This window comes from Triticum aestivum, chromosome 6A (genome assembly GCF_018294505.1).
Source record: "Triticum aestivum cultivar Chinese Spring chromosome 6A, IWGSC CS RefSeq v2.1, whole genome shotgun sequence".
Classification (NCBI taxonomy): domain Eukaryota; kingdom Viridiplantae; phylum Streptophyta; class Magnoliopsida; order Poales; family Poaceae; genus Triticum; species Triticum aestivum.
Window position 1 is genome coordinate 91,725,972 of NC_057809.1, and position 71,818 is coordinate 91,797,789.

A 71,818-nucleotide genomic window follows, 5' to 3' on the forward strand; every position below is an offset into this window, starting at 1 on the left:
TACCCATAAGGCATGGTTCGCACGTGTCAAATGATTCATAATCAAGAGACTCTAAAAGTCCATCAGCATGGAGCTTCTTCATGCGTTTGACACCTATGTGACCAAGGCGGCAGTGCCACAAGTATGTGGGACTATCATTATCAACCTTACTTCTTTTGGTACTCACATTATGAACATGTGTAGCATCACGTTCGAGATTCATAAAGAATAAACCATTCACCATAGGAGCATGACCATAAAACATATCTCTCATAAAAATGGAACAACCATTATTCTCAGATTTAAAAGAGTAGCCATCTCGAATTAAACGAGATCCCGATACAATGTTCATGCTCAAAGCTGGCACTAAATAACAATTATTAAGGTTTAAAACTAATCCCGAAGGGAGATGCAGAGGTAGCGTGCCGACGGCGATCACATTGACCTTGGAACCATTCCCGACGCGCATCGTCACCTCGTCCTTTGCCAGTTTCCGCTTATTCCGCAGCCCCTGCTTTGAGTTACAAATGTGAGCAACTGCACCGGTATCAAATACCCAGGAGCCACTACGGGCACTAGTAAGGTACACATCAATTACATGTATATCACATATACCTTTTGTTTTGCCGGCCTTCTTATCCGCTAAGTACTTAGGGCAGTTCCGCTTCCAGTGACCGCTTCCCTTGCAATAAAAGCACTCAGTCTCGGGCTTGGGTCCATTCTTTGGCTTCTTCCCGGCAGCTTGCTTGCCGGGCGCGGCAACCTCCTTGCCGTCCTTCTTGAAGTTCTTTTTACCCTTGCCTTTCTTGAACTTAGTGGTTTTATTGACCATCAACACTTGATGTTCCTTCCTGACTTCTACCTCTGCTGATTTCAGCATAGCAAATACTTCAGGAATGGTCTTTTCCATCCCCTGCATATTGAAGTTCATCACAAAGCTCTTGTAGCTTGGTGGAAGCGACTGGAGGATTCTGTCAATGACCGCATCATCCGGGAGATTAACTCCCAGCTGAGTCAAGCGGTTATGCAACCCAGACATAGTGAGTATGTGCTCACTGACAGAACTGTTTTCCTCCATCTTACAGCTGAAGAATTTGTCGGAGACTTCATATCTCTCGACCCGGGCATGAGCTTGGAAAACCATTTTCAGCTCTTCGAACATCTCATATGCTCCATGTCTCTCAAAACGCTTTTGGAGCCCCGGCTCTAGGCTGTAAAGCATGCCGCACTGAACGAGGGAGTAGTCATCGAAACGTGCCTGCCAAGCGTTCATAACATCTTGTTCTGCAGGGAGAACGGGTGCGTCACCAAGCGGTGCTTGTAGGACATAATCTTTCTTGGCAGCTATGAGGATGATCCTCAGGTTCCGGACCCAGTCCGTATAGTTGCTGCCATCGTCTTTCAGCTTAGTTTTCTCTAGGAACGCGTTGAAGTTGAGGACTACGTTGGCCATTTGATCTACAAGACATATTGCAAAGATTTTAGACTAAGTTCATGATAATTAAGTTCAACTAATCAAATTATTAGTGAACTCCCACTTAGATTAGACATCCCTCCAGTCATCTAAGTATTACATGATCCGAGTTTAACTAGACCGTGTCCGATCATCACGTGAGACGGACTAGTCAACATCGGTGAACATCTTCATGTTGATCGTATCTTCTATACGACTCATGCTCGACCTTTCGGTCTTCTGTGTTCCGAGGCCATGTCTGTACATGCTAGGCTCGTCAAGTCAACCTAAGTGTTTGCATGTGTAAATCTGTCTTACACCCGTTGTATGTGAACGTCTGAATAAAACACCCGATCATCACGTGGTGTTTTGAAACAGCGAACTGTCGCAACGGTGCACAGTTAGGGGGAACACTTCTTGAAATTATTGTGAGGGATCATCTTATTTACTACCGTCGTTCTAAGTAAACAAGATGCAAAACATGATAAACATCACATGCAATCAAATAATAAACGTGACATGATATGGCCAATATCACATAGCTCCTTTGATCTCCATCTTGGGGCTCCATGATCATCTTGTCACCGGCTTGACACCATGATCTCCATCATCATGATCTCCATCATCGTGTCTCCATGAAGTTGCTCGCCAACTATTACTTCTACTACTATGGCTAACGCGTTTAGCAATAAAGTAAAGTAATTTACATGGCGTTTCTTGATGACACGCAGGTCATATAAAAGAATAAAGACAACTCCTATGGCTCCTGCCGGTTGTCATACTCATCGACATGCAAGTCGTGAATCCTATTACAATAGCATGAACATCTCATACATCACATATAGATCATTCATCATTCATCACAACTTTGGCCATATCATATCACAAACCACTTGCTGCAAAAACAAGTTAGACGTCCTCTAATTGTTGTTGCAAGTTTTACGTGGCTGAATTAGGGTTCTAGCAAGAACGTTTTCTTACCTACGTTAAAGCCACAACGTGATTTGTCAACTTCTATTTACCCTTCATAAGGACCCTGTTCATCGATTCCGCTCCAACTAAAGTAGGAGAGACAGACACCCGCCAGCCACCTTATGCAACTAGTGCATGTTAGTCGGTGGAACCGGTCTCACGTAAGCGTACGTGTAAGGTTGGTCCGGGCCGCTTCATCCCACAATACCGCTGAAGCAAGAAAGGACTAGTAACGGCAAGAAAGTTGACAAATCTACGCCCACAACAAATTGTGTTCTACTCGCGCAAGAAGAACTACGCATAGACCTAGCTCATGATGCCACTGTTGGGGAACGTTGCAGAAAACAAAAATTTTCCTACTCGTTTCACCAAGATCATCTAGGAGTTCATCTAGCAACGAGTGATTAGATGCATCTACATACCTTTGTAGATCGCGCACGGAAGCGTTCAAAAGAACGGTGATGATGTAGTCGTACTCGACGTGATCCAAATCACCGATGACCAGCGCCGAACGGACGGCACCTCCGCGTTCAACACACGTACGGGACGGGAGACGTCTCCTCCTTCTTGATCCAGCAAGGGGGAGGAGAGGTTGATGAAGATCCAGCAGCACGACGGCGTGGTGGTGGATGCAGGGCGTCACAGCAGCAGGGCTTCGCCGAGACTACGAGGGAGAGACGTAACGGGGGGAGGTGGAGGCGCCAGGGGCTGGTGTGAAATCCCTCCTCTCCCCCCCACTATATATAGGGGTGCCAGGGGGGGCGCCGGCCCTAGTAGATGGCATCTACTAGGGGGGCGGCGGCCAAGGGGAGGTTTCCCTCCCCCCCAAGGCACCTAGGGGTGCCTTCCACCACATGGACTCTTCCATGGTGGAAACCCTAGGCGCATGGGCCTATAGGGGCTGGTGCCCTTGGCCCATCTAGGCCAAGGCGCACCCCCTACAGCCCATGTGGCCCCCCGGGACAGGTGGCCCCACCCGGTGGACCCCCGGGACCCTTCCGGTGGTCCCGGTACAATACCGATAACCCCGAAACTTGTCCCGATGCCCGAAATAGCACTTCCTATATATAATTCTTTACCTCCGGACCATTCCGGAACTCCTCGTGACGTCCGGGATCTCATCCGGGACTCCGAACAACATTCGGGTTTCTGCATATACATATCTTCATAACCCTAGCGTCACCGAACCTTAAGTGTGTAGACCCTACGGGTTCGGGAGACAAGCAGACATGACCGAGACGACTCTCCGGTCAATAACCAACAGCGGGATCTGGATACCCATGTTGGCTCCCACATGCTCCACGATGATCTCATCGGATGAACCACGATGTCGAGGATTTAATCAATCCCGTACGCTATTCCCTTTGTCTATCGATATGTTACTTGCCCGAGATTCGATCGTCGGTATCCCAATACCTCGTTCAATCTCGTTACCGGCAAGTCACTTTACTCGTACCGTAATGCATGATCCCGTGACCAGACACTTGGTCACTCTGAGCTCATTATGATGATGCATTACCGAGTGGGCCCAGTGATACCTCTCCGTCATACGGAGTGACAAATCCCAGTCTTGATCCATGTCACCCAACAGACACTTTCGGAGATACCCGTAGTCTACCTTTATAGTCACCCAGTTACGTTGTGACGTTTGGCATACCCAAAGCACTCCTACGGTATCCGGGAGTCACACGATCTCATGGTCAAAGGAATAGATACTTGACATTAGAAAACTCTAGCAAACGAACTATACGATCTTGTGCTATGTTTAGGATTGGGTCTTGTCCATCACATCATTCTCCCAATGATGTGATCTCGTTATCAATGACATCCAGTGTCCATAGTCAGGAAACCATGACTATCTGTTGATCAACGAGCTAGTCAACTAGAGGCTCACTAGGGACATGTTGGTGTCTGTTATTCACACATGTATTACGATTTCCGGATAACACAATTATAGCATGAATAAAGACAATTATCATGAACAAGGAAATATAATAATAATGCTTTTATTATTGCCTCTAGGGCATATTTCCAACAGCGACCGCCTCTTCTGCCTCTTCCTCCTCCTGGGCCCTGTCCAGTGCGCATAGCCCATGAGGCCCTAAGGTTTTCGAAAACTAGGGATGCCGGAGGATGGATTCCATTACCATGCTCTTTGAACAGGTGACCCAGCATTCCGCACACGGCACACCAGTCCGGGAGTTTCTTGTATCTAACCCTGTAGATCTGGCGCTTGCCTTCCCGAATAAGAGAGACTGCGTTCTTCAGGGGCTTCATGACGTTTATCCAGACCCAAACTCGATGGAAGTTTCCAGCAAAATCCTGAGACTGAGGCTCTGTGAAAAGCACCTCGCCCACCTTAGCAGCAAGAGAGGGTATTAGATGGGCGTATAAGGGGGGCACATCATGAATCTAAGCCCAAATTTCGATAGTATCCAGTTGGACAGTCGAGGGTTTTGCCAGGCCGTCATATGGCTTAAGTATGACAGCGTCCCCTCGAAAGTGCCATGGTCCTTCTTGCATCACTCTCTCCCAATCTCCTAGGCAGGAGAATTTCACCGTGTACAAATTGTCCTCGAGTGGCTTGAAAATCACCTCCTGAGCAAGGTCCCAAGCTGATCTCATGTTCCGAAAGAACCAGTATTGGGAGTAGGTTTTGGCAGAGTGTACTTTTGCAAGAGCTATCCACCTTGCCGCCCCCTCTGGTGCTTCATCCTCATCAAAGACCACATCATCTAGGTCTTCCTCGCACAGACCTAGCTCTTTCATCAACAGATTCACGTCGTCGATCTCAGCTGCTCTGGCCGTAGCCGATCCTGAAGCCTCGTTCGACGCCATCCTCGAAACCCTAACCCGATTAGATCTGATCGGGCTTTTTTGACGGAACCCTACCCCCTTGCCCCGCCCCGCCACACTCCGAGGAGGCGGTGGGCGCTGCAAGATGCGTCCCCGTCCTGGAGATCGGCTGGTGGGGAGAGGATCAGAGGTTGGGGACGATGGTCTCGACGGCGGCGAGGGAGTCGCCCCGGGAGGATAAAACCCTAACGTGAGGGAAAAGCGCTTGTTGATGGCATAGAGGGAGCTAGGAGTGTCCAAATGAGGTGCGGTTTTCAGCCACGCGATCGTGATCGAACGCTCTAGATGATGGAGAGGGTTAAGGTGGGTTTTGGGCCAAATTGGAAGGGTGTTGGGCTGCAACACACACGAGGCCTTCTCGGTCCCTCGGTTAACCGTTGGAGCATCAAACGAAGTCCAAATGGTACAAAACTTGATAGGCGGTCTACCGATGGTAAACCAAGGCCGCCTGGAAAGTCTTGGTCCAATCCGGAAATGTTTAACCCCCACACACGAAAGAAAAGGTAGAAATGACCACCGGAGGAGAACGAGGCGCCGGAATGCAAAACAGACAACGGGGAAAATGCTCGGATGCATGAGACGAACACGTATGCAAATGCAATGCACATGATGACATGATTATGAGATGCATGACAAGGACAACAACACACGGAGACAAAAACCCGAACCCGAGAAAATAAAATAACTTAGTGCCGGAAACGGCAAGAGTTGGATTACATATTAGGTAAATTACATCCGGGGTGTTACAGCGGCGCTTTTGCATCATAGTCCCTCTTTAGGGCATTGTTTTGGAGTTTGCTCCGGTTGAAGGGACCAGCGACGTCGGCGGCGCACGTCTGGTGGAGCAACTGCCGATGAAAATCGCGCCGACTACGGTCATGGCGGACGATGGCGGCGTCTTAGATGTCGTTCCCTTGTCGAGGCATCGTCGTTGCAGTCTGCGTCATCAGGCTCGGGATGCTCCGGGGGAAACCCTAGATCTGGGTCTTCCGGATCGGACGATGATAGCGTTTTATCGCTTTCCCTCCTGGGGGCATCATTTTGGAGTAAGTGCTGGCTGGGGGATGGTGGAGCGGTGCTTCATCTCACACATCGATGGCGGCGGATATCGGCGGCATGGCGCTGTGGAGGCTCGGCGTCCGATGCACGGAGATGGACTCGCGCAGGAGGAGGTTGCCGTCTGGCGTCATGGTGACGTCGATGGCAGAGTAGCCAGGCAAGGTAGAAGCCTCAATATGATCTGAAGACGGACCTGTGGAAGATGGGGGCGACGACACACGAGTGCGTCTGACCGGATTGTGCCCCAGACCCGGTATGTGGCTCGGCTGGGGCTTCCGAATATGTTTCGGCTTCCGGCTTTTGATGTTAGGCTTAGGTGAGTGGTTTGGATAGTGGCCCAGCTAGCACCCCTTCATCATTTTGGATAGGAGTAGCGGCATGTATTGCCAAGATGATGGATTCAGGCACACTGTTGTAATACTTTGTAAGGTCCTCGAGAATAATCAATAAAGTGGTCGTATGCATCTCCCAGATGCAGAGGCCGGGGGTCATCCTCTTTTTCTAAAAAATACATGCATGCATGAGTGGCTGATACATGCACGGTAGATACCGTGCATGGTAGATTTTTTTTCCCTTTCAGGAGAGCTAGTAGCTTTTAGCCGGTGGCATTTTGAAAAGGGTGTGGTTAGGTCTCAATCGACTGAGATTTAATCAAGTTTTAGTCAAATTGATATTAATGTATAATAAGAAAAAGGAAAAACTGAAAAGATTTTTTGTACAAATTTCCATGCAAGATCAAAAGCATATGACATTGACTGAGACATAACGAAGTCTCAGTCGACACGGGACTTAGCAAAACTGTTTCGAAAAAAGGATGATGAGGAGAAGGAGAAATTTAACTGTAATCGCCGACGACCGACAAAGATACTACGTCGGCCAATATGCATGCCACAATTGCCCGGGCTATCCAGTTGCTGGGAAATCCAGGGGCCCAAATCTGAAGTTTTCCGTTATCATGGGCGCTTGTTTGGCTCTAGCTTGATTGCTTTCTTGTGCACTAATTCGTATGGCGCTGGTGGTACCACAGCGCTCGGCAAGGTCTCGTGGCATGCATGATTCGCCATGCTATAGATCTTAGCTCCTTTGGCGCTATAGCGACAACCCAATTAACGAACTACTACTACCATATATGGCCTTGATATTTCTGACCCGGCCGGCCGTATGATGAAAAGCCACCTAGTCATTCATGTCACACGTACCCAGACTCAGAAGCCAAATGCATTCATTTTTCTGAACTTGCAAAATATCCAAATTAGATGTATGTTGCATGGATAAGCACGCACGTAGCCAAATGCTAAAAAATGTCCGCATTTATAATTTTCGTGCACGTGGTCAGATGCTACAAGCAAGCTGGCGACAAACCTGCACACACACAAACACTTCTACTCCTCACATGTAACTCAAATCTGAACGTTCGAAATGGGCCTATCGTCTTCCAAATTCAAATTACGCCAGACAAGTCTTGGACTTGAGACATCCTAACTCTTTTTTCCTAAGAAAATGTAAAACTTACGTCTCGATGCATTGATATAGAAACAGAATTACAGCTGTATTAGTCTAAGACTATGGACCAAACAACCGATCATCGAAGACAACACTATGGCCAACATGCACTAGACATATGAACTCTAATGCCCTAAGTTGCATACGCCTACTAGTTCACCCAAAAAGGTCAAGCTAACAAAGAAATAAAAGGTATAAGAAATTAATTCAGCAACAATCATTTGTAACATGGTTTGAAGATGGATGCACACGTATACCTAAAACCTTGTATATGCACGAGTGCATGCATTTTTAATATAAAGGGTGTATTTTATTAACTCACATTGTCGCATCAAGGCAATGCAAATGCCGGCCTCTACACAGGATGCACATAGTCAACACCAAAGCACACATCATGAAGAAAACAAAAAAGATGGCCGCCGAAAGGCCCATCGAAGCTAACTATAACATGGAACAACAACAAACATCATCAACCACCGCCAATGATATCACCCCGACTGCGAGTGATGTGCTTGAAAACATAAGTCCTCCAAGAAGAGAATGGGTCATGAGTGTCGTCGCGAGATCCACCCACAGAGGGTAGATCATGGGTTTTCACCCCGAAGAGGATTCCCAAGTAAACTCCAGATAATGCCTTCAACAAGGAAAGACGTGGATCACCGACATTGTCAGGGGCAACCTATGCAGGTCAGACCTAGAGCTTTCACTCCGTAGCTCGAAACCCTGTACTCGACGCACCATCAAACCGAAGTCACCCCATGCTATAGCCCCCACTTTCAATGAAGAAGTCACTCCTGCATGCTAGATCGTCATGCCTCAGCTCGTACACGCTTGCAACCCTGATAAATAACTTGCATATTTGCATTATATAATTTCTATAATTTTTAGTGTTTTCTTTATATGACTGCTTGAAACAAATGCATGAATTCGTCCTATGGAATAAGCACAAGCAATAAGAACTTTCAGGGAATTTTGACATGAGCACAAGTCACATGTTTTTCTTTTTGCATCAACCAACTCTTCCTTCAGATTACCTTTGAATTCACGTGAATCATCAAAATAGCATTTTACAAAACTCATGTGTGCGGTTTCATGTATGATTCAACACACCCTATGCCATATCAATACCATTTTCCTCTACTTCTATGTTCCTAGAAATTTTTTGCGTTGCAAGAGACAAAAACAAGTCGTTTTGTGTAGCCCTTATTGGTACACAGAAATTTCAAACATAGGCAGAACAAATCATGGATAATATTATTTATTTTAGAGAGATTTTGGGGGATATTTCAAGAAGATGTACTTGGACAGCAAAGGAGAGCCGTAGAACAAGTGCCGCACAAACGTCTGAAAAATAGCTGGCGACAATGCAATCACACAATCTGTTGGTACGTTCTAGCTCTATAGGCACTTGTTGGATGGACCTATCCGAATTGCTCCGTGCGTAGATGAACGTGATTGGTTGGTACATCACGGCCTTTCAATTCCTAAGGTTGATTGTGTGCTGTGTTGGAATCTTGGTGGCAACATGTAACTCGCTAGAGATTTATCTTTTGCAAAAACTAGTTCACAAAAGAATATACAAAATCTCTACCAGATTAAATGGTGAAGATGTATTCATATCTCGCTAATATATGTTGCCAAGGCATGAGACATTTTACAACCGTTTTAGAACGAAAAAAAAAATGTCATCATCTCTCTTATTTCTACATTTTTTTAAGAATTAGTGTTGTAGGATACACCGGAAATGCAAAATTGTGTAATAAGAAGAGATTCTGAGGAACTAGCTGCACCAAAAGTCCAAAAGATACTTTGGAGCGTAAAAGATGAAATATCTCTTGTCTTGCAAAAAGATCCAGCTAGCCCTACCTGCTGTGTCCTACAAGGGACAAAAATAAAAATAACCTCATCCTAAACAAAGAGGGAGGATTTCTTTGGTTGGCTGGGATTGGCTCACCCGGCCCCTCCCCTCTATCATTAGCGATTGATCCATGGGGACACAACGTATGGTGCATCGCTACCACACAATCCAGCTCCTAAATATACCATAAAAAAAGAGCCCAACGTCAAAAGGCGAGGGCCACGAACAGGAAAAGCAAACAGTCGCCGTAAATCTTGAACGTCCATTCAGCACTCTCGATTTATTTAGATAAAAATGAACTACGTAGCAGCAAAAACATGTCCATTTGCAACGCATGATTTTCACAGAGTGCACTACTGAGTCGAATCACATGACATGTCTACATGGTTGAAAGTTTGCGAGGAAGGTGAAATTAATTCTGCTTCGTCTGAGCAATTTGCCGTAGCAGGCATGCACCCATGGAGTGAAACGATCCAAGTCGTGCGACGCAGATCCCAAATAATCCGTACGCGGAGACAAAAAAAGTAAAAGGAAAAAAAAAGGTTTGTGTGTGTGTGTGCGCGCGCCCGTGTGAGCCAACCATCGTCGGCCATGCATGCATGCAAGGCTCCAAGATCCGGCGGGGCCCGCGGCTTCCACGGCTTCACGTGAAAAGGTTGCCGCGCGCGCCGATAAAAGGGCCGCCGCCACGTAGGCCTGGGGAAATCCGGCGCGGCCAATGGGAGCGCGCCACGTCAGCAGATAAGCAGGGATTATAGGTTTGCCGTTGGGAGGTCCACTTGCCGGGTAGATTTGGATCAGTAGATGGGCGTTGAGGATGACGGGCAATCAGATGATAGCGTGTACCAGCACAGGCCAAGTTACCGATATGCCCTTCTACGCCTTTGCTTCTTTCTTACATCCATTTTGGGTGGTTGCAACCTCCGACCAAATGTTGACATGTATCAGTGACCATAGGTTTTTTTTCTTTCCTGTTTTGTGAGAAATCGGCGATCATAGGTTGACGGTGGATGATTGGGTTTGAAAGGTTTCTCATATCAAAAGTTGTGAGTGTTGATGGTGCGTGCCATGTTTATTTTTTGCGCCGTGGTTTCAAAGAAAGCTTTTGCAACGTGAACCTAAATGCGAGAATTTGCTCGCTTGATTTTGCCAAGAGAGGAGTAATGAAGGGTTTACACGGGAAGAAAATTCAGAGCTAGGGTTTCCAAGCACTTCATATGTCATGCTCAGTTTTCTTTTGCGAGTAGTCATGTTCAATATTGCAAAGTAAAAACATTTACTAGTCTTCTCGCAAAAATAAATAAATAACATTTACTAGTCCTAGGTTGAATCTCGTGGTTTGCCTTTTGGAAAAAATAAAAGTGAATGAAAAAGAATCTACATAGTTAATGCCAACATATTTGTTCTGTTGTTCAACAAACAAATGGCATATACTATTATACTCCCTCCATTCCAAAATTCTTGTCTTAGATTTGTCTAGATACGAATGAAGTATTTGAGAAGAACAAAAAGTATATGCCGATTCTTACCAGGGATACATAACTACTCCCTTCGTCTCATAATGTAACTAGTGTAAAAAAATCGTACATTGTGAGACGGAGGAGTAGGCATACTATTGATATGTGCAACAACATTTGAGGACAATTAAGACAAAATGACAGTACTTGACATTTCACCAAAGAACGTATGGGAGGAGGAACGCTTCAAAGCTTTGCTTTCCATCCAGCACAAGATGCATGGCGACAATGGGTATTAGTCCAAAAAGGGGCATTATTAATGGCTAGACGTTTGTGTTCCATTGGTCAGTGCCGTCCCTGGATGAAATATTTGATTTAGTACATAGTCACACATGAAACAAACCGATGATTAAACTAACAATATTTCTCCTTCTCTCCATCTTCTGATGATAAACTACTACCGGGGACATGGGAACCATGCCACGGTACAAAGCCAGAATACACTAAAAGTTAATTCCTCTGTCGTGTCAAAAACGTTCTTATATTATGAGACGAAAAGAGTTAATACAAATCTCATTGTTGATAAGACTTTTTTTTTATCTTGACCTGTGAGCCCAGGAATTCTAGCTTTCCTGTGACCGTGGGGAGCCATGGAAGCACAGGGCAAATTGGTCTCACGCTCTCCACTTATCCATTGCAAATCCCAGATGACACACCACGATTCCAACACATGTACCAGTACGTACCACCTAGAGAGAGGAGAGAGAGAGGAGGGAGGGGGCCAGCCTGCGCAAAATGCAGCGTGGGTCCCACGGGCCAGAGGGAGGAGAGCGACCTCATGAGAGTGGCTTGTCTCTTCCAGCAGCTCCTCCCTCGCTAAAACCCCACCCCCTCCCCCCTCCTCTTGAACCCTTTCTTCCTCCTCCCCCACCGCCTCCAATCCCCCGCAATTCCCTCCCTCCTTCTCATCTCTCTCTCTAGCCTTCCCGTAGGATCCCTAGTTAGCATTCCTCTTCTCTTCCCTTCGCCCATCTCCAATCCCAAAGACGCAGCTGCTAGCTCGCAGAATCCATACCCTGCTCTGTTCTTGCTGGCTCTGCTCCTGGCTTGACTTCTTCCCCTTGCCACAGACAGAGGAGTACGGCAGCCGCTGTAGAATCCTTCCGTCCCCTATTTTGTTCTTGGTGTTTTCATATACGCGCAGCTCCAGTCGAGTCCATCCCAGGTGGGGGTGGGGGCGGCCATTAGTTTTCCTTTCCTCTTTGGAGTTTGCCCATGTCCCAAGGTCTCTGCTGCGGCTCTGCTTAGCGCCCCGTTTGCCCCTCGGAAAAGGAAGAAAAAGTTGCCGCTTCCTCGCTACCTTTTCTCCGTCTTCCTCCCCGTCTCGCCGCTTTCATCGGCCGAGAAGGAAGGGAATTCCTCGGTTGACCAGCAATCTTCCGGGGTTTAGGGGTTTAGGAAGGAATTCATTCGGTTCTTGTGGAGCTGTGGTGGCGGCGGCGGTGGAGTTCATTGATTGATCGGAGGGGAAGAGAGGAGCTGGAGTAAATTCTCGGCTTGAGCGGTGGTGGTGGTTGAGGGGGCATTGGCGATGACGTCGTCCTGCATACCCACGGGGCTGCGGCTGGACCTGGACATGGTGAAGGCGGCGGCGTCGCCGGGGGCGCACGCGCACTCGTCGCCGCTGAGGCCGGCGCACTCCTCGCCGTCCTCCACGCTCTCGGAGGCCTCCAACGCGTCCTCCTCGGCCACCTCCGTGTCGCTCAAGCGCGCGCGGGCGCCGCGGAAGCGCCCCAACCAGGCCTACAACGAGGCCGCCGCGCTGCTCGCCTCCATCCACCCCTCCGTCTTCCCCGTCAAGAAGAGCCCCAAGACGGCCACGGCGCCGCGCCCGCCGCTCTCGGGCCTCGCCGTGGCCTTCGGCGCCGCCGCCCCGTCCTCCTCCGACCTCCTCCCGCCGCTCCCCGTCCTGTCCGACGCCGCATTCCTCCTCCGCGACCACGCGGCCTCGCCCTCGCCGCCGCCGCACAGCCCGTCCGCCGACGCCTGCAAGAACTGCTCGTCCCCGACGCCCGTCAGCAGCGCGTTCCGGGACTTCCGCGACCCGGCGCCGTCGCCGGCCAGCCCCGACACCGCCACCGACGAGCCCGGCGAGCTCGACTTCGACGACGACGGCTTCGACGCCGAGTCCATCCTCGACGTCGACGAGGCCGCGGCCGGCGGCGCCGCCGAGGGCATCGACGGCATCATGGGGAGCCTCACCATGGAGGCCAACACGCCCACCGCCACGTCCGACGACTCCATCCTGTCCAGCTCCGGCATACACCCCTACCTCAGGAGCCTCATGGTCGTCGGTCTCGCTGGCCGGTTCGAGCTCGGCCTCGGCTCCCGGCAAAGCACCCGCCCCAACCTCAACCGCGCCCTCAAGCGGCGGGACGACGACGGCGCCTGGTGGATGTGGCCTGCCGTGCCGGTGAAGGACATCACGGTCACACCACCGTCGCCACCACCGACAGAACCTGCAGCGGCAGTGTCCAACACCGCAATGCCGCCGCCGGCGTCGGCAGCACCAGAGAAGAAAAAGAGCAAGAAGAAGAAGAAGGTGAAGATGGAGAAGGTGATGGCCAAGGAGGAGGAGCTGTCCAAAGCGAAATGCGAGGAGGGGGCCGATGGAACACTGGACGCGGCGGACGGCAATGACGACGATGACAGCGCGCCGACAAAGGCGCCGAAGACTGGCCTGGGGCTGAAGCTGGACACCGACGACGTGCTCAAGGAGTGGTCCGGCAAAGGGTCTATGTTCGCGGAGGGCGGCGCGCCGGATTCGTCGGAGTCTGCCGCCGAAGTGCGGGTGAGTACTTGGTTTCTCTGAATTTTTTCTTCCTCTTGCGTGCAGCAGGAGACTGCAACATAATTTTGATGAGCTAACAGTAACTCAAATTTTCATTTCAGTTTGTTATTTAAGTCAAAACAAATCTCATTTACACAAAATTTGACAATCCCTGTAGATGATGTTACCTCTTCTATGACACTCTTACTACATCAGCTAAATTACAGACATGTTTTCAAACTGATATGAGTTACTCTGAATATGTTTTCTGATAGAAGATTGTATTTCAGTTCCACCACCATAATTAAATTTCGGGTGCCTCGTGCATCCCCATTTCTTCCGACATGTTAACTCCTTTTGCTAGACAAACAGAAGAATTTTGCCTCTTGTGAATTGCTTTCTTCAGCAAAGAAAAAGGGACACCCCACAACTGGAAACCACATGCTTGATAAGTTGATACGCAACTGCCATATTGTGGAACTGGTATCAACTATTAAGCCCATAATAAACTAGGAAAATTGTTTATCCAACTGATGGTCCCTCACAAAGCCACAACTCACAAGAAGTACCCAGTCCTGTACTACTGCATATCTGTAAGTACACACCTTTTAAGAGTACCACTGATAATCCAGTAACCCATAAAATCGAAGTAGTAAAAATAGTTTATAAGGGAAAAAAAAACTAAATAGCGAATCCTGGCAAACCTAACCCTTAGATTTCATGAGCTGAATTTAGCTCTAAGTCCAGTGAACACATGAGTTTTATTTATTTTTACATTCTGCTAAACTTGTGGGTGAATAACGGTAGAAATTGTTCTATAGAAAAATAACTGTTACAAATTGGATAAACTAGATTCAACCATTCCATTATGCTCAATTATTCAACAGTGGACCACAGGCAATTGAGCCTGGAGATTTCCTGCCATAGATTACATGTTTGTCTTGTTGCTGAGAGTCACTTGGGCTCAAATTTGGTGCCTTTTGGGCCAGTGATAGAGCAGCTGCAACAAACTGTTAGCCCCAATTCAGTTGGCTTTTCTGCAATTTGCTCTGATAGATGGCAAGACTTGCAGCTGTCATAAGTGGCAAGAATCATTATGCAGATCTGTCCAGCTTCTTTGTACCTTGTAGTTTGGACACACGATGGCATCATTACTCACCTTACGATTTATGACACGGTTTAATAACAATGTAAAACTGTAAACATGTTTTACATTTCTTTTCTTGAATTCTGAATGAGAAGATACTCTTACAGTCTCACTAATCAAGGATGAACCCTTGTTGCAGGCCAAACTTGCAGACATCGACTTGTTTCCTGAGAACGGGTCCGGCGGCATCAGGGAAGCAAGGGTGATGAGGTACAAGGAGAAGCGGCGCAACCGGCTGTTCTCGAAGAAGATCCGGTACCAGGTGCGGAAGGTGAACGCCGACTGTCGGCCTCGGATGAAGGCAAGCACTACTAGAACTGATGCTTGAAAGAATAAAAAGTTGCAGTATAATATTTGTAAGCCAAGCACTGGAAAAGCTTCACTCCTCACACCAGATCACCATCACCTACGTGTCTACTTTGTCGAAACGGAGTCTTCGGGGTTTACTGATGTTCTCTGTTTTTTGTCATTTCAGGGAAGGTTTGTTAGGAGCCCGTCTCTTCTGCAGCAAGCCCTGGAGGAAGAGAGCTAGATATAGTGATACTTGTTGCTAGCCTTTAAATGGACACCTCTTTTTTGGCCCTTTTTAGCTTCTCTCGTTAGCCAAGAGACCTCAGTGAGTGAGTGAGAGTTTTTTGTTCCCTCCCCTTTTTTTCTTTTCTGTTCTTTGTGTTTCGGAGTTTTGCTTTGCGGAGAGAGGAGGATAGTGATGCCCAGTTGCCATGGGGATCAGAGATCAGGTCAGGTCACATAGTTTTTATGTCTCGGGTTTACAATGTGAGGTAAAGGAAGGAAATAAAGTGATGCTAGAATATTACAGTCATATATCCGGATATATGTTATGTTATGCACAGATGGTGCTGTTTCATCCATTTTTACCTCTCTGAAATCACTCGCTCCATCTGCGCATCGCATCGGAAACATGCACAGCAAAGCAAAACATCGCACAGATGGCAAATTTTGTAGTCCAAAAGTTTTTTTTTTGAACGGTCACGGGGGGAGAGCTTCCCCACCTGAATATATTACCACTCAAATGAAGGATCCGAGAATTACAGCAGAAATATGGGTACAATTTTCACTCAGAAGGGATTGCATTGTAGTCCAAAAGTAATTGAGATACAATCATATAACAGCAGATTACATGGAAATCTGAAACATCACCTGAAAATTCAAGCGGCTGGGACTAGAATCGCATGCGTACCTGTCATAGCTCACGGGGATCGCCGACGGTGAGGGAATTTCGGCGGCGGCGGCGCCGGCATTGCCTGCTGGAACCAACCGCTCGGCTGCTCTTCGATCTCGTGGGAGTGGAGAACTGCAAAGTGGGTTCGTTAAGAGCCTCGATCTCAGGAGGATGGGCTCTTTTTTCTGAAGGGGGAGGGGGTGGGTGCGAGACGAAGCAAATACCCGTGTGTTTTGTTAAGTCTAGATCTGAGGCCGTGCAGATCTGATCCGATGGCCTGAGAAAACATGGGAGGCGGGTTCTTCCTTCCATTTCGGAAAGAGGAACGCCGCCCCTCACATCATCGCCGGCCGTACGCCCAAGAGCAAGTACAATATGGTGCCACGTAGGCGGGCTGTAAGCCTTTAGATATTATATTTTGGATGAGTTGGAGGAGAGAGAAGGAAAGCGGGCTACTGATTAACAGCCGGCTACACCACGTGCTCGTAAGCATGTTGTGAGAGAGGAAGGTAAACCATGTATTAAAAAGATAGTACATATTTACATACAACTATTGTATTTGTCGACTATAAGCTTAGCTATAAATGATGTGGCAGGACCATATAGCCAGCAACCGACTATACTATTAACCATGCTCTAAAATATAAACTTGGAAGGCGGGTTCTTCCTTCTAGGGCGTGGGGCTGGCAAGCTCACGACCTTGATGACTTTCCATCCGCGATCGGCCCATTCGGGAAGCTTAAGTTAAAAAAAAAGTTGACAAGCTTACTAAAATGGTACTTCAAGTTTCCAAGTTCAAAATTATTGCAGTCATAGGAAGCGAAAAATTTGAAAAGAGAAATATTGACATCTTACAGCTAAAAAAGAAAACAAGGTGATGGGTTTAATTTGCCTCTCACTTGTTTAAGAGGAATGGCTAATGGCCTTGCTAACCATTTTTGTTTTGCTTGTGGGTTCATTCTTGTACGTGCACAAGTGTGCGCTTTCAAAATTCAGGCGGGTTTTTATGTTCTGGAGGATTTACTTTCAGACTGCAGAGTCAAAAAGGCACCTTAATTCTTATCCTGCAGTGATTAAAGGCCCTAGTTAAGTAGTAGTATAAACCCAATAGACTTTAACAGCAAGTAAACTTCAAATATGAGGTAAATACACTAGAAGTCTTAGAACTTGCGCGCGGCGATCAGTTTGGTGCACAAACTTGCAAAATACGTGTTTTTGATCCGCTAACTTGCATGAACGTGCAAATACGATCACATTTTACGTACGTGAACGTATCTATAACCTGCATGGTACGCCAACATCGCTAGGGCCCGGTGTCAGCCACTATAACAGTTCTCCTATGGTCGATCTGCAGAAAACCTTCACGTAAACTTCAAATATGAGGTAAATACACTAGAAGTCTTAGAACTAGCACGTGGCGATCAGTTTGGTGCACAAACTTGCAAAATACGTGTTTTTGATCCGCTAACTTGCATGAACGTGCAAATACGATCACATTTTACGTACGTGAACGTATCTATAACCTGCATGGTACGCCAACATCGCTAGGGCCCGGTGTCAGCCACTATAACAGTTCTCCTATGGTCGATCTGCAGAAAACCTTCACGTAAAGGAAAAATACTTAAGGGAAAAGGTGTTGGGTTTCGTACACATGACCTGCCGCTAATAGTCTTGCGTGAACAGCCACTAGACCAGATAACCTTTCATGATTGAACAGTAGGACTACCATTTACATCCTATAAACACGGACTGGAAAAATTAAAGAATTACAGTTTGAACCTGTGACCTCCTGGAGTCCTGGACGCTACTAAAAAAAAATAATGTTCCAAAGAGCTAAACATTTTATATCTTGTCATCTCTTTTGTTCGACGTAAGAAATACTACTTATATTCTAGTGTTTGTGACCTCACAAAAATGTTAATGCGTTATAAAAAAAGGTACGCGGCATTTTAAATAATATTTAAACATTTTTTGAGTTGGATAATATTCAAATATTATAACTACATACAGGCTCATACGTACTGCTCCCGCAAAAAAACAAATGCATGGTACCATACTAAACATTATTCTTTATATATGTTTAGCATTTTCAAATACGTGATTAATATTTTTTTCAAATATATATTTTGATATATACTTTTACATACATATTTTACATCTTTATATACAACAGAAATATTTTTATACACTTTCCAAATACATTATTAACATTTTTTCAATTATATGTTTTGATGTCAATTTTTTTCATACTTTCAGGTATACATCTAAATTCTAAATACATTTATATATTTGTTTAATATTTCTAAACATATAATTTACATTTTTTCAAATACAAGTTTTAACCTATTTCAAATACATGTTAAACATTTTTGGATGATAGACAATATTTTTAAACTATGCGAACATTTTTTTACATTGTATTAATTTTTTAAATGTCATGAACATTTTCTTAAATGCATGAACATTTCTAAATGCAATGTATATTTGTAATTATACAAATATATATTTTACAATGTTGAAATATTATCTAATATTTAACGTACCTTTTTTTGTAACACATGGACATTTTTGGAAGGTCACAACACTAGAATATAAGTTTTTTTTTTGTATTTCTTACATTGAACAAAAGACATAACAACATAAACAGTGTTTATATAATTATAACATCCTGTGCCATTGTAGCCCGGTGGTTAGCTTAGTCATGGGCGACCACAATTTCACAGGTTTGAATTGTGGGATCCTTTTTTCGGGTTTGATTTCTTCTTTAAATTTTTGGTCCCTGTTGATAAAATATACTATAGTCGTGCGATATAAACGTGTATTGTTGTCGGTCTGCTGGTTGTACACAGGATATGTTTAGCTGCAGGTCATCCATTTGAAACCCATCCTCAGCCCTTGTTTTATTTATTTTACTTGAGTGGCCCAATGTATTAACAAAAAAGGCATGGGCTTTTCTGCAAATTTACCATGCAAGAACTATTACAGTGGCTGACAGCGGGCCCTTGCCACGCTGGCTTACCAACTAGGGAGTAGATATGTTCGCATACGTATAATGTGACCGTATTTGCATCTTCATGCAAGTTCGTGGACCAGAAACACGTATTTTACAAGTTTGTGCACCAAACTGACCGCCGCGCGCAAGTTGTAAGACTCCTAGTGTATTTACCTCTTCAAATATCACCAAGCCTAACTTGTATTTTTACTAGTGCAATATTTGCCGATTAATACTAAAGAAAAATACACACAAGAGAATAACAGCAGGTCTGCTTCAAATACCAACTGCAACAACAAACACAGGAGGGCCATCACAAATCAACAACTTACTGAATTCGCTTCAACAGTTCTTTCATGAGCTTATACAACAACACAACAGTATACATACACCAAAGTGGTCCATAACAAGAACTATCCATATGCGGTTCTTATCGCACTGCATATTTACACGGAGATACCTCTCCACACTGCACGTCGTGGTTACTTAATAGGTGCGATAATCGCAGTAGTCTTTTCGAGGAAAAAAGGAGTGAGCCTGCCGGGTTCTTCCCAGGGCACTGCAAGATCGTCGTCACATGTTTACTGCCGTGGCGGCTTCAGGGTGGTAGTGAAGCATCTCCTGCCACATCATTTCCCTGATCATCTCTGAGCTGATGTTCTCATCTATGTCGAGATCGATGGGCACTTGCGCGGGAGGGTTTGCACTTGGGTCATACAGAGGAGACATGTAAGGGTGCTCAAGGGCCTGGGTAACACTGACCCTTTTGGTAGGGTCGAAGATGAGCATCTTCTGTAATAGATCGATGGCCAGAGGGTGTGCATGTGGGTACATACTTGCAAGTGGAACACCAGGAGTGTAGGGGAGGGTCTTGATATATCTGCGGGCCTTTGGGTTGTCGATGAACTCCAGGTCAGACTCGCTCATCGTGCCAAGAACATTGACTATCAGTTTTAGCTGATTTAGGCACTCTGTCCCGGGGAAAATAGGCTTGCGGCCAAGTAGCTCAGCAAAGATGCAGCCAACAGACCAAACATCAATGGAAGTGCCGTAGTTGTCGCAGCAAAGCAGCAACTCAGGAGCCCTATACCAGCGGGTGACGACATATTCAGTCATAAACTGGCCTTTACTACTGTTTGTACGTGCAAGACCAAAATCGCATATCTTCAGATCACAGTTTGCATTCACCAGTAGGTTCCCAGGTTTTAGGTCTCTGTGGAGTATCTCTGCTGAATGGAGGTATTTCAGTCCTCGAAGCAACTGCAATGAAGAAAACAACATCATCTCAAATTATCAACAAAAAATGTAAATAGGAAAAATAGAAAAGAATAAATGAATTCAAAGGATCTTAAGACAACAGGTTAAATGAAGTGCAAGGGAACATGAACTGTAAATTCATCAGCATGCTTATACTTCTTCAGAATGAATGCTTATAATTAGAGATGGTTCTTTTAGAATGGATGCTTGTGTTGAAGTGTATATGTAGATTGCCTAGCCCTTTCCATCAGTTCGGACTTTTGGTTGCGTTGGCTAGTGCATGAAGTTTAACATGGTATCGGTGCTAAGGTCTTGAGTTCAAGTCCTGGCTTTCACAGTTCATCTAAAAATTGCAGCTGCCCCCCTTTGTCTACGTATAGGCCTCTTGAGCCATACCTCTGAGTCTATCCACATGTTGGACTTTTCACGACACACGTGAGAGGGGGTGTTGAAGTGTATAGATTGCCTAGCCCTTTCCATCAGTTCAGACTTTTGGTTGCGTTGGCTAGTGCATGAAGTTTAACAGCTTGTACTACATGTAGTCATACAGATACTTCTTTAGTTTAATATATGTACATAAAAGCTGAAATTGTAAAAAGAATGTCATTTGTATAGCTTTTTACCAGAAAGCCCCAATTCACTCGAAGTTATCTTTATTTGGATGCGGACATCTGACAAGTGATAAAGTGAAGTCCAACTAGTCATATTCAATATATCAGCTGGATTGGTAGGTCTGGCTGTAATTCAGAAACATCTAAACAGAAGGTGCTAGTTTTAGGTTGCACTGGACATCAGCCTGTGTTGGTCTTATTTATTTATTTATTTCATGAGGCAGCAAGACAAGGCCTCACAATGTGACTGTCAGAGCAATACAGGTTGATGTGACTTGCAGAAAAGGAAAAATTCACATATCACATATGAATTATGCTATTGTACCGAAACGAAGTAGGGAAGGTAAAAAAACAACAACAACAATATATTCTATGTCACCCAGTTTGAGGTTGTCTATATAGCTACAGAGTGCATCTGCCTTCCATTCTAAAGTTACTAGTAGAAGATACCTTCTGTCCAGCTGTCAATCTAAAGGAAGCAACCTGGGCTTTGAAACGAAGATAAGTGGTCAGTTATTGCCAGTTCTTTCAAAACCCAGTGAGTGAAGGAACATGTGAAACTGACCAGAATCACACAGGATGACAACGATATGCCAAGGTGCACAATTATTCCCGATTTTACCTAGGTTTCACAGTTTTCATCCGAGCGGGCACAAACTTCAAGAATAGTGTAAAAATGTGAAAAGAAGTTCATGGTTCAAATGATTTTGAAGGGCTAAAGGGATAAATGGATAGGATCAGCAACTTGATGGTTAAGAAACGACATCAAACTCACACCAGTCGTCTATAAACACTGATGACTAACATTTAAGTGTTTACAAAACAGTGTGTATTTCAAGTTCGAATCGACAAAGACACCTAACATTGTGTATTGCAGCGACCAATTAATCTGGTGCAGACTAAGGTATCATGCTTGATGAATATGAGTGACCTTACGAACATTGTACATGTGCAGATATAAGATGTATTGTCATAAATGGTGCAGGTAGTGAAAGTAATAAGGAGTATGAGAAACACATACTCACTACTATCAAATAATTAAATGTGGAAGAGTGACGGAAAAGGTGTAATCCGAGCATTACCTGAAAAAGAAAATATTGGCAGTGGTCGTTGGAAAGCCCCTGAGGCGATTTGATTATCTGATGCAGGTCAGTATCCATGAGCTCATAAACCAAGTACACATCCTTAAAGCTCCTCCTTTGTACAGGCATCATTATATCCTTCAAAGAAATAACATTCTCATGGCGGAGATGCCGGAGGAGTTTCAGCTCCCGCAAGGTCCTTAGTGCATCCACACGGTTGTCGAATACATTATGTATCTTCTTTATCGCTACTTTCTCGTTTGTCTCACGGTTTATGGATGAGCAAACTATTCCATAAGCTCCTCGGCCTATGGGTTTGATAGGCACATACTTGGTGTCAATCTCAAACAAGGTTTGCCACATTGAGTAATAGTGCTTCCCTTGGTTTCCCATGCCATTCGGAGGATCCACCAGCATTGCCATTTTCAACTAACAAAACAAAACATAACTTAGTATACCATAAATAACAGTACGAGAAGCAAAATTAATTTCTTTCAGCTTACACAATCACCAAACTTTGAATGTGAAAAAGTCAGCTTCATTATAAAATACAAGTTGTAACAATGTGGTTCTAACCACCCATCTTTGAACACTCTCCTAACCTCCGGACCATAGACGAAGGATCGATAGGCTGAATCTATATTTAAGTTGTTTGGGTCTTAAACTCAAGATCCCTTGACTTGACTCTGATACCGTGTTGAAGTGAATGCACCTAACCATAACCAGTTCACCCAAAAGCTTAAGCTGATGAGGAGAGGTTGACAGTATACCAGTCTCCAACTAAACCAGGCTTTGGTAACAAATTTACATGACCTCGGATGCCAATAGAACACTTTTTCTTTTTTTGGTAAGTGTTTATGTGGAACTCCAAGTAGAAGAATTCTGAACTGAACCTAAACTGTACCATGCACCACGAGCTACAAGGCTCATAAATTCTGATCAGAGTCGGCAACAGTGAATGAAGTATATATATATAAGCAGTACATGTTGGCATGTCATCTAAGTGCAGTTGTACTTATCTAAGCTTATAAATGGACACTGACGCTGACCAATTCAGCTCTTGAATTGATGAGCTTCAATGTCCATTTATACAAGCTTATAAATGGTAACTTCGATCGCTAGCGCTGCCAATTTGTGCATCACCACCATGCAATGCCACTCACTACCACCTCTCACGCGCATTCTCATCAGCCTCAGTGCTAAACGCACAAACCGAATCCGCAGTCCCGGCGACCGGCGGACGGATGGCCTGCAAGAAACCATAGCTCCCGGTCGCGCCAGATCGTCTGCCCAGATGATTCGCCGGGCAGCCTACCACCCTACCAGCGGGTCACAGAAATGCCCCCGGCCAGTCATCGCGTACCCTGGCGAGCACCATGGCATGATGCATGATGCATCACCGGAGCACGGGCGGGCGTCAGGTACGGGGAATCGAATTATTTGGGCGGGACACTCGAGTAGGCACGCGCGCACGCACGCACCAGGCGGCGTAATCCGAGCTCGCCAGCTGGGGCTGCTCGGATCAGGGGCGACCGATCTCCGACGGACGGAGAGCGGCGCAGTCCGTCCGGACAAGAACCCGCCGATCTCGGGCCGTGCAGGCCCAGCACAAGGATTGCGGAGAGAAGGGCGAGGAGGAGGGGAGGAAGGCTCACTTACACGAGAGGGGAAGGGAGAGCAGCTGGGAGGGGAGGGGAGGGGAGGGGGAGGGGGTAGGTGGGTAGGATCAGAGCAGCCGCGGTGCCATGGGCGACCGAATTCGGAGGTGAATTGCAGCTTGGGGGGAGGGAGGAGGATGCGGGTGGGGGTGGGGTGGGGGAGGGGGCGCGGACGAGGCGAGGAATATTCCTCCGTCCCCGGCTAGGCGCGTGGGAGCGGGGAGGGTACGGTGGCCGTCGGTCCGCGGGATGGGCGCGGGCGGGCCGTCCGATGCGGCGCGGGGCGGCGCCACGTGCGCGCGAGTGGGGGTGGGGTGGAGGCGCCTGCCGTGGGATGGAAGGGAGGGGATTGGTCCCGTTGTCCCCGTGTGCGCGTGGCGGTGGCGGTCGGTGGCGGCAGGCGGCACGCCTCGGTTCGATAGGGCAGGCGTGCGCGTTTGGGCTGGGCAGGAGGAGAGGACGATGAATGTGTTTCACGAGCGGGTTGGGTGAGTGAGTGAGTCATGATGGGTCGCTTCGAGTACAAGAGATTGTACGGGCAGTGTGGCTTTGGTATGAACGCCATGGGTTGAGCACCGCGCCGGTACGACTTGTGCACGATGTGTGTGTGCTTTTGTGGGAACGTTTTAAGGTGCACACCGTGTACACCTTCTTGATCTTTAAAGTGCTGCCGGATTTTGTTTACATGGAGAGCACATGTATGCATGCATGCACAAATCTTGCAAAAAACTTTCAGCGAATGCTGATGTGAGTCGTAGGCTCAAGTACCAATGATTTATCTCCTGGACCGTTCACCCGATTAACGATATGTTTTCACTGATGAGCTAGTCTCTTGACGGCTTCTGTAAGATTTGTAAGTATGTCTAGAGAAGTGTGGATAGACTAACCAGCCTAAAATTTGACTCTTTTTTCTCAAAAAGTAATCTTTGGCAATTTTAGCCGTTTCTAACAATCTATCAAGCATCCTACACATGCAAGTTTATAAGAGTGTAGGAAGCGGAAAGCAAAGACATGCAAGTGAAAGTAAACACGTACTCCCTCCGTTTCTTTTTAGTTTGCATATAAGATTTGATCAAAGTCAAAATTTGTAAAGTTTGACCAACTTTATAGAAAAAAAATCGACATCTACAATACTAGATCTATATGGTGTGAAAATTAATTTCATGATGCATCTTACAATATTGATTTCATATTATGAATCTTACTATGTTTTTCTATAAACTTAGTCAAAGTTAACAAAGTTTGACTTTGACCAAATCTTATATGCAGACAAAAAAAACCCGGAGGAAGTACATTTAGAGATATGCAAATATGGGTTGGCTCAATCATAAATACGCAGGGGTTGTGCGTGCCCCTGCGCAGCCGTTCATTTGCATCGTGATTCAGAAACTTATTTTTGTTGAAATTGGACGTAAAAGAGATGAAAACTAGGAACCATATGACTTGAACTAATACTTCATCCAACCGTTTTTCTACGTCCATTTTATGTAAGTTTTGTACGTCTTGTTCTCAGCTGATGCTTATTTTCAATCGAGTTTCCATCCATTGATTATGGTCAGCTTCTTCTTCCTCGGTGGATCGGTTGCATTGTCACGTTGCACTACTCTTCTCTCTCGTGTCATATAATTTATTCCATTCGCTCGCTTGGTCGTCTTCTTTCTCAAGTCGTTTTACATTCATCCAACTATATTCGTCCGTATTATGCCGCATTACAAATTCATGCCATGGTTCTTCGGATTGCAAATTCATGGACTCTTTATTACATGTCCCTTTTGTGGTACAACAGATTGTGCTGCCTTGGACATAATCCTTGTTTTGTTCTAACTTTTTTAGTTACAGATACCACTGCGAATTACATTCTTCCAGCCGCAATGATTGATCTCACAAACCGTTAACCCAATTAGCTGTCCATTTTCACTGGTGAGCTTGTCTCGACGAGGGCTTCTGTAGGATCGATAAGTATGTCTAGAGGGAGGATAAATAGACTAATAAATCAAAGAATGAATTATTTTCTCAGATTTTAACTTCCTTGGCAATTTACGATTTTCTAGCAATCTATCAAGCACACTACACATGCAAGTCTATAAGAGTATAAGCATTAGAAAGTAAAGACATGCAAGTGAAAGTAAAACAAATACACTTGGATATGCGCAAACATGGGTTGGCTCGGTGAAGATTTTTTTTCCCGTGGTTCGGATAGTTGGTGTTGTCTTACATCCACGTTGATGAAAGCTTTGACTCATGAAGGATCTAAGATCACAAGGATCTCAACTACAAGATTCCATGAAGGAACAATCCGCAGAGGACACTCACCCACAAAGGATCCACGGAGGAGAAACCAACATATTCCATCATGGCATAAGCCCACAAGGGACTAGCCTCACTAAGGCAAATCTTCACGAAGCATCCCTTACAAACTTCTTGGGTCATTCGCAATCGTTTAAGACTTCGAAGCATGTGGCCAATCTAGGAGGCACACAACCTCCAAAAGTAATTACTCCTTTAAAGGATGTTGGAGCACCGCCTCCCGGGGCTTCACTGCGCGAGAGTGCCCTTTGTGTCGTATGTTTCGCGCACGCGTCTCGTTGATGCCTCGCAGGCATGCTCTACGTCGTACGTTCTCCGCCGTCGCCCACCCTCGGTCGGTTTCCCTCGAGGGTCCATGACACGTGGGCTGTCGGGGTTAAATCCGACAGATCTGGGGTAGGGGGTCCCTAGTTAGTGATCTTGGCTAGATGGTAATAGGACGAACAAGAGACGCAATGTTTACCCAGATTTGGGCCCTCTTGAAGAGGTAAAACCCTACATCCTTCTTCTGTTGTATTGCTTCTTATGGAGTACAAAGTACAGGATGATCTGCCTCGAGATCGTATGTGTATGAATCTATCTTGACTTCGGACTAAACCCCTCGACTTATATAGGGACCAGTGGTAATGTGACGCCCCCGTGCACTAAACATCCACGTAGCATGCACGATCAAGATCAGTGGCTCACTGTAATAATATCACAACACAACTCTACGACACAATGAATAAACATAAATCTCACATGTTACAAGCCAGGGTCACAAGACCCGAAAATTACAACAAGAGTTAGGCCTAAGTATAGACAAATACAAAGATGCCTTAAGAAGGCGAAAACAAACAACGACTCTAGATCGAAAAGGCGCAGGCCTCCTGCCTGCAGAATTGCCAGAATAGAGGGGAAGACCTAGCCTAACGAAGACTAGCCTCTTGCAGCGTCTTGCAGCAACGGAAGAGAGTAGAGTATCATATCATATAGTAACAAGTATATAATAGCAACACCTAGAGATCCTTCCCCGTCTATCCCGCGAGGAAGTGATCCCAAAGCCATCATACCAGGATACAACTCTGAGCGTCCGTTACCATGGACACGACTATTCGAATAGATTATTTTCGTGCAGGGGTGCATGAACTTACCCAACACGCTCAATTAACTCCGGCCGGACACACTTTTCCTGGTCATGCCCGACCTCGGCTGATTGACATGCTGTAGTCCTACCTAGGCTCAACAAAGAGGTCAGCACGCTGGTGTACATCCTAAGTGCAAAGGGTAGTTCGGCCACTCACCCTAAGCACTCCTGCACGTTGCGTGGGCGGTCCAGCTTCACTTGATCTGCAGGATATCTGCTAGTCTCCGCGCCACATCTCTGAACTGTGACATCTGAAGAGCTTTCGAGAGAAACGTACGACGCCGAGTGCCCATAACTTATCCCGCATGGTGGTTAGTGCGCAAAGGCCAGAAGCCTACTCAGATCACATATCCAAACCAGTCAGTGTATAGGGTGTCGTGGTTCTAGATCTGACAGTAGAATAGGAGGGTAGGTATGTAGAGGTAAGATCCTAGCTATGGAGGAGTTGTACACGCGAGTTTTATGAGTTTAGGCCCTTCTCGGAGGAAGTAACAACCCTACGTCTCGGAGCCTGGAGGCGGTCGACTGGATATATGCGTGTGAATTACAGAGGGTGCGAACCCTTGTCCCAGAGGAGGGGGGTGGCTTATATAGAGTGCGCCAGGACCCCAGCTCCCCTATGTTACGCAGGGTTCAATGTTCATAAAGGAGGAGCGTTACTGGTAACGTTCGAAGTAAAGTGCTATAAATGATTATTAAAGCTATGACTTAACGCTCGACCGTTGTAGAGTGAGTCACTTCCCATCTTCTGGTAGTCGAGTGGTTGTTCGCATGGTCGAGTGTCTTCAAGACTGTCGAGTGAAACATGGCTTTATGGTCGAGTGGATGATGATTTCTCTTCGACTGCTTCTGGTTCTTTTAGAGATGTCCTTGGGGAGGGTATCTTGGACAGATCCATGACCCTACCCTAGGTACATAGCTTCGTCATTAGCCCCCGAATGGATCAGGGTTTGAGTGAAAAAGGAGTTGAGAACACTTCTGACTCATTCTTCATGCTGCGAGTATAACTTGTTCTGGAGCCATGAACTGAGAAGACAACGACAACTTCTTTTTTAGTCGCCTTGGTCCATTCCTGGCTTTTGTCGAGTGAATTTTCACGGTAGAATTCCGAATGATAATGTGGAGGATGTTTTCAGCCTGACAAGTTGCTCTGCTCTCCGCGGATTTCGCGGGATTCAAATTTTGGGAAGCGCGCCGGACGGGTGAGGCCGTGGTAATCGGGATGGATTAGGTAGGTCGCCTCGATCTCTGTGCCACCTTTTTTGCCACGTATTGTGCGCGCGATTGTTGCGGGATTTGTTTAGATCATCTGGGCCTACCAGTCAGTCACTCGGGGAATGACCTTATAAAAGGTACCGGACCGGGTCTTTGCACCGCGCGCTCCCATTCTCTTTCTTCTTCCTCAGACCTCTCCGCCGCGCATGCATCCGCTCTCTGCGTCGAAACCTCGCTCGAACTCGATCCGCCGCCATGGGAAAAGAGAAGACGGTGGCTGTCGGTGTCAAAACCGGCGGATCTCGGGTAGGGGGTCCCGAACAGTGCGTCTAGGCCAGATGGTAACAGGAGGCAAGGGACACGAAGTTTTACCCAGGTTCGGGCCCTCTCGATGGAGGTAAAACCCTACGTCCTGCTTGATTAATATTGATGATATGGGTAGTACAAGAGTAGATCTACCACGAGATCGAGGAGGCTAAACCCTAGAAGCTAGCCTATGGTATGATTGTTGATGTGTATGTTGTCCTACGGACTAAAACCCTTCGGTTTATATAGACACCGGGTAGGGTTAGGGTTACATAGAGTCGGTTACAATGGTAGGAGATCTATATATCCGTATCGCCAAGCTTGCCTTCTACGCCAAGGAAAGTCCCTTCCGGACACGGGACGGAGTCTTCAATCTTGTATCTTCATAGTCCAGGAGTCCGGCTGAAGGTATAGTCCGGCCATCCGGACACCCCATAATCAAGGACTCCCTCAGTAGCCCCTGAACCAGGCTTCAATGACGACGAGTCCGGCGTGCAGATTGTCTTCGGCATTGCAAGGCGGGTTCCTCCTCCAAGTACTTCATAGAAGATTGTGAACACAAAGATAGTGTCCGGCTCTGCAAAATAAGTTTCCACATATTGCCATAGAGAGAATAATATTTACACCAATCTAATCTGCTGACGTATTCCGTAGCGTGTCACACCACGACGAAGCCTTTATCCGAGTTGTTTCATTATCCCACCTCAGCGCGTCATGCGAGGCAGTTTCCTTTGCACGTCTTGTTAAAGCAGAGATCGTGTCCTCTTATCCCGAGATTCTCATCAATACGGGCGTGGAGAACCCAACCGCTTCTAGGACTCCTAGATTATAGGTAAGTCCAAACGGACACGGAGAGGACGCTTGATATTCACCCTCTTTATAAAGGGGACAAGGCTTTTATTTTTCCCTCCCGTGCTCAATCGAATCCTTCCCCCACCTCAAGCTCAAACGCCCGAAGTTCAGGTCAGGTGCTCCGAACCTCCAGTCATGTCCGGATCTAGCCTTCAAGGCCGATGGATGCCTTCCTCCGTCACGGAAGAAGACGTCAAGAAGTTGAGGGAGGCCAGATATCTGACCGCCGAGATTTTGCATCGGCTGCCTCCCCAAGGGCAGGCCGTGCCCACCCCCGAACCCAACGAGAATGTCGGGTTTGTCTCCCACTTCCTCCGAGGCCTAGGCCTTGCCCTGGATCCTTTCTTCAGGGGTTTGATGTTTTACTATGGGCTAGATTTTCATGATCTAGCTCCGGACTCCTTTCTTCATATCACGACATTTATTATCGTGTGCGAGGCCTTCCTCCGGGTTACCCCTCACTTTGGCCTATGGCTCAAGACCTTTGAAGTGAAGCCGAAGCTGGTCGAGGGACAACATGCAGTGTGTGGAGGTGCCTCAATACGCAAGATGACGGGAGCTCCGTGGCCCAAAGATTCCATCCCAGAGGTGTCTGAATCGTGGCAACGGGAGTGGTTTTACATCACGGCTCCTAGAAGTGCCAAGTGGGCGCCCCCCCCCCCCGTTTTCCGCTTGGGCCCCCCACCACAGCTGATGTCATGGATCAGTAGAGGTCTGAGCTGGGGTCCAGTCAAGGACGTGCCTATACTGCAAGGCCGCATTCGAGATCTCTTCAATGGAGATTTCAGTTTGGTTGCGGTGATACAGGTTATGCTGGTTCGTCAAGTCCAGCCTTGCAAACGCCGGCCTCTTCGCCTGTGGAAGTTCAATCCCGAGGGACCGCGCGCCATTCAAAATTTTCTCGGCCTGACGCACGAGGAGATGTACAAGTCATTCTTCGGACCTCAGATGGAGTGTCCAGAAATCACCGAGGACGTGGGTCTGAGTAGTAACCGCGCTGCCGAATAGGCAAGGCATCTTCCGGCCGAACATACTATCTCTACTTTGTTACGAAGTTATTTCTGAGAGTTCACTTTTTGACTAGGACTGGCTAACAAAGGCAAAGTTGATTCGGTGTTCGGCCCCCTGATGGGGTCATGTACCTAGGGTAGGGCCACAGACCTGATCTAAGTACCCTGCCCAAGGACACCCTTAGAAGAGGTCACCTTCCAGTCGACTGACGAGAGACACACTCGACTGCCTTGAAGGACTCGACCACGAAGACTCACTCGACCACCAGAAGGTCAAGAGGCACTCTGCACTGCAACGGCCTGTAATTAAGTAGACTTTATGATAGTAAAGACACTTTATGTGGGGCGTTACCAGTAACGCCCCGGACTTAACTCACCTTAAACCCTCTCCTGCGTGGGCTGGCTGGGGTCCTGGCGCACTCTATATAAGCCACCCCCTCCACAGGCAGAGGGGTTCGGCACCCTATAACTCTTATACATATAATCCACTCGACCGCCTCCGGGCTCCGAGACGTAGGGCTTTTACTTCCTCCGAGAAGGGCCTGAACTCGTACATCTCTTGCGTTTACAACCTCTCCATAGCTAGGACCTTGCCTCTCCATACCTACCCCCCACTCTACTGTCAGGCTTAGAACCACGACAGTTGGCGCCCACCGTGGGGCAGGTGTTTTAGCAATTTTGTGAAGAAGTTGCGATTCTTCCGAGTACTTTCATCATGGTGGCTGCTGGAGTTTTGGTCGAGGGTCGAGAGATCCGTCTCGGCGCTCTCACCTTCATCGCCGACGACTCCGCCTGGCTCCAGGAGGCTCCACTCGACGTTGATGCGCTCCCCGTCCGCGGTGCGACACATTTTCGCGCATGTGTCCGCGGCGTTCTGCTGCGGCAACCGTCGACCCCGTATCGGTCGACATCCCCATCGACCACCCTCCCGGTCTCCCGTCAGCGCAAGCGCTCGGGCCGGTCGAGGATTCAGCGGTGGGTGAGGCACGCGGTGGCTCGCCAGACGGCCACCACCCAAGTTGCGGCAATCGAGCCCGACGAATCTCTCTACGGCCTGTTCGATCTGTCGACTGGCTCCGTAGAGACCGCATCCGAGTGCGATAGCAGTGATCCAGCGGCAGAAATTCTGATGGTCGACGGGCCCCGCAGTCCCCCTGGCTTCGCCCGTGATGGTGGAGCAGGCGACGGAGGCGACCCCGCACGAGACCACGAAGAGTACCAGCCCGAGCCACTCGACTCTCTGCAAAGAGAAGAACTTCGCCGCAGGAACGTGGATGTCCTGCGTACTCCCATCGCAGGAGAAACCCCCGAGGCTCGCGCCTTGGAGGAGGCACGTTTGGCCAATTTGGCCGAACACACTCGACTGGAGAATCTTCAGCGAGCACTCGACGAGCGCGCGCGGCAACGAATTCCCGACACCAATCGACGTCAACTCTTCCCGCCGACTCAGGTATATCGAACCCCAATCCAGAATTTAGCAGCTGCGACCCGTATAGCAGAGTCCATCCAACCCTCTCAGTCGGAAGCTGGCAGAGGCTTGATGCAGATCAGGGATCTGCTCCGGGCAGCAGGAGACCAGAATTCGGCCGTGTCGCAGTCGCGCAACAGAATTCACAGTCGATCCGTCGCTGCGAATACGGTTCAGTCGGCTCACAGTCCCAGATCGCCTCCGCGGCGTGAAGGGCGCGAGAATCGGCGAGACCAATATGGTGACCGACTCGACCGAGATGATAGGCGTCGAGTGCCCAATTCCCCTCCGAGGGGTGGGTCTTACGCTCCTCGGCAGCAAGATGACAGGCGTCAGTTCAGTACGGGGCGAAGAGTTCCAGTCGACCCCAGAGAACCAGGCTTCGACGCGCGATCCATTATCGTGCAAGGTTTGGTCGACCGGAACAGAGCCCATCGAGGCGGACTCGACAGAGATGCGCCCACAAGCAGTCGAGTGCATGTTTCTGGTCCTGAATGTTTCAGCAGAGCTATCAGAGCTGCAGTTATCCCTCCCAATTTCAGGTTGGCAACAGGAGTCAGCAAGTTCACTGGTGAGTCTAAGCCTGAAACTTGGCTTGAGGACTACCGAGTGGCGGTTCAGATTGGTGGTGGGAACGACGAGGTGGCCATGAAGCATTTGCCCCTCATGCTGGAAGGTTCTGCCAGGGCATGGTTGACTCAATTACCTCCTAGCAGCATTTACACTTGGGAAGATCTGTCCCTAGTGTTCATCAGAACGTTTGAAGGAGCTTGCAAACGACCGGCTGGACTGACGGAGTTGCAAGTCTGCGTGCAGAAGACCAATGAGACTCTCAGAGAGTATATTCAGAGATGGATCACTTTGCACCATACTGTGGAGAATGTGTCTGATCATCAGGCAGTCTGCGCCTTTAAAGATGGCGTCAAGAACAGAGAATTGAGCTTGAAGTTTGGTCGAACCGGTGACATGACCTTGAGTCGGATGATGGAGATTGCCACCAAGTACGCCAACGGCGAAGAAGAAGACCGACTCCGAAGCGGCAAGCACAAGCCGAGTCAGTCGGAAAAGGGAAACACCAGTCGGAAACAGAAGCGGAAGGCTGAACCGGCAGCTCCTGGAGAGGCTCTGGCCGTGACTCAGGGAAAGTTTAAAGGGAAACCAAAAGGATCCTGGAACCCTAAGAAGGTAAAGGATAAAGAAGGGAACGATGTGATGGATATGCCGTGTCACATCCACACGAAGAAAGACGAAGAGGGGAATATCATCTACCCGAAGCACACCACTCGCCAATGTCGACTCCTGATCCAGCAGTTTCAGGGAAAACAGTCTAATAACAAGGAGAAGGAGTCGGACAAGGTCGAAGACAAGGAGGACAGTGAGGAAGGATATCCCCATATCAACTCTACTCTAATGATCTTTGCAGATGTGGAGAGCAAGAGTCGATTGAAAGTTATTAACCGTGAGGTGAACATGGTTGCCCCAGCAAAAGCAAACTATCTGAAATGGTCCCAAACACCCATCACCTTCGACCAATCTGATCACCCGACTCATATTGCCACCCCTGGGAGGCAAGCTTTGGTGGTCGATCCAGTTGTTGAAGGCACTCGACTGACAAAAGTGCTTATGGACGGTGGTAGTGGGTTGAATTTGCTGTATGCAGACACACTGAAAGGAATGGGCATTCCGATGTCCCGACTGAGCACCAGTAACATGAGCTTTCATGGAGTTATACCAGGAAAGAAAGCCGAGTCACTCGGCCAAATAGCTCTGGACGTGGTGTTTGGTGATTCGAAACATTTTCGCAAAGAGAAGTTGACGTTCGAGGTCGTGGATTTTCAGAGTGCATATCATGCCATTTTGGGGAGACCAGCTTATGCGCGGTTCATGGCTCGACCATGTTACGTGTACCTCAAATTGAAGATGCCCGGCCCCAAAGGAGTGATCACTGTCACCGGTGATCGGAAAAAGGCAGAAGAGTGCTTCCAGAAAGGCTCAAAGATTGCTGATTCCCAGGTGACAGCGGTCGAGTTCGAAGAATACAAGCAAAACGCAGATCCGAGTGACTTGCTGCGATCCAAGAAACCCGCCACAGAGTCTGCATTTCAGTCGTCCGGTGAGACGAAGCCTGTTCACATTCACCCAACCGACCCCGATGCAGCTCCAACCCGCATCTCCACAACACTCGACCCAAAATAGGAAGAAGCGATCATCCAGTTCCTCCGTGAGAACTGGGACATTTTTGCATGGAAGCCCGCTGACATGCCAGGTGTTCCTAGGGGACTGGCTGAGCATCGCCTAAGAGTCGACTCATCTGCAAAACCAGTTAAAGAGCATCTTCGGCGGTCCACCGTCTAGAAGAGAAAAGCCATTGGTGAGGAAGTGGCTCGACTGTTGGCGGCAGGATTTATCCGAGAGATATACCACTCCGAGTGGCTCGCTAATGTCGTCATGGTCCCTAAGAAAGACAAATCACTCCGAATGTGCATTGATTTCAAGCACATCAACCGGGCCTGCCCGAAAGATCATTTTCCTCTCCCTCGCATAGATCAAATTGTTGACTCGACCGCGGGATGCGAGAGACTGTCTTTTCTAGACGCCTACTCCGGGTACCACCAGATCCGTCTGTACGGACCCGACGAGGTAAAAACAGCTTTCATCACTCCATTCGGGTGCTTCTGCTATATCACCATGCCATTCGGCCTCAAGAATGCCGGAGCCACATTTATGCGAATGATTCAGAAGTGTCTACTCACTCAAATCAGTCGGAATGTGGAAGCGTATATGGATGATATCGTTGTCAAGTCACGAAAAGGTTCCGACCTGCTCGCTGATCTCGCCGAAACATTTGCCAACCTCAGAAGGTATGATATCAAGCTCAATCCATCAAAGTGCACATTTGGAGTTCCTGGTGGCAAGTTACTCGGTTTTCTCGTTTCCGAACGAGGAATCGACGCTAATCCAGAGAAGATCGGCACTATTCTCCGAATGAAACGCCCTGTGCGAGTGCACGATGTCCAGAAGCTTACTGGATGCTTGGCCGCATTAAGTCGATTCATCTCACGACTCGGTGAAAAGGCATTGCCTCTTTACCGACTGATGAAGAAGGCAGACAAGTTCGAGTGGACTCCAGAAGCTGATGCAGCGTTTGCCGAGCTAAAAGCTCTGCTCTCCACCCAGCCGGTGCTTGCTGCTCCAATCAGCAAAGAGCCTCTGTTGCTCTATATCGCAGCCACAGGACAAGTCGTCAGTACTGTGCTAACGGTCGAGCGGGAAGAAGAAGGAAAAGCTCTCAAAGTTCAGCGCCCAGTGTATTATTTGTCTGAAGTCTTGACTCCATCCAAGCAGAGATATCCTCATTATCAGAAGCTTGTGTATGGAATATACATGACCACAAAGAAGGTTGCTCATTATTTCTCTGATCATTCCATCACAGTCGTCAGCGACGCTCCACTATCAGAGATTTTGCACAACAGAGATGCAACTGGTCGAGTGGCCAAATGGGCGATTGAACTTCTTCCCCTTGATATCAAGTTTGAGGCAAAGAAAGCCATTAAGTCCCAGGCAATAGCAGATTTCCTCGCCGAGTGGATTGAACAGCAGCAGCCGACTGAAGTTCACTCGGAGCATTGGACCATGTTCTTTGATGGCTCTAAGATGTTGAATGGTTCCGGTGCTGGGGTTGTCCTGGTTTCCCCCAGAGGAGATAAGCTCAGATATGTGCTCCAGATTCACTTTGATTCCTCCAACAATGAGGCAGAATATGAGGCCCTCTTATATGGGTTGCGCATGGCCATTTCACTCGGCGTCCGTCGCCTGATGGTCTATGGCGACTCGGATTTAGTGGTCAATCAAGTGATGAAGGAGTGGGACGTGAGAAGCCCAGCCATGACTGGATACTGCAGTGCAGTGAGGAAGCTGGAAAAGAAGTTCGAGGGGTTGGAGCTCCATCATATACCCCGACTGAAAAATCAAGCAGCTGATGATCTAGCAAAGATAGGTTCCAAGAGAGAAGCCATTCTGAGTGGTGTGTTCTTGGAGCATGTACACACTCCGTCAGTCAAAGAAGATCCTTTCACCGAAGAAGCTCCACAGCCCAAGAGTGCCACAGATCCGACTGAGGTTGAAGTCCCAGCAGTGGTCGACTTGGTCATGGAGATCTTGGTGGTCATTCCCGATTGGACAGTTCCATATATCGCGTATATCCTGAGAAAAGAGCTCCCGGAGGATGAGGAAGAGGCTCGACAGATCGTCCGCCGATCTAAGGCCTTTACCGTAATCAAAGGACAGTTATACAGAGAAAGCGTGACTGGAGTCGGTCAGAAGTGCATAACGCCGGAAGAAGGTCGAATCATCCTTAATGATATTCACTCGGGGACCTGTGGTCATCACGCGTCCTCTCGGACCATCGTGGCCAAAGCATACCGAGCCGGATTTTACTGGCCAAAGGCGAATGAGATGGCAAAGGAGATAGTGGATAAGTGCGAGGGATGTCAGTTTTACTCGAATATGTCGCACAAGCCTGCATCAGCCCTGAAGACCATTCCACTCGTCTGGCCTTTCGCAGTATGGGGGTTGGACATGGTCGGTCCTTTGAGAACAGGGCGAAGTGGCTTCACGCATGTACTGGTGGCAGTCGACAAGTTCACCAAGTGGATTGAGGCTAAACCAATCAAGAACCTTGACGCTGGTACTGCTGTTAGCTTCATCAGGGAACTAATATTCAGATATGGAGTCCCGCACAGCATCATTACGGATAATGGGTCGAACTTTGACTCGGAGGAATTCAGAGATTTCTGTAACTCTCAAGGCACACGGGTCGACTACGCTTTAGTCGCCCATCCGCAGTCGAATGGACAAGCAGAGCGAGCCAATGGCCTGATTCTCAAGGGATTGAAACCCCGACTGATGCATGATCTCAAGCATGCAGCTGGAGCTTGGGTCGACGAACTTCCCTCAGTGCTTTGGGGACTGCGGACTACACCTAATCGGTCGACCGGAAGAACTCCATTCTTCTTGGTCTACGGAGCTGAAGCAGTCTTGCCGAGTGATCTTCTCCACAATGCTCCTCGAGTTGAAGTCTACAACGAAGCAGAAGCTGAACAAGTGCAGCAGGACGCAGTCGACCTTTTAGAGGAAGAAAGGGAGATGGCTCTGATCCGGTCGACCATCTACCAACAAGATTTGCGTCGTTTCCACGCCAGAAATGTGAGAGGTCGAGCCTTCCAGGAAGGAGATTTGGTTCTCCGAGTGGATCAGCACAAACCACACAAGCTTGCTCCTTCTTGGGAAGGTCCCTTCATCGTCACCAAGGTCCTCCACAATGGGGCGTACCGTCTTTACAACGTCGAGCATAATATCGACGAGCCCCGAGCTTGGAACGCGGAACTACTCCGCCCATTTTACACTTAAGTTTTATCACTCGGATGAGTTGCAATAAAGTACTTCTGTAGTTCATGGACCTCAAAATAATAGTGTCATAGTTCCTCCATAATTTTTGTCACTTTTTATTTTGTCTAATAAAATTCCCCCTTAGTGGGTGACTTAGCCGCGAATCCGTTCCGCCTAAGTTTGTAAAAAATCCTACCGAGTGGTGAGCCAGACTTCTCACTCGGAGGCTTAGCTGCGAATCCGTTTCGCCTAAGTTATGAAAATCCTACCGAGTGAAGAGCAAACCTCTCACTCGGAGGCTTAGCTGCGAATCCGTTTCGCCTAAGTTATGAAAATCCTACCGAGTGAAGAGCAAACCTCTCACTCGGGGGCTTAGCTGCAGTCCAAGTACTCGCCTAAGATATAAAAATCCTACCGAGTGGTAAGCCAGACTTCCACTCGGGGGCTTAGCTGCAGTCCAAGTACTCGCCTAAGTAATCAAAAATCCTACCGAGTGGTAAGCCAGACTTCCACTCGGGGGCTTAGCTGCAGTCCAAGTACTCGCCTAAGTAATCAAAAATCCTACCGAGTGGTAAGCCAGACTTCCACTCGGGGGCTTAGCTGCAGTCCAAGTACTCGCCTAAGTAATCAAGAATCCTACCGAGCGGTAAGCCAGACTTTCACTCGGGGGCTTAGCTGCAGTCCAAGTACTCGCCTAAGTTATAAAAATCCTACCGAGTGGTAAGCCAGACTTCCACTCGGGGGCTTAGCTGCAGTCCAAGTACTCGCCTAAGTAATCAAAAATCCTACCGAGTGGTAAGCCAGACTTCCACTCGGGGGCTTAGCTGCCAGTCCAAGTACTCGCCTAAGTAATCAAAAATCCTACCGAGTGGTAAGCCAGACTTCCACTCGGGGGCTTAGCTGCAGTCCAAGTACTCGCCTAAGTAATCAAGAATCCTACCGAGCGGTAAGCCAGACTTCCACTCGGGGGCTTAGCTGCAGTCCAAGTACTCGCCTAAGTAATCAAAAATCCTACCGAGTGGTAAGCCAGACTTCCACTCGAGGGCTTAGCTGCAGTCCAAGTACTCGCCTAAGTAAATCACGAGGGAATCCCGGGCTTAGCCGTCCAGTTATCCGGGTAAGCCAGACTTCCACTCGGGGGCTTAGCTGCAGTCCTAGTACTCGCCTAAGTTATAAAAATCCTACCGAGTGGTAAGCCAGACTTCCACTCGGAGGCTTAGCTGCAGTCCAAGTACTCGCCTAAGTAATCAAAAATCCTACCGAGTGGTAAGCCAGACTTCCACTCGGGGTCTTAGCTGCAGTCCAAGTACTCGCCTAAGTTATAAAAATCCTACCGAGTGGTAAGCCAGACTTCCACTCGGAGGCTTAGCTGCAGTCCAAGTACTCGCCTAAGTAATCAAAAATCCTACCGAGTGGTAAGTCAGACTTCCACTCGGAGGCTTAGCTGCAGTCCAAGTACTCACCTAAGTTATAAAAATCCTGCCGAGTGGTAAGCCAGACTTCCACTCGGGGGCTTACCTGCAGCCCAGCGCTAACCTAAGTGGACTAAGGAATAAGTCGATTGCAGTAAGCGCCCTGCTTTGAACCTGCAAAAGACATTTCGAGCCAAAAGCAATCATATTCAAACGACAAATTCAAGTTCGGATCGATATCTAAAGGAACCGAAAGTGCTCGGGTGCTAAGCCCGTTAGGGTTTATCGGTTACAACTCCACTCGGCATACCGAGGCAAATTTAAAGCGTCGAGCTTAGAAGAAGTTTTTTACCCCTCCTGTGGAGGGCTGGAAGGTGCAACGAACTCATCAAGATCAATTCCATCTGCGATCCGAGTGGCAGCCGCAAGGAAAGTTTCCATAAAGGACCTGAAGTCGTGTTTCTTGGTGTTGGCCACCCGGAGGGCCGCCAGCTTCTCTTCTCGCGCATCTTTGCAGTGGACTCGGGCCAGACACAGAGCAACATCTGCACCGCACCGAGCCGAGGACTTCTTCCACTTCTGCACTCGACCAGGGATCGTGTTCAAGCGAGCCATCAGCGACTCAAGGTCATTTTGAAGTGTCTCCCCGGGCCAGAGCGTCGAGTCGATGCGAGATGTGGCGACCTTCAGCCTTGCAAGATAGTCCACGGCAGCTGCAACACGGGACTCCAGTCAGAAAACATTCATGGCAACTTCGTCGTTCACCGGGGAATTGACGGGGTCGAGGTTTGGTTCCAGCCGGCTAGTTTCTTCTTCAAAATTTTGACAAAATTCTGCAAGGACGATCACCGAGTCAAGGCGATGGTCGAATGAAAAAATCACGATTGGAAATGATTGCCGAGCATAGAGGTTTACCTTCAAGCATAAGAAACAGCTTCTTGGCAAGACCACTCAGGAAGGCCTCCAGATCATTTTTCTTCCCAGTCAACTTACTAACTTGGTCGGTCAGGGCAGTTTTATTAGTTTTCAGTCGACTGACTTCCTTGTTGGCAATCCCAAGAGCAGCTTTCAGATTGGTATTGTCTTGTTCAAGCTTGGTGACTGAAGCTAGCTTCTCGTCAGCGAGCTTGATCTTCTCAGCTAGTTCAAGGTCTTTTTTCTGTTGGGCCTCCCTTACCTTACCTGCAAGTTACAGCAAGATCAGATTTTGAAACAAACGAAGGGGAAAATCAGTCGTCAAGGTCTCACCAAACATACCTTCGGTCTCCTCCTTTACCTTCGTCAGTTTCTCCTGAACCAGCTTCAAATTCAGCTCGAGCTGAACGTGCTTGTTTTCCAGCTCAGAGTAGCGAGCCACAAGATCACAGGAGTTCTGCAAAGAACCAATCGACTAAATGTCAAATATAATTCACTTCCGAGTGAAAAAGGAAAAATCACACGTTTCTAAGACTACAGCCGAATACAAGCATTCGACCGTAGCCTCGGGGACTACACCCAGTGCGTGCACTCAGCGTGCCCCCACTAATCCTATCGAAGATAGAGTCGACCAGTCGACCTCAAAAAAAGAGAGAGATGTATTCTTTAAGACTGTAATCGACTGCAAGCAGTCGACCATAGTCTCGGGGACTACACCCAGTGGGTGCACTCAGCGTGCCCCCACCGGTTTGCGAAATCCATTCGACATAGTCGAATAACGCAAAGACTGGAATTATAAAGCCTAAGGCCGACTGCCAGCAGTCGACCTTAGCCTTGGGGACTACACCCAGCGGGTGCACTCAGCGTGCCCCCGCTAACATGGAGTCTAAGTCGACACACCCACTGGGTGACTACTATAAATTCTGGAAAGAAAAGTTTTTGATAGCATATTTTAACAGAACAGGCGGTGGTCGACTGACCTGAACATTGCTTTGAAGGGCGGAACTAGCGTCATAAGCTGCCTGGCTCGCATCCCGGATGGTCCTTAACTGCTCCATCATGATCCCTGCCTGGCATATCGCCTCCTTCGCGGCGCCAGCTTGGTCCTCTGGGACATGGTGCATCGTGAAGAGGGAGGGCTGCTGAGCACTCGTCAGTGGATCTGCGAAGGACACAGTGTGTCAAGTGGTGTTCTCCTCCTCCGCAACCAGAGTCTCAGGCACCGTCACATCCTGGGGCACCCTGCTGGCAGACGCTTTCCTACTCCTTCTGTGCTTCAGCGGTTCCTCATCTTCATCATCAGGGAGAGTGATAACAACATTCGGTGGAGCTACAGAAAAGAATCAGGATTAGAGATCATGAGTCAGTCGACTAAAAACGGCGTTAAGAGTATAGTACCTGGTTTGGAGGTTGCTGCGTCCTCCATCTCATGGTCATCAGCCCGGGCTGAGGTCTCAGAAGTAGCAGCACTGCAACTCCAAAGAATCAGTCGACTAACTCCAGCGCCAACCAGAGACAAAGTTCACACAAAATAGGAAGTCTTAAGCAGCATGATTACCCTGATATGGTGGGGATGGACACCTTCATCTTCGGCAGGAGCTTGGTCGGCTTTGACGAAGCCGCCCTGGGCTGCTTCGACGCCTTTTCAGTCGGCGCCGGAGAGGTGGTCCGAGGGCGCTTGGTCGACTGAGCAACGGTCGCAACCCCCTTGCCACGTTCAGTCGCAGGGTCGTGGACAAGCTTCGACCGCCTTTCCGAGCGCGGTGGTACGACCTCCTCCTCCTCTTCTTCCTCGTCTTCAGCATCATCTTCATCACCGTCATCGTCGTCATCGTCGTCATCATCCTCAGCAATGTCCGAGTCCCACTCCTCCTCCTGGCTCTCGCCCCCACTCGCCTCACCCTCCTTAGTCCGAGCCTGTGCTCCATTGGGCATCGAGTACAGCTCGGTGAGGGCCTGATAGACATCAAGATAAAGATCAATCGACCGATTGGCAGAATAAACAGAAATGAATATGACAAGAAAACAGTGGAGAGCAGAGCAGGCATACCTTGTTTGGATCACTGTGGTGGTCGAGTGGAGGAATCCTTCTGGCTCCGCGTGGGTTATCCTTGTTTCCGGTAACGGCAGCCATCCACCTTTCCAGAGTGACATCGTCGACTGCTTCTGGATGGACCCGAGTCTCGTCCTCAGTCCCACAGTACAACCACATGCAGTGGCTCCGGAACTGAAGGGGCTGGATACGACGCCTAAGGAAAACCTCCAGGAGATCCATGCCCATCACTCCCTCCCGAACCAACTGTACTACGCGCTCCATCAACATCTTCACGTCAGCTTTCTCCTCCGGAATCAACTTCAGAGAGGAGGGCTTGTTCACTCGGTCCATGGTAAACTGAGGGAGTCCACTCGACTGCCCCGGCGTCGACTGATCCTGGCAGTAGAACCAGGTTGACTGCCAGCCTCTGACTGACTCGGGAAAAGTCATGGCTGGGAAGGTGCTCTTATTCCTCACCTGGATCCCCAGGCCCCCACACATTTGGACAACTCGGGTCCTTTCGTCGCCTGGGCTCGCCTTCTTCACGGTCTGAGAGCGACACGTGAATATATGCTTGAACAAGCCCCAGTGTGGTCGACAACCCAGAAAACCCTCACACATGGACACGAACACGGCAAGATAGGCGATAGAATTTGGGGTAAAGTGATGGAGTTGCACTCCAAAGAAGTTCAAGAACCCACGAAAGAAAATACTCGGCGGCAAAGAAAATCCACGGTCGACATGGGTAGCCAGGAGCACACACTCACCCTCTTCTGGCTGGGGCTGCCACTCCTTCCCCGGAAGCCTCGCAGCTCCATGAGGGATCAGACCCTCGTTGGCCATGTCGAGGAGATCTTTCTCCGTGATGGTCGACTGGATCCAATCTCCTTGGACCCAGCCCTTCGGCAGGCGAGATCTAGACGAAGACCCGCTGCGGCTGGTGGATCTCCCCTTTGCCTTCTCCGTCGCCGACGCCTTCTTCGCGCCTTCCAGCGCCGCCGTCTTCTCCTTGGCCATGATTGCCGGTGAGACGCGCGAGGAGAAGTTGTGCGGAGGCGAGAGCGAGCGTGCTGGACGGAGACGAAGGGAGCAGAGAAAGAGAATGCTGAGGCACTGTACAAAAAACCCTCGCCGGGCGTATTTATAAGGTCCCTTCCGAGTGGATGACAGGTGGGCCCGGTCGATCTAATCATATCCAGGAACAGTTATGCAGGCGGGATACGTGGCAAAGAAAGCGGCGCGGGGATCGAGGCGTCTATGTCCCGTCCCATCCGAACGCCGCGGTCCGCTCCGCTTCACGCGCTTCCCCAAATTTCGCATCCCGCGGAATCCGCGAATGGCAGATCGGTCTGTCAGACGCGGGATTTCCTGCGATCCGTCGCTCGGAAATCGTCGAAGCCCGAAAGATCACCCGACGAAAGAAGAGAATGGATCGAGTCGACTGAAGACAAGTTGCTCACTACCAACGAAGAGATTCTTTGGTCCAGAACAACGCACGACCAGTGTGCAAAAGTTAATCGGAAACAACATCAACTCCTTCCTCACTCGAAGCCTCAATCCATTCGGGGGCTAATGATGGGGTCATGTACCTAGGGTAGGGCCACAGACCTGATCTAAGTACCCTGCCCAAGGACACCCTTAGAAGAGGTCACCTTCCAGTCGACTGACGAGAGACACACTCGACTGCCTTGAAGGACTTGACCACGAAGACTCACTCGACCACCAGAAGGTCAAGAGGCACTCTGCACTGCAACGGCCTGTAATTAAGTAGACTTTATGATAGTAAAGACACTTTATGTGGGGCGTTACCAGTAACGCCCCGGACTTAACTCACCTTAAACCCTCTCCTACGTGGGCTGGCTGGGGTCCTGGCGCACTCTATATAAGCCACCCCCCTCCACAGGCAGAGGGGTTCGGCACCCTGTAACTCTTATACATATAATCCACTCGACCGCCTCCGGGCTCCGAGACGTAGGGCTTTTACTTCCTTCGAGAAGGGCCTGAACTCGTACATCTCTTGCGTTTACAACCTCTCCATAGCTAGGACCTTGCCTCTCCATACCTACCCCCCACTCTACTGTCAGGCTTAGAACCACGACACCCCCCTCCCTGAGGGTTTGGAAAATCCAGTATTGGAAAAGATGCTCTAGACCACACCTTGCCCGGAGCCCTTGAAGGAAGATACTGTGGAGGATAATGCTGGTGGACACGGGCCCCCAACGCTGTCCATTCTAGCTGAGGGAGCGAGCGTCTCCATGATGGAAGGCGGCCAGAAGAGGAAAAGGACTGCGTCCGGGGATTCAGAAGCCGAAGCTTGCCAACGGGAGAAGAAGTCTCCCACAGAGGGTCCCACCTTGGTGGCGCTGTTGTCGCACAAAGTCCACGGGGGGATCAATTCTCCCACGAGTCGTAAGTGACCCGAAATACCTTTAATAGTACAGATGTGCCATTTTTCTTCTGAGAAAATAACCACCACATATATTTTGCAGTTCGGGCCTTAGCCCCTCTCAAATGAGCTCATCTTCGGGGATCTTCTTCCAGAGATGATGGAGAGCGAAACGCCTCCTCCGGACTCCTCCGCTCCGGAAGCGGGCGACCCTGAAGTGTCGTCGCGGAGGGCCTCTCCGAGTCCGGTGAGGCCAGAAGATAATCCCATTGACCCCCGAGGCTCCCAGTGTCCGGCTCCCGAAGGGAGCAGACAAAAGAGTCCGGCCCCGTCTAGCATGCGATCGGATGTTCTAAGGGAGTTGGTGGGGCGAGCGGCCATCTCAGATGAGCACCGTGTGATGATGAATACGGTGATGGAGAGAATATCATCCGCCGAAAGCGGATTGCATGAAGCTTTTATGAGTCTACTGACAGGCTTTGAGGTACGTAAAAGAATGTATGATAATCCTGCACATGCTAGGTGTGCCCTGTGTAGATAGTAGCCCCTGAGACTCTGGTTGTCGTCGGAAACGACGACAAACAGAGGATCATATTCCCAGGAAATAACCATACCGCCTCTATGTGCAGGTGATGGAAGCTCCGGTGGCTAGGTGGACTAGCGAGTTTGCCCATTTAGAGCGGCAGTTAGATGCGGCAGACGCCGACATCGAGCTTGTTAACAAAAGGCTTGACGAGGCACATGGTAAGTGTCAATATCTGGTAAATGTCACATAGGAAGAGCAGCATGATGCCAATATGTTAAATATGTTGTGACTGCAGATGGAGCTGCCACTGCGGAAGCCTTACGGGCAGAACTTGCCCGAGCCAAGGAACAAGCGAGGTTAGGTAATGCAGCTGCTGTGAAAGCGGCCGAAGAGTTGCAAGCCGAGAGGGCCGCGCATGGCGAGACCCGAGACAAGATGGCCAAGATGGCTATAGAATTAAAAGCCGCCGCCGACCGCTGCCGGGTTATTGAAAAGGAAAACCAAGCGAAGGCATCGAACCTTGAGAAGGCTGCCGCGACGAAAAAGGATCTCCGCTCTGCTATGAGGGCAAAGAAGGAGGAGCTGCGGGAAGCTGGGGATATTGTAGCTGGGAAATCCTTTATGTTGCGGAGGAAATTCGGAGATCCATGGTATGCCCCACTGGATCGGCTGTGGAGTTCGGAGGATGTGTATATGGATTTGGCGGCGAGCGCTGCCGATGCGGCCAAGTACTTCCAGGGTCAGACGGACCATGGAGTAGACCAGCTGTTTTGGAGGCAATTCCATTCTCCCGAGCGTCCACTTTCATTGACTGACCAATTAGCCAAGTGGGCCGAACTAAATAGGTTGTCCGGACTCTCTATGAGGTCTGCTGTGGATCAGCTATGGCCGGGAAGGCCAAAACTGAATAGCTATTTCAGCTTGGTGCAGCAGGTCCTTGACGTGGTGCCGCGTATTGATGCGATGAGGAGGTCGGCGTGCATAGAGGGCGCACGGATGGCCTTTGCCCGTGTTAAGGCATATTGGGCGGAGATGGATGCTACCAATGTTGCAGCGCGGGATTCGGCTATAGGTCGAAAGGCTGCCGGGCACTACTTCGAAGAAGTTCTTGAGGGTGCCCGTTTGATAGAGACCCAATGCTCAAAAAATATTATGTTTGAGTGATATGTAATCTCATTGTAAGCGAAATTCTTTTATAATTTTTTATAAGGCTATTTTTATACTTTTGCCTGAAAGTAATATGATGCCTCCTGGGCGGCCGTTTATGTATACATGTGTATAACCTGAAAGATTGCAGCCGTCGGCTTCAACCCTCACACATATAATGTGGAGGTGCTCGCAAAAGCACGCATTCACACTTAACCCAACGTCTTGGTCCTATTAAGGAGGTGATAGCGGAGCGAGCGAGGCAACCGGACTATGATGCTTTAGCACTTTCACTTAGCCATAGGAGTTTGACAGTGGGGCTACTAGATAGCCCCTGGTGGCTCCACACTCTCCCGATCTCGGGGTGCGTATATGCCTGGCCGGGAAACAGCCCTTCGTTAAGACGGAGGAATTCTAACATTCACACAGGTCACCGAGTGGTTGACCAGTCTCACGCTATATCATGACAGTCAGTTTTCGGCTTTCTCTATTGAGGTGCTCGTCCGGATGAACCAGGGCACAATCGCAGTAGTTCTCCTGGTGCTACCTTAGCCGGCAAGGTGGAACGTAAGGCACCAAAACACAAGAGCCGGGCAAACCCAACATTTGACCAAAGACAATGATTCGGAGCTGATGCATATAGGGCCAAACTCGCGACGCCGAACACTCCCTAAGGTATTCGGTCTTTGTGGTATAAACCGGGCCTAAATAGTGGCCTTTGTAAGAAGCCCCGTGTGTCCAGGTACGTGCATTGTTCTGGTGTGGCCACATGCCAAGACGTCAGCATCCTTCTCAACGGTGGATATGTATCAACAAGAGACAGTAAGAAAGGTTTACGCAGGGTCTTAATCTAAAAAGAATCCTTGGAGCGGGTCCCTGCTGCACATCTGCGCCTGTGTCTCTGTCGTATCCTGGACGGGTGTAGCACGATGATCGTCTGTAAAAAGAGAGGAAGTTAAGTGAAAAAGTTGTTGTGCAAAAGGATAGTTTTTAAAGAAACCATGTATAATTCAAGATGATAAGAAATTGCCACTTGTCTGCGCGCGTTGAGCCCCTTGTATTGACAAATAGGGGTGTGACCACTTATTTCCGTATAAATAGCGGCGCCGGACTTGATTAGTTGTATCTGAGGTCTTGACGACCTATTGGATGCTTTCGTTTGTCCGGGCGCCTTTAGTGTGCAGCAGCCAAGGCAGCCTCACTTTCTTCGGCGCGCAGAGATCGCTTGATATTTCCGTGCACTGTAATGATGCCACGTGGACCGGGCATCTTGAGTGTGAGGGAGGCGTAGTGTGGTATTGCATTAAAGCGAGTGAAAGCTTCGCGTCCGAGCAATGCTTGATAGCCACTTTGAAACGGAGCGATGTGGAAAGTTAAATGCTCGCGACGGAAGTTATCGGGGGAGCCGAATGTAACTTGTAGTAGGAGGGAGCCCGCACAACGAGCCCCTGGGCCTGGCGTTACTCCTTTAAAGGTAGTATTGCTATGGCAAATTTGTGTTGGGTCTAGCCCCATCCCGCGGATTGTATCCTGATATATTAGGTTTAGGCTACTGCCGCCGTCCATCAAGACCCTTGTGAAGTGATATCCGCCAATTACTGGGTCTAATACCAGGGCAGCCCGTCCTGCGTGTCGGATACCTGCTGAGTAATTGCGATGGTCGAAAGTGATCGGTTGAGATGACCAGTGGCAGGACTTCGTGGTGATAGGCACTTGGGTATACTTTCCTGGGAGTGCCGCATTGTTTTTTTCTTGATTACGTGTAACACGTTTACTGTTTTGACTTCGGGTGGAAATTGCTTTTGTTCCCCCGTGTCTTGCTTGGGGGGCTCGTCCTCGTCTTCACTTGGTGTATCCTCCCCCTTGTGTACGGCGTTGAGCTTGCCGGACTGCTTGAAGACCCAACATTCTCTATGGGTATGATTAACAGGTTTACCAGGGGTACGATGAATCTGACATACTTGGTCTAGAATTTTGTTGAGTCTGGACAGTTCATCCCTGGTGCCTTTAGGGGGCGGCTTTTGGCCTGGCCGAGAGCTTTTGAATCCGGCATTTACTGCCGCACCCTTCGTGCTGTCTTCTTTACTCCGGCGTTTGTTATTGTTGTTGCGCCATGATTTCCCGTTTCCATCTCTAACTTCAGATGTACTGGGGTCGCTGGTGCTGCATCTGGCTAGCCAGCTGTCCTCCCCCGTGCAAAAGCGGGCCATGAGGTTTGTTAACGCGGCCATCGTTCTCGGCTTATTTTGGCCGAGGTGTCTGGCGAGCCATTCGTCACGAACGCTATGCTTGAAAGCTGCTAAGGCTTCGGCGTCCGGACAGTCGACAATCTGGTTCTTTTTAGTAAGAAACCTGTTCCAAAGCTTTCGGGCTGACTCTCCGGGCTGTTGAGTTATATGACTCAAATCGTCCGCATCCGGAGGTCGGACATATGTCCCTTGAAAATTTGACCAAAAAGCGTCTTCGAGCTCTTCCCAACTTCCAATGGAGCTTTTGGGGAGGCCTTTGAGCCAGTGATGAGCTGGCCCTTTGAGCTTGAGGGGTTGGTACTTGATGGCGTGGAGATCATCTCCTCGAGCCATATGGATATGAAGGATGTAGTCCTCAATCCAGACCCCGGGGTCTGTTGTTCTGTCGTATGCCTCTATGTTTACGGGCTTGAACCCCTCTGGAAATTCGTGGTCCAGCACCTCATTGGTGAAACATAGGGGGTGTGCAACACCCCTGTAGCTGGGTGTACCGTGTTGTTCGGATGTTTGTTGTGTTGCATTGTATGCTGGGGCGCGCTTGCGTGGTCCATAGATGGATCTTGTTGCATCGTCCTTTGGGTGTGAGCCCTCACATTGGTTGCGTGTTGTATGGTGAGCGGCGTTGTATGCCACTCTGTGTTGGTAGAGGGGTCGTCTATCCGACCAGGTGGCTGCTTTGATATTTGGTTGCGGGGGGTGAGGCCTCCTCATCGAATTCGGGTAGCAGCTTCCGCTTTGGGTAGCTTTTGTAGGGCCGATTGTCGCCGTACCTTGCTGTTGTGTTGAGTATTTTACTCCATCTGATTTGGAGTGTGTCTTGCGCGGCCTTGAGCCTTTGCTTCTGCTTTCTCAGACTCCTCGCGGTGGCAACAAGCCTTGTATGGGCAGTCTGCTGCTCCGGGTGCCTGTCCGGTGTTATGTCGTCCAGACCATGATCCTTGATAGGATTTGTTTGTTCGGTTTGATTCTCCGGATTGCCGTTGTCCGGCAGTGGTTCGCCCTGCTCCAGTGCTAGGTCTGTGTGATCGCTATTTCTGTCGGGGCGGGATTTGGGGCGGCGCTTGCGTCGCCGCTTTGACTACTTTTCGAGGGAACAAGCCTTCGGTGCGTCCTTCCGCTCCTCGCCGTCATCTTTTGGTGCGTCCACCATGTATACGTCATATGACGAGGTGGCGTTCCAGGGCCCAATAGGCGCTGGTTCTTCATCGTCTCCTTCATCTGCGTCCATACCGTCGATGTCTTCGGAGTCGAGGTCGAGCATGTCGGTTAAATCGTCGACGGTGGCTACAAAGTGGGTGGTGGGTGGGCTTTGAATTTCTTCATCGTCCGTACCCCAACCTCGCTGACCGTAGTCCGGCCAGGGCTCTCCTGATAAAGAGAGAGACTTTAGTGATTTCGTAATATCGCCGAAGGGCGAGTGCTGAAAGATGTCCGCGGCAGTAAACTCCATGATCGGCGCCCAATCGGATTCGATCGGTAGAGGCGCGAATGGTTCGGAGTCCGGAGAGGAGTCCGACTCCTTGGAATCATGAGTTTCATGGAGTGTGGGGCTGGCGTTCGGCTCAATCGCCGTTAAGATCGCAGCCCCCGAGGTGGCATCCAACCGCCCATCCTCGATCGTCGCAGTTGGCTCCGAATTAAGGGTTGGAGCTAACGCGGGTGCGGCTTCCAGGGCACTGTTCGGCGGCAGAGCTAAATCATGCTCGTCGTGACAGAGCAGCGCGCTCGGTAGTGGCTCGACTCCGTCGGAGCTCAAGTCTCCGTGGATGTCAGCCGTGTAGTTTAAACTTCCAAATCAGACCTGACGGCTAGGGGCGTAGCTTTCGATCTGCTCCAGACGGCCAAGCGAATTGGCCTGCAGTGCGAAGCCGCCGAAGACGAAGATCTGTCCGGGGGGGAAGGTCTCACCCGGGACTGCATCGCTATTGATGATCGTAGAAGCCATCGAGCCTGACGGCGATGACACAGAGGAACTCTCAATGAAAGCACTAATGTCGGTGTCAAAACTGGCGGATCTCGGGTAGGGGGTCCCGAACTGTGCGTCTAGGCCGGATGGTAACAGGAGGCAAGGGACACAAAGTTTTACCCAGGTTCGGGCCCTCTCGATGGAGGTAAAACTCTATGTCCTGCTTGATTAATATTGATGATATGGGTAGTACAAGAGTAGATCTACCATGAGATCGAGGAGGCTAAACCCTAGAAGCTAGCCTATGGTATGATTGTTGATGTGTATGTTGTCCTACGGACTAAAACCCTCCGGTTTATATAGACACCAGGTAGGGTTAGGGTTACATAGAGTCGGTTACAATGGTAAGAGATCTATATATCCGTATCGCCAAGCTTGCCTTCCACGCCAAGGAAAGTCCCTTCCGGACACGGGACGGAGTCTTCAATCTTGTATCTTCATAGTCCAGGAGTCCGGTTGAAGGTATAGTCCGGCCATCCGGACACCCCCTAATCCAGGACTCCCTCAGTGGCGCTGGAGCACGCGAAGAAGGCGACCGCGAAGGCGAAGGGCAAGAGGACCAGTCGGGGCGGATCTTCGTCAAGATCCGGCCTGCCGCCGGGCTGGATCCAGGGCGATTGGATCCGCTCGACGATTAGCCAGGACGACCTCGATGACCTGGTGGAGGGGGGACTGATCCCCCACAAATTGGCGCGGCTCCCGGGGAACGAGACCGAGCCGCAGCCGCGGGAGGTTGAGTGCATTCTCCTCGCCACCCATGTCGATCGCGGGTTTTCTCTGCCTCCCCATCCTTTCTTTCATGCCTTTCTGAACTTCTTCGGGGCTCAACTCCACCACTTCACTCCAAACACCATAGTTTATCTGGCTGCCTTTGTGTCAATGTGTGAAAATTTCTTAGGCTGTCGACCACACTGGGGTCTTTTCAAACACATCTTCACCTGCCACTCCTAGTCGGTCAAAAAGGACATTCCGAGTGATGAGAGGATGCACGTGATCCAGGTGTGCGGGGGCCTGGGGATCCAGATGAGGAACAAGAGCACCTTCCCAGCGATGATCCTTCCCGACTCGGTCCGGGGCTGGCGGTCGACTTGGTTTTACTGTAAGGACCAGCCGACCCCGGGTCAGTCGACTGGACTTCCTTCCTTTTCCCTAGCTCGAGTGGAGAAGCCCTCCTCCTTGAAGGTGGTCCCAGAAGAGAAGGCACAGGTCAAGGTGTTGGTCGAGCGGGTCGTCCAACTTGTCCGCGACGGGGTGACTGGGATGGACCTGCTGGAGGTCTTTCTCAGTCGACGCATCCAACCGCTTCAGGCCCGTGACCATCTGATGTGGATGTATTCGGGGCTTGAGGACTCCACTCGGATCCACCCAGAGGACGTCAATGAAGACACCTTGGAGAAGTGGCTGAAGGGAATCACCAGCAACAAAGACAATCCCCGGGGGTCTAGGAGGGTGATTCCATTCGACAACTCGCGCCAGCCGGAACAGGTATGACTCTGCTTTGTCGATTATCTTCTTGATTCTTTGTGTGACACCTTGTTGATGGTCGACTGAATTTCTTTTGCTTGTTGTCCTTTCAGGCCCTCATTGGCATGTACTCGATGCCCAACGGAGTGCAGGGGCAAGACGTCAAGGAAGGAGCGAGCGGGGGCGAGAGCGGTGAGTGGCCCTCGGATGCGGAGGAGGACGAGGAGAGTAACGACTCGAGCGACGATGAAGAGGTCGACTCGCCTCCTCGCAGAGAGAGGAGATCCAAGCACGCTCACAACCCGGCGAGCACCCCGGACCTGGCGACCGCGCCGACTAGGCAATCTTCGAAGCGCCCCTAAACGTCTTCCCCAGCGCCGATTGAGAAAGCTCCAAAACAGCCCAAGGTTGTGCTGCCTCCAACGCCAAAAGCACCGAAAGCCACCTCCTCCAAACTGCCAAAGGCTTTGTCCAGGATCAAAGTGGCCGTCCCCACCATCTCCGGGTAATCATCTGACCTGTTCTTTTCGTCGATTCGAGCAACAGAACGTAACCGCTGAGTGCGGATATTTGCAGTGCTGCTACATCAGGAACCTCTTCTTATCAGTACCGAGACAAGGAGATGGAAGACGCGGTTACCTCCAACCTAGGTAAAAACTCTTATGATCTTGTTCTTGATTACTTGGTCGATTGCACTCTAGTGGTTCACTTGGGGTCGACTGATCTTCCCTGCAGCTCCAACCAACGTCATCGATCTCCCAGATGACGATGAAGATGTGGCTCCTAAGCCCAGGAAGAGCAAAAAGGTAGCAGCTGGCAGGATGTCTCAGCAGGGGCCAACAACATCACCTCCCGTCCGTCAATCTGAAGACGTGGGCGGGGCCTCTGTAACCTTCGCTGCACCCTTGTCGAGTGAGCACCCCGCCCCGTCGACTGCACTGGTGATTCCTTCAGTCGTCCAACTCCCCGCCACGGAGCTCCAAGCTGCCACACCTGGGTCGTCTGCCCTCTTTTTCGCCAGCTACCCTGTTCCGGACAACCAGCCGGAAGCGGCTGCGGAAGCCATCCGTTAGGCTGACGTGATGATGGAGCGGATGAAGACGGTGCATGAGCATAGCCAAGCTGCCTACGACGCTAGCGCTGCTCTCCGTGCCAATGTCCAGGTAAGTAGACTTTTCGACTGACCTTGTTCTATCAGGATATGCTACCCGAAATTTTTTCTTCCATACAATCTCCTGTTGTTTGCGTCGAATCTGTACACCCACTGGGTGTTTTGTTGTCTTTGGTATTTGCATTCTTCCACTCGGTCTGGGCGAGTAGGATCTGAATCGGTGAGGGCACGCTAAGTGCACCCATCGGGTGTAGTCCCCAAGACCGCAGTCGACTGCTGGCAGTCGACTGGGGTCTGAGTTCTTTTTCCTTTCGTTTCTTCCATTCGACCCGGGCGGACCAGTCAAATGGGATTCGAACCAGTGGGGGCACGCTAAGTGCACCCACTGGGTGTAGTCCCCGAGACCGCAGTCGATTGCTGTCAGTCGACTGGGGTCTGAGTTCTTTCTCTCTCTTTTCCTTTTTCTTTTTTGTCTTGACCCGGGCGGGCCGGTCGAGTTGGGTCTGAATCAGCGGGGGCACGCCAAGTGCACCCGCTGGGTGTAGCCCCCGAGACCACAGTCGACTGCGTGCAGTCGGCTGGGGTCTTAAGTGAACTCTTTAGGTTTTATCCACTCGGAAGTAAAAAGCCTTTGACCTTGCCGATTGACACGTCTTTTGCCTTCTGCAGAAGTCTTGTACTCTCATTTCCAAGTTTGCTGAACTTGAGGAGAAGTAGAGGCAACTTAACCTCGACTTGGAATTGGCCCAGCAGAATCTGAAGAAAGCTCAAGATGAAGCTGCTGGTATGGAAGGTAACTGCCTGTTGACTGTCTTTCAATATATTTCTTCGATCTATTGTTTGATTCGATTCCTTCTTTTGCAGAGAAAATGAAGTTGGCTCTGGAGAAGAAGAACTCGGACCTTGCTGCTGCGCAGAAGGAAGCCCAAGATAAAACTACCCTTGCAGACCAGAAGCTAGCTTCAGTCAGAGTGCTGGAAGGGGAGGTGAACTAATTGAAGTCCTGCCTCAATGAGTCCAACCGAGAAGTGAGTCGTCTGAAGAAGGACAAGATTGTCCTGAATGAAAAGCTGGAGTCTGCGGTCCATGACACGAAAGCTTATCTGAGAACCCTTGCCAAGAAGCTCTATCTGATGCTGGAAGGTACTCCTTTCAACCCGACTGTGTTGATGCTTGCAAATGAACCCTGTCCAGTCGACTCACTAATTTTTTGACTGCAGAATTCTGCCAAGACTTTGACGAGGAAACTGGAAGGGTGGAGACGGGTCTAGACCCTATCGCTTCTCCAGTTTGCGACGAAACTGCAATGAACATGCTCCAACTAGAGTCTCGTGTCGCCGGCGTCACAAGCTACCTCACGCGTCTGAATGAAGCAGTCTTACGAGTCGACTCATTGCTCTGGCCAAGGGAGACGCTTCAAACTGACCTGGAATCCCTGATGGCTCGACTCAATGAGATCCTTGACCGAGTGCAAGAATGGAGGAAGTCCTCTGCCCGGTGTGGTGCTGACGTGGCGCTGTCCTTGGTGCGAGTCCACTACAAGGAAGCTCGGGAAGACAAGCTGGCGGCGATCAAGGTTGCTAACACCAAAAGGCATGACTTCCAGTCCTTCATGGAGACTTTCATCGCCGCTGCCACTCGGATCGCAGATGGGATCGACTTGGACGAATTTCGTCGAGCCTGCCAGCCCTCCTCTTGCCGAGTGAACAAACTTATGAGACTTGAATCTGCCTTAAATTTGCCTCGAAATGCTGAGTGATTGCTGTAACCGTTAAACTCCTTCGGGCTTAATGCTCGAATACTTTTGATTTGCTGCTTGGAACTTTAGGATTTATCCGAATTTGGTTTATTTCCGAATATGCTTGTGTTTTGTCTTCAAGTGGACTTTTTTCTTTGTGCTTGAGATGTAGCTCTGAGGTGGTGACTCCAGTCGACCTGCACCTCGTCGCCCTTGCGGATAGGGATGGAGCGCACATTGTACTTGTGGCGTAGCTCCGAAGGAGAAGGTTGCAGTCGACTTGCACCTCGTCGTCCTTGTGGATAGGGATGGAGCGCACATTGTACTTGTGGCATAGCTTCGAAGGAGAAGGTTGCAATCGACCTGCACCTCGTCGTCCTTGTGGATGGGGGTGTGTTTCGAACTTAGGCGAGTAATAGACTGCAGCTAAGCCCCCGAGTGGGAGGGTTGCTCTCCACTCGGTAGGATTTTACAAACTTAGGCGAGTATTGGACTGCAGCTAAGCCTCCGAGTGGGAGAACTTAGGCGAGTACTGGACTGCAGCTAAGCCCCCGAGTGGGAGGATTGCTCTCCACTCGGTAGGATTTTTTCAAACTTAGGTGAGTACTGGACTGCAGCTAAGTCTCCAAGTGGGAGAACTTAGCCGAGTGCCGGACTGCAGCTAAGCCCCCGAGTGGGAGGATTGCTCTCCACTCGGTAGGATTTTTTGAAACTTAGGCGAGTACTGGACTGCAACTAAGCCTCCGAGTGGGAGAACTTAGGCGAGTACTGGACTGCAGCTAAGCCCCCGAGTGGGTGTATTGCTCTCCACTCGATAGGATTTTTTCAAACTTAGGCGAGTACTGGACTGCAGCTAAGTCTCCGAGTGGGAGAACTTAGGCGAGTGCCGGACTGCAGCTAAGCCCCCGAGTGGGAGGATTGCTCTCCACTCGGTAGGATTTTTTCAAACTTAGGCGAGTACTGGACTGCAGCTAAGTCTCCGAGTGGGAGAACTTAGGCGAGTGCCGGACTGCAGCTAAGCCCCCGAGTGTGAGGATTGCTCTCCACTCGGTAGGATTTTTTCAAACTTAGGCGAGTACTGGACTGTAGCTAAGCCCCCGAGTGGGAGGATTGCTCTCCACTCGGTAGGATTTTTTCAAACTTAGGCGAGTACTGGACTGCAGCTAAGCCCCCGAGTGGGAGGATTGCTCTCCACTCGGTAGGATTTTTTCAAACTTAGGCGAGTACTGGACTGCAGCTAAGTCTCCGAGTGGGAGGATTGCTCTCCACTCGGTAGGATTTTTTCAAACTTAGGCGAGTACTGGACTGTAGCTATGCCCCCGAGTGGGAGGATTGCTCTCCACTCGGTAGGATTTTTTCAAACTTAGGCGAGTACTGGACTGCAGCTAAGTCTCCGAGTGGAAGAACTTAGGCGAGTGCCGGACTGCAGCTAAGCCCCCGAGAGGGAGGATTGCTCTCCACTCGGTAGGATTTTTTCAAACTTAGGCGAGTACTGGACTGCAGCTAAGTCTCCGAGTGGGAGAACTTAGGCGAGTGCCGGACTGCAGCTAAGCCCCTGAGTGGGAGGATTGCTCTCCACTCGGTAGGATTTTTTCAAACTTAGGCGAGTACTGGACTGTAGCTAAGCCCCCGAGTGGGAGGATTGCTCTCCACTCGGTAGGATTTTTTCAAACTTAGGCGAGTACTGGACTGCAGCTAAGCCCCCGAGTGGGAGGATTGCTCTCCACTCGGTAGGATTTTTTCAAACTTAGGCGAGTACTGGACTGCAGCTAAGTCTCCGAGTGGGAGAACTTAGGTGAGTGCCGGACTGCAGCTAAGCCCCCGAGTGGGAGGATTGCTCTCCACTCGGTAGGATTTTTTCAAACTTAGGCGAGTACTGGACTACAGCTAAGTCTCCGAGTGGGAGAACTTAGGCGAGTGCCGGACTGCAGCTAATCCCCCGAGTGGGAGGATTGCTCTCCACTCGGTAGGATTTTCTTTCGAACTTAGGCGAGTACTAGACTGCAGCTAACCCCCGAGTGGGAGGATTGCTCTCCACTCGGTAGGATTTTTTCAAACTTAGGCGAGTACTGGACTGCAGCTAAGTCTTTGAGTGGGAGAACTTAGGCGAGTGCCGGACTGCAGCTAAGCCTCCGAGTGGGAGGATTTCTCTCCACTCGGTAGGATTTTTTCAAACTTAGGCGAGTACTAGACTGCAGCTAAGTATCCGAGTGGGAGAACTTAGGCGAGTGCCGGACTGCAGCTAAGCCCCCGAGTGGGAGGATTGCTCTCCACTCGGTAGGATTTTCTTTCGAACTTAGGCGAAACGGATTCGTAGCTAAGCCCACCCACTGGGGGATTTTGGAGGTACATAAGGACAACAACAATCGAATGAGAAGACTGAAAAGCTTTTGTGTTTTAATGAACATATTAGAAAGGTACTTCTTATTACATTTTATTCGAACGAGTGCTTAAGTATAAAAGGGGCGAAGAAGCTCCGCGTTCCAAGCCCGTGGCTTGTCCTTCTGATGCTCAACGCTGTAAAGATGGTATGCTCCATTGTGGAGAACTTTGGTGATGATGAAGGGACCTTCCCAAGCCGGGGCGAGCTTGTGTGGTTTCTGCTGATCCACTCGAAGAACCAGGTCCCCCTCTTGAAAGGCTCGACCCCTCACGTTTCTGGCGTGGAATCAACGCAAGTCTTGTTGATAGATAGTCGACCAGATCAGGGCCATCTCTCTTTCCTCCTCTAAGAGATCGACTGAATCTTGCCGGGCCTGCTCTGCTTCCTCTTCGGAGAAGAGCTCGACTCGGGGTGCATTGTGGAGCAAGTCACTTGGTAGGACAACTTTGGCTCCATAGACCAAAAAGAAAGGAGTTCGTCCGGTCGACCGATTGGGAGTTGTCCTCAAACCCCAAAGAACTGACGGAAGTTCATCGACCCAAGCGCCTGCTGCGTGTTTGAGATCACGCATCAGTCGGGGTTTCAATCCTTTGAGAATTAGGCCATTGGCTCTTTCTGCTTGTCCGTTCGACTGCGGGTGAGCGACTGAATCATAGTCGACTCGTGTGCCTTGAGAAGCACAGAAAGCTCTAAAATCATCAGAATCGAAGTTCGACCCGTTGTCCGTGATGATGCTGTGTGGAACTCCATATCTGAATGTCAATTCTCTGATAAAACTGACAGCGGTGCTAGCTTCAAGGTTCTTGATAGGCTTAGCTTCGATCCATTTGGTAAACTTGTCGACTGCTACGAGCACATGAGTGAATCCGCTCCTACCAGTTCTCAGAGGTCCAGCCATCCAATCCCCAAACAACAAAGGGCCAAATGAGGGGAATGGTCTTCAGGGCTGACGCTGGCTTGTGAGACATCGGAGTAAAACTGGCAGCCTTCACATCTGTCGACTATATCTTTCACCATTTCATTTTCTCATGGCCAATAGAATCCGGCTCGGTATGCTTTAGCCACGATGGCCCGCGAGGACGCATGGTGACCACAGGTCCTCGAGTGGATGCAATTGAGGATCATTTGACCTTCTTCTGGCGTTATGCATTTTTGACCGACTCCAGTCACGCTTTCCTTGAACAGTTGTCCTCTTATCACAGTAAAGGCCTTGGATTGATGGACGATCTGTTGAGCCTCTTCCTCGTCCTCTGGGAGTTCTTTCCTAAGGATGTACGCAATGTATGGCACTGTCCAGTCGGGAGTAATGGCCAGAACCTCCATGATCAGGTCGACCACGGCTGGGACCTCGACTTCAGTCGGATCTGTGGCGCTCCTAGGCTGTGGGGGCTCTTTAGTAAAAGGATCTTCCTGAACTGTTGGTGTGTGAATATGTTCCAAAAACACATTGCTGGGAATGACTTCTCTCTTGGAACCTATCTTTGCCAAATCATCGGCTACTTGATTTTTCAGTCGGGGTATGCGATGGAGTTCTAACCCCTCAAACTTCTTTTCCAACTTCCTCACTGCGTTGCAGTAACCAGTCATGGTTGGGCTTCTAACGTCCCACTCCTTCATCACTTGATTGACTACCAAATCTGAGTCGCCATAGACCATCAGGCGACGGACGCCGAGTGAGATGGCCATACGCAACCCATACAGGAGTGTTTCATATTCTGCTTCATTGTTGGAGGAATCAAAGTGAATCTGGAGGACATATCTAAGCTTGTCTCCTCGGGGGGATACCAGAACAACTCCAGCACCGGAACCATTCAGCATTTTGGATCCATCAAAGAACATGGTCCAGTGCTCCGAGTGAATGTGAGTCGGCAGTTGTTGTTCAATCCACTCGGCGAGGAAATCTGCTATTGCTTGGGACTTAATATCTTTCTTTGCCTCAAACTTGATATCTAAGGGAAGGAGTTCAATCGCCCATTTTGCCACTCTACCAGTTGCATCTCTGTTGTGCAGAATCTCTGACAATGGAGCGTCGCTGACGACTGTAACAGAGTGATCAGAGAAATAGTGCGCAACCTTCTTCATGGTAATGTAAATCCCATAAACGAGCTTCTGATAGTGCGGATATCTCTGCTTTGACGGAGTCAGAACTTCAGAAATATAATAAACTGGGCGCTGGACTTTATAGGTTTTTCCCTCTTCTTCCCACTCGACCGTAAGTACTGTACTGATGACTTGTCCAGTGGTTGCTATATAAAGCAGTAAAGGCTCTTTGCTGATTGGGGCAGCAACCTTGTCTGTTTCAGGAGTCCACTCGAACTTATCTGATTTCTTCATCAGTCGGTAAAGAGGCAGTGCCTTTTCACCGAGGCGAGAAATGAATCGACTTAGGGCGGCCAAACAACCAGTAAGATTCTGGACATCATGCACACGCACAGGGCGTTTCATCCGGAGTATAGCGCCCACTTTCTCTGGGTTTGCATCGATCCCTCGTTCGGAAACGAGAAAACCGAGTAATTTTCCGCCTGGAACTCCAAATGCGCACTTTGATGGATTAAGCTTGATATCATACCTTCTGAGGTTGGCAAAGGTTTCAACAAGGTCAGCCAGTAGGTCAGAACCTTTACGTGACTTGACCACAATGTCATCCATGTATGCTTCCACATTCCGACTGATCTGAGTGAGCAGGCACTTCTAAATCATCCGCATGAATGTGGCTCCAGCGTTCTTCAAGCCGAATGGCATAGTGACATAACAGAAGCATCCGAATGGGGTGATGAAAGCTGTTTTTATCTCGTCAGGTCCGTACAGACGGATCTGGTGGTACCCGGAGTAGGCGTCCAAAAAGAACAAACGCTCGCACCCCGCAGTCGAGTCAACTATCTGATCGATGCGAGGGAGAGGAAAGTGATCTTTTGGGAAGGCCCGATTGATATGTTTGAAGTCGATGCACATGTGAAGTGAGTCATCCTTCTTTGGGACCATGACAACATTAGCTAACCACTCGGAGTGGTAAACCTCACGGATAAACTCAGCAGCCAAAAGCGAGCCACCTCTTCACCGATTGCCTTCCTCTTCTGTACGATGAACCGTCGAAGATGTTCTTTGACTGGTTTCACTTTTGGGTCGACTCACAAACGATGCTCAGCCAGATCCCCGGGAACACCTGGCATGTCCGAAGGTTTCCATGCAAAGATGTCCCAGTTCTCATGGAGGAACTGGGTGAGCGCTTCTTCCTATTTGGAGTCAAGTGTTGTTGAAATGTGAGTCGGAGCAACATTGGGATCCGTCGGGTGAATGTGAATCGACTTTGTTTCGCCAGACGACTGGAATGCTGAATCCGTGGCGGGCTTCTTGGCTCGCAACAAATCACTCGGATCTGCATTTTTTGGGTACTCTTGCAATTTAGCTACGACCATCTGTGTATCGGCGATCTTTGAGCCCTTCTGGAAGCACTCTTCTGCCTTCTTCCGACTACCAGTGATAGTGATCACCCCTTTGGGACCAGGCATCTTCAATTTTAAGTACACGTAGCATGGTCGAGCCATAAAACGTGCATAAGCTGGCCTGCCTAGAATAGCATGATAGGCACTCTGGAAATCCACAACTTCAAATGTCAACTTTTCTTTGCGGTAATTCTTGGAGTCGCCGAAAACCACGTCGAGAGCAATCTGGCCGAGTGATGCAGCCTTCTTGCCTGGAATGACCCCATGGAAACTCATATTACTTTCACTGAGTCTGGACATCGGAATGCGCATCCCTTTCAATGTCTCTGCATACAGTATATTCAGGCCACCGCCACCATCCATCAGAACCTTAGTCAATCGGGTGCCTTCGACTACTGGGTCGACCACCAACGCTTGCCTCCCAGGGGTGGCTATGTGCGCTGGGTGATCGGACTGGTCGAATGTAATGGCAGTCTGGGACCACTTCAAATAACTGGGTGTCACCGGAGCGACCATGTTCACTTCTCTGTTGATGACTTTCATCGACTTTTACTCTCAAGATCCGCAAAAATCATCAGAGTGGAATTCACGCGGGGATAACCATCAGCATCCTCTTCTTCATCCTCAACCTTGTCTGTTTCTTTCTCCTTTTCCTTGGGCTGTTTCTCTCAGAATTGTTGGATCAGGAGTCGACATTGCCGAGTGGTATGCTTCGGGTAAATGAAATTACCCTCTTCATCTTTTTTGGTGTGGACGAGGCATGGCAAATCCAGCACGTCATTTCCATCTTGATCTTTTATCTTCTTGGGGTTCCACGGCCCTTTGGGCTTCCCCTTGAAGAACTTTCCCTGAATCATGGCTAAGGCTTCACCAGGAGCTGCTGGCTCGGCTTTGCGTTTCTGCTTCCGGCTGGATTTCCCCCCTCTGGCTTCATGGGCGACTGTTTTGTGCTTGCCACTCTGGAGTCAGTCTTCTTCTTCACCGTTGGCATACTTGGTGGTAATCTCCATCATCCGAGTCAGAGTCATATTTCCTGTCTGACCGAATTTTAGATTCAACTCCCGATACTTGACGCCTTCTTTAAAGTCACAAATTGCCCGATGATCAGACACATCCTCCACCATGTGGTGCAGGGTGATCCATCTCTGGATATAATCCCTCAAAGTTTCATTCGGTTTCTGAATGCAACATTGTAATTCTGTCCAACCTGCCGGCCGTTTGCAAGTGCCTTCGAATGTTCTGACAAACACTTGGGCGAGATCTTCCCAAGTATAAATACTGCTAGGCGCCAACTGATTCAGCCATGCTCTAGCCGAGCCCTCCAACATCTGAGGAAGGTGTTTCATGGCCATTTCATCATTGCCGCCTCCAATCTGGACAGCCACTCAGTAGTCTTCAAGCCAAGTGTCAGGCTTGGACTCACCAATGAACTTACTGACTCCAGTCGCCAACCTGAAGTTGGGGGGAATCACTGCAACCCTGATGGCTCTGCTGAAGCACTCTGGACTTGAGACATGCGCCCTGCTGCTGGTTTGCGGATCCCTATCATGACCCTCTCGGTGAGCTCTGTTCCTGTCGACTAAGCCCTGAACGAGAATAGTTCTTGCATCAAAGCCTGGCTCCCTGGGGTCGACTGGAATTTCTCGCCCAATACTGTGAGGGTGCCTGTCATCATGTTGCCGAGGCACGTACGACCCACTCCTTGGGGGAGGCGTGGGCACTCGACGACGATCATCACGATCGACTCGGTGATCATACTGCTCATAGTTTCTATACTGATCTCGTCGATCTCCATGTCCCTCATGACTCGGAGGCGATCTTGGGCTGTGAGCCGACTAAACTGTGTCTGCAACCACGGATCTGCTATGGATCCTATTCCGCGACTGAGATACGGCTGTATTCTGCTCTCCCGCCACCCGGAGCAAAGCTCGGATCTGCACCAGACCTCGGCCAGCTTCTGACTGGGAAGGTTGGATTGACTCCGCTATCCGGGCAGCAGCTGTGAGATTCTGGATCGGAGTTCGGTATACTTGAGTCTGAGGTGGAAAAAGTTGACGTCGACTGGACTCGGGAGCATGCTGTCGAGCACGCTCGTTGAGCGCGCGTTGAAGATTCTCCAGTCGAGTGCGCTCAGCCAAGTTGGCCAGGCGCGCCGCCTCCAAGGCCTGAGCCTCAGCGGTTTCTCCTATGCTAGGCGTGTGCAGTGCATCCATGTTCCGGCGGTGAAGTTCTTCTCTCCGCTGCGAAGAGAGGGGCTCAGGGAGGTATTCTTCATGAACGCACAACGGATCGCCGTCCCCATCGCCCCCGTCCTCACGGGTGAAGCCAGGAGGACTGTGTGGTCCATTGACCATCAAAACTTCTGCCACTGGGTCGCTGCTGTCGCACTCGGACACAGTCTCTACGGAGCCAGTCGACAGATCGAACAAGCCGTAGAGGGTTTCGTCGGGCTCGATCACCGCGACTTGAGGGGTGGCCGACTGGCGAGCCACCGCATGCTTCACCCACCGCTGGAGCCTCGATCGACTGGAACATTCGTTTCGGCGGGCCGTAGGGAGCGGGAAAGCTGCAAGAGCCGACTGATACTGGGTCGACAACTGTCGCAGGAGGACACCGCGGACGCACGCGCAAAAGTGCGTTGCCCCGCGGGCGGGAAGTGCGTCGACGTCAAGTGGAGCCTCCTGAAGCCAAGCGGAGTCGTCAGCGACAAACACGAGCGCGCCGAGATGGATCTCACGGCCCTCAGCCAAACCTCCGCCGGAAACCATGATGAAGGGGATCGAAAAAATTGCAACTTCTCCGACAAGTCGCTAAGACACCTGCCCCACGGTGGGCGCCAACTGTCGTGGTTCTAGATCTGACAGTAGAATAGGGGGGAGGGGTAGGTATGTAGAGGTAAGATCCTAGCTATGGAGGAGTTGTACACGCGAGTTTTATGAGTTCAGGCCCTTCTCGGAGGAAGTAACAGCCCTACGTCTCGGAGCCCGGAGGCGGTCAACTGGATGTATGCGTGTGAATTACAGAGGGTGCGAACTCTTGTCCCAGAGGAGGTGGGTGGCTTATATAGAGTGCGCCAGGACCCCAGCTCCCCTCCGTTACGCAGGGTTCAATGTTCATAAAGGATGAGCGTTACTGGTAACGTCTGAAGTAAAGTGCTATAAATGATTATTAAAGCTATGACTTAACGCTCGACCGTTGCAGAGTGAGTCGCTTCCCATCTTCTGGTAGCTGAGTGGTTGTTCACATGGTCGAGTGTGTTCAAGACTGTCGAGTGAAACATGGCTTTATGGTCGAGTGGATGATGATTTCTCTTCGACTGCTTCTAGTTCTTTTAGAGATGTCCTTGGGGAGGGTATCTTGGACAGATCCATGACCCTACCCTAGGTACATAGCTTTGTTATAGAGAGCTCGCGGAAATGATCAATGATCTTGTCGCCCCGTCTCGCGGACTTATGACAACGGCTAGGCCCATCCCTCTCTAGGGCGGTCTTTGACTGCCCGGTCGTGCCGCGTCATTATCTTGCGGGTACCCTCACCAGTACAAAAAAATACACTTCCGTGATGATACGTGTTTGTCACAGTAGGTCACGTTTTCTGTTATGCATGTACATCCATGACAATTTTATGACAGAATCAAGATAGTCATACCTGTGCTGTCGTAGAAGTGTTCCATGACATTACCAAAATTATCATCACGGAAGTGTCCACTTCCATGATGATAAATGGCGCATCATGAAAGTTCTTTTGTCAAGGGTGACCAACACGTGGTATCCATTGTAACGGGTCGCCGTTAAGCTATCGGGTCCGATTTTGGATCCGATAACCCACTAACAACCCGGACCAATGAGGATTTTCTATGTGTAAAATTCTCATTGGCCGGAGAAAACACGTGTTGGCTCACTGTTGGGACAGATGTCATCCATTCATTGGACAGGAGGCGCCTATGATACATCGACACGTGGCATGACCCAACAGAGGCCCATTCCGGTGAAAAGGCGGGCCCATTTGACTTGGTCAAAAGGTAACGGGCCGGCCCACGGAAAGCCTGTTAACGACATGTTCGTATATAGCCCATTTACGGCCTGCTAACTCACGGCCCATTACGGCCTATCGGAATTAAGCCCAGTAGCTTCATCTAGGCTGTCCAATATGATTCCATCCCATTGTAACTTCTGGCCCATGTATGGCCCATGATGTCTTTCGGCCCATACGAGGCCATTTGTAACTCTTGGCCCATTAATGGCATGTGGTGAATTTGGCCCGCAATGAACAGTGTACCGCTTTATACCCATTAACGACCCATTATTCCATTGGGACGTTTCCAACTGTGTTATCTTTCGGCCTTCTCAGGGCCCATTTATTCTTGGGCTCATTTCCAGCATTCGGTTACTTACGGCCCGTTATTGGCCTTTTCTGCTTGTGGGCCAAATTCAGCCCGTGGTTACAACCGGCCCGTTTGCGGCCTGTTAATCTGTTGAGCCGTTTTCATAGCGTCATCAAATACGGCCGATTAACGACGACCCGTTATTGTCGGCCCATGAATGTACGATTCCAAATCAAGCCTGTTTACGGCCCATGATCCAATCTGTTATTGGCCCAAGTTTGGCCGATCGATCATACGGCCCGTAGAAGTCCCATTGATGCTACGGCTCATAGAAGGCACATTGTTTCTATGGCCCTTAGAAGGCCCATTGTTTCTACAGCCCGTAGGAGGCCCATAGTAACTACAGTAAATATGTAGCCCATGGTTATTGTGGCCTAGTTTAAAAAAATAGGTTATTGTGGCCACTAGCAAACTGCGAAAAAAGAACTGCACTGACTACAAGCAAACAAATAAACAACACAACAAGGAAATAAATAAGCAAGCAACTTTCACTAGGCTATCACGGCTATTACACATATTACATCCACTGGGCATCAAAGTTCGCCACCAGTGCAAATATAGGGAACAAAGCAGCATATCATATACACTAGTTGTCAAAGTTGGCGACCAGTGCAAATAAACGCCATAGTAAAACAAGTCCAAAGCTGAAACCACTTCAGAAGAGCTCAAGAAACAATATCCTGGGTACCCATAATGCTGGCAAGATGCTTAGCAAGCTTATTAACTTTCTCTTGTTTGTCTCTTAAATCCTCCAGCACTTACTATTGCACCAGAAAGTATGCATATGAATTCTATAGGGACTTCCTTAGTCCTTCGGCTTCCTGTCGCATAACATCTGATCGATGTCTTTCAACTTGAAGTTGAGACTCAAGAAGCCGAACTGATTCAGGCAGCGAGTTCGAAGAGCTGGTGCCAGCAGTAGTAGCCAGTGACTCGAACACTACATCAAGACATGACTTTGGGGTTGTCTCAGTGTCTTCAATATAGTTTTTATCATCTTTCTTGGAGACCAATAGGGATGTCTCACTATCTTGAACCTTATCTGCATTACTTTCTTTAACATTGCATAACGGGGTACTCTTCTCCAATATTTTGTCCGCGTTCTAAAAGAGAAACAAACAAACACATCACAAGTTTACCATGTTGTATATGAAACTCATTTTGGTAAATTAGTTCAGTATTAAGGTGGACAGGATAACAGCATGAAACAAACATATATCTATGTAGTATGGTCACTGTATGCTCTATATCATTCTAGTTTATGTTGCCAAATCAAGATAGAGACGGTTCGAATCATATCTATTTAAGACAAAGCAACATAAACATAATATAAGTGTGGGAAACTACATAGCAATAACAACACTTGTAATGTGCATGGCATGAGAACATAACCGTTTATTCAATTGAAACCGAAATCAACATAGAGCAAGTTACAACAACAAACACGATAAAGAAACAGGTTTAAAACATACCTATTGCACCATTGGAGTTTCAATTGCATCCTTCAAATTTGAAATTAGTTGGTATGAGTAATTACAGTGATGCAAGAGCAAAGTAGTATGAACCATAGCTACAGAACCTGACCTGAGAACAATTCTTCTTCTGCTTTAAGCGTTGATTGGGGTTCGGAGTGGTGGTCCTGGTGCTTTGGGCACTGTAGTTGCCTTACTATCTGCTTGTGTTTGTGTGCTCTGTGATGGAGATGGTGTAGTGTCAACTGGAACTGGGTTACTATCTGCTGGGGTTGGGGTTAGAAGGGGTGTAGCTGGTTCTCTGTCCAACTGGGTAGGGGTACAATCTGCATGAGTCTAGGTTATGTGTGGTGGGGCTAGTTCTTGGGCAAGTAAAACCGTGGTTCTATCTGCATCGATAGGTAGCACGATCTTTTCTGAAGACCGTGTTTTTACTCCCATAGATACTGCCACCACCCCCTCCAATTGAAATGGCTGATAAACAAGAAAAGTAATTGAATGTACAGACATTGTAATATAGACAGGTGCAGTGGATAGTAGGGAAGAAAACATGGCATGAAATAATTCACATTTATGTTGTCTAACCAAACAGAATAGCAGGACATAATTTCACATATATGATGGCTAATTAAACAGGATAGCATGACACAATTTCACATGTATGATGGCTAACTAAACATGATAGAATGACATACTTCAAAATATGATGACTATGTAAACATGATGACATGATATAACTATACGATGTGTCTATTAAAGTGGTTGGCATGCTATAAATCACAAACATGCCGTTGATGGAAACATGATGGCATGATATAATTCATGGATAGAATGATATAATTCAAAATATGATGACTATGAAAACAGGATGAGATGATATAACTATATTATGTCTTTAGAAAATGGGCTGGCATGCCATAATTCAGATACATGCTGCGTATGTAAACATCATGGCATGATATAATTCAAATATATGATTTATATACTAAGCAAGTGAGAAGAGGGCAATCACATATATGATGTGTCAACTAAGGAGATGGCATCCAATATTGTGTATATGATGTAAAAACTAAGCATTGCAATACAACATATGCATGATATGAGTAATATAACCCTGCCAAGTTTGAGAATACACCTCAGGGGGATAATATGACTGGTTATCTGCCTCTGAATCCTCCTCTGAAGAGCTATCTATAACCAGCAAGATATTTGCTTCAGCAGGGAACATTGTCTGCTCTGAAGACCTTGTTTTCAATCTAGATTTCTCCATCACCAATTCAAATGGCTGATGCACAGGAAGAGCAGTTGAATATACAAACATTGTCGACAAATGCAACGAGAAATACAAAAAAAGGACGGCATGATATAATTCACATATATGACGCTTGGCTAAACAACATGGCATTGCATAATTCACATATATAATGCCTTGCAACAAGATAGCATTACATAATTCACATATATAATGTCTTGCAACAAGATGGTGCTACGTCTTGAGCTTGCGTTGGTTTTCCCCGAAGAGGAAGGGATGATGCAGCAGAGTAGCGTAAGTATTTACCTCAGTTTTTGAGAACCAAGGTATCAATCCAGTAGGAGCCCACGCTCAAATCCCTCGTACCTGCACAAAGCGATAGCTACTCGCAACCAACGCGATTAGGGGTTGTCAAGCCCTTCACGGTCACTTACGAGAGTGAGATCTGATAGATATAATATTTTTGGTATTTTTGATATAAAGATGCAAAGTAAAAAGTAAAGGCAAAGTAAAAAAACAATATTAAAGTGATGGAGTTTGATATGATGAGAATAGACCCGGGGGCCATAGGTTTCACTAGTGGCTTCTCTCAAGAGCATAAGTATTCTACGGTGGGTGAACAAATTACTATTGAGCAATTGATAGAATTGAGCATAATTATGAGAATATCTAGGCATGATCATGTATATAGGCATCACGTCCGTGACAAGTAGATCGAAATGATTCTGCATCTACTACTATTACTCCACTCATCGACCGCTATCCAGCATGCATCTAGAGTATTAAGTTAAAAACAGAGTAATGCCTTAAGCAAGATGACATGATGTAGAGAGATAAATTCATGAAATATGAAATAAACCCCATCTTGTTATCCTCGATGGCAACGATACAACATGTGCCTTGCTGCCCCTTCTGTCACTGGGTAAGGACACCGCAAGATTGAACCCAAAGCTAAGCACTTCTCCCATGGCAAGAACTACCAATCTAGTTGGCCAAACCAAACGGATAATTCGAAGAGACTTGCAAAGATAACCAATCATACATAAAAGAATTCAAAGAAGATTCAAATATTATTCATAGATAGACTTGATCATAAACCCACAATTCATCGCTCTCAACAAACACACCGCAAAAAGAAGATTACATCGAATAGATCTCCACAAGAGAGGGGGAGAACTTTGTATTGAAATTCAAAGAGAGAGAAGAAGCCATCTAGCTACTAACTATGGACCCGAAGGTCTGAGGTAAACTAGTCACACTTCATCGGAGGGTCTAGGATGATGTAGAAGCCCTCCGTGATGACAACCCTCTTCCGGCGGAGCTCCGAAACAGGCCCCAAGATGGGATCTCGTGGATACAGAAAGTTGCGGCGGTGGAATTAGGTTTTTGGCTCATGTTCTGATCGTTTGGGGGTACGTGTGTATATATAGGAGGAAGGAGTACGTCGGTGGAGCACCGAGGGGCCTACGAGGCAGGGGGGCGCGCCCTAGGGGGGGCGCTCCCACCCTCGTGACCTCTTCTTTGATCCCTTGCAGTAGGGTCCAAGTCTCCTGGGTCACGTTCGGTGAGAAAATCATGTTTCCGAAGATTTTATTCCGTTTGGACTCCGTTTGATATTCTGTTTATTCGAAACACTGAAATAGGCAAAAAAAAGCAATTCTGGACTAGGCCTCCGGTTAATAGGTCAGTCCCAAAAATAATATAAAAGTGGAAAATAAAGCCCAATATAGTCCAAAATAGTAGATAATATAGCATGGAGCAATCAAAAATTATAGATACGTTGGAGACGTATTAGGCATCCCCAAGCTTAATTCCTGCTCGTCCTCGAGTAGGTAAATGATAAAAAGAGAATTTTTTATGCGGAGTGCTACTTGGCATAATTTCAATGCAAATCTTCTTAATTGTGGTCACTGGTAGAAAAGGGCCCGTTGTCCCGGTTCGTAAGGGCCTTTTGTCCCGGTTCCTGAACTGGGACTAAAGGGTCGGTACTAATGCCCTATCCCTTTAGTCCCGGTTCAATCCAGAACCGGGACTGATGGGCCTCCACGTGGCCTGTGCGCGGAGCCCAGGCAGGAGACCCTTTGGTCCCGGTTGGTGGCACCAACCGGGACCAATAGGCATCCACGCGTCAGCATTTCTGTGGCTGGGGTTTTTGTTTTTTTTGAAAGGGGGGGGGGTTTGGGGGGTTTTGGGGGGTTAATTTAGGTGTTTCATATATTGTGTTAGCTAGCTATAATTAATAGAGAGAAGTGTCCTCTCTTATGTCTGTGCTTGGTCGACACTACGTACTATACATACGTATAGAGAGGACTAGACACGCTAGCTAGCTAGTAAGCAAACGAAGGAAACAGAAGATCGTCATGAACATATATGCATACAGAGAGAAGTGATATCGACCACCTCTCCTTCTCCGAGAGATTGGTCGAACAACAAGTTCTCGTATATCTATCCGACACTACCGGCTACATATATACAATAATTATCTCTTACAAATATAATCATACGGACTCATGGTCCACATAGTATTCTCCGTCTTCAGCGATCACGTGGTCAAGAAAGAATGCCGCCAATTCCTCTTGAATTGCTCGCATGCGAGCTGGTGCTAGGAGTTCATCCCGCTTCCGAAACATCTAATTTGAAGAAGGGGGTCAATACATATATATATATATGAATGAATGAAACTCAACACAAATGATGGTAATAAAATAAAATTGTGAATGTTGTTATTTACGTACTTCATATTGTTCGTCAGTGTAGCCCCGCTCACAGGTCGTGTGGCGGATGGACTCGCAAACGTAGTATCCACAGAAATCATTCCCTTGTTCCTGCCACAACCACTTTACAAGAAATAGAGGTCAATCAAACTGATAAGCAAGAATGCCAAATGGTATTGATGAAACTAGTGCTTGAATCAATAGGAGATGCACGGAACATGCTACTATAGTACTTACTTTCGGGTGTCTAAATTGCAGCTTCTTCGGGAGTCCTGGAGCTTTTTTGGAGAATTTTTTCCAAACCCTGCCAGACAAAGAAAACAATTACTTGATATATCAGGAAATGAACAAAGTTGCTGATATGGTGGATAATGATCGATTTAACTTACTTCTCGAGCATTTGAGTCATGTCTGCATAGTCCTGGGGATCTTTTCGTCTTGAGTCTAAGACGGTTACTAGTCCCTGCTCAAGCTTAATCTCTAGGAGAATATAGTGGTAACTGCACACGCATGCATAACTCATCAATTACATTACTATAACCTTGACTAATATATAAGGGAAACCGAATACGCACAAGACAGTAACACTCACTTGAAGTTGTAAGGAAAGAGTATTATATCTTTGTTTTCATTTATTACCAACGATCGTAGCAAGTTGGCCTCGGTATCTGCGGCATGAAATTTAACCTGAGTTGCATCTATGAGATATGTGTTAATGAACCCAATATCACCGACTTGTCTTTTCTTCAATTCGGCGATCTTCAATCTGCATAATATATTGAGGATGATTATAAATACATGCAATGAAAGAGCTGAGCTATATAGAGAGACTTAATGACAGAAGTAGTACTACTTACAGACAGTAGCAGGCGACCGTTGTTTTATCGAGGGCCAATTGATTGAAAAACTGAAAGAACTCCTCGAATGGAACAGGCAACAGTTCAATTCCAACGAGGTCATGCTCCTTTTTAACTTTCACATACAAAGTACTCCTCCCCCAGAGTCTCTGCAGATTTTCAAGTACCAATCATGCAATCTTCGCATCATCGTTGATAGAGATCTTTCATCTTTGACGAGAGGCTTCCCGTACTCGTATCTTTGTATCTGCACCTCCATGAAATCATAATGTACATCGTCGGGCAGGTAATCGCCAAGATTGCTATAACCGGGCACCATCCTCGGATCATTAGCGACGTTGTCGCTAGGCACCTTGAGCGGGGGGCACGATTGCTTCGCTTGTTCGCCGAGCTGGGCAATTTGTTTCCCAGCTCGTCGTTCTTTCAGCCTTTGATCACTGACAGTACTTCCCGACCGCTCCGCTTCGGCAAATTCCTTTCCAATAATGCGCTCATAGTTTCCTTTCGGCGGAGACTTGGGTGGTTTTGTCAGGGCAGCCAGAGTGCGCTTCGCTTTCACCGGATCTACCTTCTCCTCCGGAGGTGGATGTTTCTTTGCTTTCACCCCTTCAAAGTAGTTCCTCACTTCTTCTCGTGCGATCTCGGCGTTCTCCTCCGGGGTCCTCTCGTATGGTAACTTCTCTGGAGTCTTCAGAGAAGGACCAAATCTGTATTTCCTCCCGCCTCTGGCTGTACTGCTAGACGCCGGCAGAGCAGACGGAGCGGTTGTCTTCTTTACTTGCTTACGAGGCGGAGG

The 71,818-nt window shown here is 48.7% G+C and overlaps 2 protein-coding genes across 3 annotated transcripts; one reads left to right on the forward strand and one right to left on the reverse strand.

Annotated features, from left to right (window-relative positions):
- Window positions 1-12,030: 12,030 nt before the first annotated feature.
- Window positions 12,031-15,937, forward strand: LOC123132249 (protein CHLOROPLAST IMPORT APPARATUS 2). Of its 2 annotated transcripts, none has more exons than XM_044552034.1 (3): window positions 12,031-13,988; window positions 15,254-15,470; window positions 15,590-15,937. In XM_044552034.1, the coding sequence occupies exons 1-2, from the start codon at window positions 12,729-12,731 to the stop codon at window positions 15,440-15,442; spliced, it is 1,449 nt and encodes a 482-aa protein (XP_044407969.1). In that variant the 5' UTR covers window positions 12,031-12,728; the 3' UTR covers window positions 15,443-15,470; window positions 15,590-15,937. The 2 variants fall into 2 exon arrangements, with proteins under 2 accessions (XP_044407969.1, XP_044407968.1); XM_044552033.1 differs by having other exon boundaries at window positions 15,254-15,415.
- A 3,665-nt stretch (window positions 15,938-19,602) lies between these two features.
- On the reverse strand, window positions 19,603-24,034 carry LOC123132250 (mitogen-activated protein kinase 3). The gene is made up of 3 exons (XM_044552035.1): window positions 23,899-24,034; window positions 22,240-22,668; window positions 19,603-20,549 (listed from the first exon to the last, which is right to left on the reverse strand). The coding sequence occupies exons 2-3, from the start codon at window positions 22,660-22,662 to the stop codon at window positions 19,863-19,865; spliced, it is 1,110 nt and encodes a 369-aa protein (XP_044407970.1). The 5' UTR covers window positions 22,663-22,668; window positions 23,899-24,034; the 3' UTR covers window positions 19,603-19,862.
- Between the last annotated feature and the right edge of the window lie 47,784 nt (window positions 24,035-71,818).

Coding starts and splice junctions, on each gene's coding strand:
- LOC123132249 (XM_044552033.1), top strand. CDS start 12,729: ATGACGTCGTCCTGCATACCCACGGGGCTGCGGCTGGACCTGGACATG. Junction 13,989..15,253: donor AGTCTGCCGCCGAAGTGCGG/GTGAGTACTTGG, acceptor CCCTTGTTGCAG/GCCAAACTTGCAGACATCGA. Junction 15,416..15,589: donor ACTGTCGGCCTCGGATGAAG/GCAAGCACTACT, acceptor TTGTCATTTCAG/GGAAGGTTTGTTAGGAGCCC.
- LOC123132250 (XM_044552035.1), bottom strand. CDS start 22,662: ATGGCAATGCTGGTGGATCCTCCGAATGGCATGGGAAACCAAGGGAAG. Junction 20,550..22,239: donor GCCAATATTTTCTTTTTCAG/GTAATGCTCGGA, acceptor TCTTCATTGCAG/TTGCTTCGAGGACTGAAATA.